The following is a 72089-nucleotide window of genomic DNA, read 5'->3' as shown; positions in this document are numbered from 1 at the left end:
GGCAAGGATACTTGAACGGAGGTTCCTTGGAGAAGTTTTTCTCCTACGATTATGTCCCTCTCTTTGAAGCCAAAAATGAGTTTCAAAACTCGTGGCTCTATTTTATTAAAATTCTTGAACAGACGCACGAATGGATCCACTCATCGTGATTCCGCTCGTGAATCCGCTTAGTACAAAATTATAATTTTCGTTCTTAAAACTGCATGGAACAACGAACGGATCCAATTCCATGAGTCAATCCGAAGATCCGATCGCCTCGGTATTTTTATAGAATTGAGTCTTTTGAGAACAGACAAACGAACGGATTCATGTTCCACATCCGCCCGTTAGTCCGCTCTACCTATTTTGCGGAGGAGCCATGAACGGACTCATAGACTGATTCCGTTCGTGAGTTCGTCCGTTTTCTTTTAGGATTTTGATCCTAGATTTGAGACCTTTTGGCCACACCTATATGTGATGATTTTATGCCCATACCCTAGATTGAACACCCCTATTGGTTGACCCATTCATGGAGATCACCTAAATCTAGTTTAATGCCTTGAAAGTGAAGTGGTTAGGGCCTGCACCAACTGGCTAAGTAAGTAAGAAATGATAAGCTTTAGGGTACGCTGTGGCTCCCCCCTCTTACATGAGAGGAGGAGAGTTACTTTTGAGAATGAAAACTCTTAAACCCCGTGAATTTGAGGAACCAGGACCTATGGATAGGAAGCCTAAACCTATGTGGGTAGGAACCCTTAATGGGGTGTATAGAATCTAAACTCGTAGTTAAATAATAAGAAAGAGAATAAATAGGCTGGTTTTGAATAGCTTAGCCAGGTAATCAATAGGGACCTTGTAGAGGCGAAGGTCATTCATGACACCTCACAGGCTAGTGATAACCTTGTTGAAATTTTGCTGGGTTTATCCAAATTTTGTTTAGACCCATAGTTGGAGCCTTGAGTAGTATTTAGACCTTCCAAAATGACCTATTATACCGTACCTAGAAATTTCTCGTTCTTGTGGATTGACCTAGGTGACAGATATGTCCATAAAGATATGAATGTAATTATTGAACTTATACCTATGTATATGTGTGGTTTGAGGACAAAACAAAATAAATATATCCCTTAAACCCTAATGTGTGGCTAAACCAACCTCCCTACACTACAATGTAACCTTGCCTTAACCTTACTATGTTGGTTAGTTTGAGCCCCAACTTTGGTCAGGTTGATCACAGGTTAGTGGTCAATGAATTGACAATGACCAGATAAGTTAATTAATAGAACCTACTTAAAGAAGTTGACTTAGATCAGAACTAGTAAAAGATTATTGGTTCTCGAAAGAGGACTAATGTGGACTTTCCCCTGTGGATGACTGAGTAGTAGGTTATAGGGTTGTGGAAGCTGAAACTGAAGGATGTAATAAGACCTTCTCCAACAACAGATATGAATGGGGTAATGGGTCACCAAATGCATTCCCTTCATACTGGGAGTGAATAATAGGAGATTCCTTCAATATTCCAAATCATTCTAAAGTTAGGTTAGGTAATGAGATAACCTGAAGTGAAAGCATTTGAAGGTGAACCCTATGTTGGGGACTGGACAGGTTAAGTCCTATAATTCAAGGATGACCAGAGTGGTATCACCTGATCTGGAAGATCTAAGGAACCTTCGGCTCCTTGTGGCTAAATTACTAATTGAGGCCCTATTTCCCTTTGGATATCGTGACCACTGGCTCTTAACCCAATGGAGCCCAGGGTTACTGTGAACCATGCCTCCTGTGGTTATGTGACCCTATAAGGAAAAGAAATTGTAAAACCTTACTTGCCGTGCCATGTAGGCACTGCCCCACCTTGATTGAACCTTTAACCTAGTCCATGTTATGGGTGACTAGAGGTGTTGTTATTTAATAGTCCTCACCCCTGAGACCCCTAGTCGCCTTAAATTTCGAGGATGAAATTTTAATAAGGTTGGGGGGGATGTTACACCCGCACCCGAAATATACCCTAATGTCCCAGGGCAAATTGGACCTTACCAAAGGGTAATGCCATGGTGGCTATGGTCAACATCTATGGCCTTAAACATAAATTACCATTATAAATGTCCCCTCGAAGTCCTGAAAGTATGGGTCAAAGCCCCATAACTTTCCTCAAAGTTTGGGCCCTGACACCAGTAACGAAGTCACGAATGGACTCACTCGAACTGATACCGCTCGTGGATCCGCCCGTGCTGTTACTTACCCTTTTGATTTATTTTCTTATGGGACCCACATTTCCGTGTCCCGAACATCATAATTAGATCCCCGGACCAAATGGACCCCCACCCTTACCATTAATTGGTTAATTGGGCCATGAAAGTGGGCCTATAAGACTTAACTTAAATAAATAATGGGTTTTATACCCTAATTTAACCCAAACATGACCTAACTAACTAAGTAGACCTAATGGGTTATGACATGGACCAAACAAGACCTAAGGCCCAAATTAAAACCCATTTAAACCAAGCGACCACTAAGTGTTTTAGGGGCACCTAAACAAACAAGGCCTAAGGCCCCTATGGTCCTTAAAAGAAGGGACAAGCCTCCTATTCCCTTATCTCTCCTCCTCCCAAGCAAATCATGGAGGAGAAGAGACAAGGAAGAAGAAGAAGTGAAAATAGGAGAGGAATGAGAGGGGAAGGAAAGAAGGTGGAAGCCATGCCAAGATGGCTGGCTGCCCCACATTTCCCCCTCTTGCTATCCGGACAAGGCTTGAAGTGAATAAGAAAAAGAAGAGATGGAAAGGAAGGGAGGAAGGAAAAGGTGGTGGATCTTCAAGGCTGGTTAGGGCTGGAATTGGAGCTCCTCTCACCAAGGTATGACCTAAACCCTTGGTACATCTCTCTTTCCATTTCCATTTTGATAGATTCCTTGAGCTTGAACTAACCTAGGGTTCTATTTGGGACTCAAGGTGAAGCTCGGCCCTTAGTTGGAGCTCAAATGGTGCTGACCAAATCCTATTAAAGACCTGTATGTGCTGCATTGTAGTCATTATTGTTGGACCCTTGGTTTTAAACCATCAAACCCTACCTTTGACCTGATAGGACCAAATCCTTATGAGATCTTTGATCCTTGAGGTGAGCCTAGGTTCTAATAACCCTAGGGAGACCTAAGACACCCTCTCCATGACCTTGAGTGCAAGATGTACTCCAGGCTTCAAGCTGCAAGGAAAGCCCTTTGAAATCTCGAAAAAGATTTTCGACAGACACACGAACGGATTCACCAATCGTGGTACCGTCCATCAGTCCATCCAGTATAATCCCAGTGACTGGACCTGAAAGGATGAAGGAACGGATTTATTCTGTTGCCTCCACCTGTGGGTCTGTTCCTTCTCGGGTATGTCTCAGGGATCAAATGTATGCAAGGGCGGATTAAGATGGCGCATCCATCCGGGGATCCGCTCGCTCTCGGGTGTGTCTCAGAAATCGAACGGAGGTATGAACGGATCCAAGTAAGAAGTTCCATCCATAAATCCTCTCCTTGTGTTTTTACCTTTTGGCCTGAACGGAGTCCGGGACGGACTCACCTTGTAGCTTCCATTTTTTTAGTTCGCTCATGCTGTCTTGGTTGAAACCTAGTTTTAACTTTGGGGGCATAACATTGGACCCCTCTATACACCTTTTAATGATTGGTTTTGTATTTTTAGGCTACCCAACTCGATGGATAGCTGGTGCACCAGTGAGATTCATGTCAACCACGCCGGGTGACACCTGAGTTCAGTGAGTGGATTTTAGGTGACTTTGTTGGGTTTGAATAGACATATTAAGCAACCATTATCATGCTATTATATAAATATAAGCATCGTGCACATTACATTATTTACCTGAAATGTGAACTATTATGAATGTGATACTATTCTCACTATTGTATCAGGTGACGGTGCCGGGTGTGCTGGTACCAAAACCCCAATTTATTTAATTATGAAAACTGTTATATGTCATCCTGATCTGTATGTGTCGTGCAGTGCTGGTACCTGGGTACTAGATGGAATGGGACGTTGATGCACCTGGAATACCTCTCAGGATTATAGGACTTGCATGTAGTATATCTGTGGCTAGGATATCTGCTCCCTTATGCTACAAACCTTGCCAACAAGGGTTTATGTGTTGGATAGTCTGAGCACCTGTTGCCTTTGGAGGTGGGAGAGGCTAGGTCAGGGGTAGTGATGGCTATCGGGGTCTGCCACTGGGTGACCTGATGGTTTCTACCAGTGTAGGCTCCCATATGATAATTGAGGTTTCACTGGGGCGATAAGTTAAGTGTCCCTCAGTGTCTCCCGAGTTATCACAGTAGCATATACTTGACTCATAGAATTTGTGTGTTAGATGGAAAATGAATCTAACATTAGCATATATCATATCGCTTAAAATTGTTTGTGTGTATGTATGTGCATTCCCCTTTGCTCCCTCACTAGCTGGTGTAGCTAACCCCGTTGCGCAATCCCTTTTTAGTTGTTATGCAGGTAATCTCTTGATGAGCACTGTTGGATGCGAATCAAGTAGAGCCAGTGGCTGTGACTTGGATGTCGTTGTACACCCAAGAATGGTGCCCTAGTGGCGTGATTTGTTATTTAATTTCTGTATTCAGCCACAAGCATGTATAAACTATATGGTTAATTATGAGGAGAGAAATGAATGTTTACAAATATTTAAATTGTATTATGTGTTACCATTAGAGAACTGATGCTCTATAATTTCACATGATTTATTTAAATTTTGCTTCCGCTAACTCTGTAATTGGAACAATTTATTCCATTTGGTATGTTCCTTGCTGTTATCACGATTGATGATAGGGTGGACTGTGGCTCGGGACACTGTATCTGTGATCCTAGTAGGTAGTGGGATGACATGTGTTGTCCCAGTCACCCCCTTTATTGTAAAATATCTTTCATTAGGATGGGGGCGTGACACTACTAGTATCCGCAAGTGCCAGGTAGACAATTAATTGCTTCTCTGCCCGAGATTAAATCCCTTGGATCCAAGCTAATCTCTTTCTTAGTCGCCTAATGTAGAGCACCTTACTGGGGTCTCCAAGCCCGAACAACATAGTTAGACCCTGTCACAGAGAAGTTTTGGCCATTAGGTTCATACGGTTACCTTAACTCAATAAATATACTTAACACTACATGAACTAAAGCTACATAATTAGGAATCTTAAATGGAATAGCTCGAGGTTGTACACAAAACAACACTGTTCTATCGAATCTAGCACACCACTCAGGTACAGGCATGTGTAGTGAATAAACTATCTATTCCTCCCTATGATCTACTATGTTTTAGCCACGACCCGACTAGACTATTGGCAAGGTATGACCTATATGCAGGTGAGGTATCATTGGTAGAGCCTAAGTTCTTGTAATAACACAGATGCTCACTACCATACATTCCTATGCACTTATGTTTAAGTTTCCACATACATCACCCACCCAGAAGTTCATACATCCAGGGTTATATATATTATTTATGTATAAATAGTTACACCCATAATAGGTTTTCCAGAAAAAAAAAATTTCCTTTTTAGTATTGCATTGGCTTATTTATTCCATATATTGCTTGCCATTATCTATTTATTTATTTATTATTATATTATATTATATATATATATATATATATATATTTATCAAAAATGTATTATATATTTTTTTGAGTTCATCGATATTAACTAGCTAAGTGTTTTGAAGGACTCAATATATCCTTTTAATGCAAGATATCATAAGTCCATTCATGAAAATTTCAATTTCTGCTGTTTTTTCATTCTCTAGTAGTTTTACTGGGCGTTTGGCTCAATCGCCTAGTGCATCGCCCAGAGAATCGGGACACAGCTTTTATTCAGTTCGAGACTTCATTTCTTCACTTCCTCTTTCATTTTGAGAGCCCTAAACCCCCAAGGCTGTGCTCAAGAGTGTTCATTGGCCATTCCACCATCATCCCCGAGCATCTAATCCATTCTACCTCGCACCTACACGAGCCCTAAGTAAGTTTTACAGCATTTTCCTTTCCATTTGCATTTCTATTTTCTTTTTCTTCTTTCTTTTTTGTTTGGTTTCAGCTTATATGACCTAACTCCATGTTCTTCTTCCTTTTGCTATGTTGCAGCCATGTCTTCAAGTGGAAAACATAGCACGGCAAGGAAAGCGGTGACCCGCAAGCGCCTGCGGTCAGATCCATCGCCGCCATCATCATCGACTATGCCACCTCCATCTTTCAGAGATGACTCATCATCTGAGGAACCCGAGTTTGATCAGTACTGGTTCTCATGGTACGAGCATTCCCGTGATTGGGAGAGGTTCTCTTCTAAGAATATAGTGAATGGTAGGGTGGTGCAAGTAGAAAATTTCCACCAATTTGGGCTTTTTGCAAAGTTCAATGCCCTAGGTTGGGCACCGATGCTGTCCCCTACTTTACCTTGTTACCTGAACTTGGTTCAGTATTTTTATTGCAATCTTGTACCGGCTTCTGGGGTACAAGGATTTGATCTTGAGAGCAGAGTTAAAGGGGTGGACATGGAATTCACTCCAACCACTTTGGAAGAAATTTTGGGGGTACCAGACACTAGTGATAGATGTTGCTACAAGCCTAGGGTTGACATCTCTGACATGTTTTCATTGGAGACTAGGAGGATGGTCTTCAAGGCTCTGACTGGGGTCGAAAGGACTCTAAAATCTGAGGGGGATTACAAACCGACTACGAGGATCTTGAGTAGGTGTATCTCCTACAACATCTATCCCAGAGGTGGGAATTGGGGCAGCATTTCTATGCTACGGGCGTACATCACATATTGTTTGCTTAGGGCAGGCAAGGGAAGTCCAGTGATCAACCTTCCTTATCTTCTTATGCAAGTTATGCTCTATCATGCTCAGAACCCTACTGATGGGAACCTGCCGTATGGGAGATTCCTTACCTAGGTATTCCTGTATTTTGGGGTTTCTCTTGGTGGTGAGTATGAGGGAGGTGATAGGTTGAAGCCTATCAGCAAAACCTCCATCAAGAAGATCAAGATGTTAGGGGAGCCGGAGAGTGATTCAGAGTTCGAGGAGGAGGAGATGGAGGAGGGACATGAGGTAGCTGAAGGGGTTGGAGCTGGTGAGCAGGAGGGCAATCCAGTGGATCCGGGCACACAATTGGGGGATCTCCCTACCTATGAGCCTACCGGAGCTTCTAGTTCACATGTGCCACCTCAGGCGCCAGAGTCTTATGATTGGGTAGACATGATGGCTCAGTTCGGAGGTCTACACACTCAGCTTGCCCAGATGTCATCGAGGATGGACCAGGGTTTTACTTTCCTGGAGGGGAGAGTGGGTTTTGTCGAGTAGCGTCTAGATTTCTGGGACTCCTACTACCGGGTTGACTCACAACAGGCTCGGTCTCCACATAGTGATGATCCTCCATAGGAGTAGTTTCTCCAGATCCAGTGTCTTGCTTGAGGACTATGTCTTTTATTTCTGCCCTACTTCATGTATTTCTCTTTTTTTTTATTGTGCTTTTTGTAGCTCTTTACTTTCAGTGTCTTTTTTTTTTTTTTTCTCTACTGTGTTGTAACTAGAAGTAGTACTTCCAACCGAAGGACAAAATGTAATGGCCTTTGCCAAATTTCAGAATTTTATGGAATCTTATTTACTAGTGTTATATCTACCCACATGGTTTGTTATTTACATCTTATCTCATGTTAATTTAATTTCTAAGTGTTTAGCTTCTTGCAAGTTGTTAACCTATTCTGCTGTTTGTGAATGTAGAAAGAGCTTTTTGCTCTGATACCAAGCTCTGTCACACCCCAAACCACCCCTGGGAGGATTAGGTAGGTGACCCAAATTGCACAATAGAAATCTGCCAAACCCCAAGAATCTAGAAGCCATTAATACTATTCACAAACACACACATCCACAATAATGAAAGAAACAGATCATAGAGTGTTGCGGAAGCTAATATTTGCATTAAACATTAAAAACTAAAAATATATACAGCCATCATTGTACCAGTTTTCTCTCTCTCACATCAGCAGTCCCAACTCTTTCCAACCAAGCTTTATAAAAGAATATAAACAGGGCAAGGCAACCCGAGGCCCAAAATAAAGCTATTCAAAAGGGGATCCCTAACAACAACCAAAAAGAATCCCACGGTCAGAAGTAGAGTCAGCTACCCACCCATTACGGGTCCTCATCAACTATCACAGAAAACACCGGCACCAGAGGTATGACCTCCGTCCAGGTCCACACCAACACAGTCATAATAATCATGGCCCGCCTCTGCGAGATGAGCCTCTCCGCTACCAAAACATCCACCTGCAAGATCATCTAATAGAAGACATATATAAGAGTGTGAGCTCCACCGAGCCCGTGAATGAAACATACCCATGCATGCACATGCAAGCACAACCAAATGAGTCTTACATGCAATGCAGTTCATTCTATTTATTATCCACCTAACATCATAACTAAGGCTAGTAAAAGTGCTACTACAATCCCCAATACATGTATCCCTAGTGTGGTCTTCTAACCCCTTCCCACGATAAACCCATTGAGTTGTCAGAGAGGACCGGTTAGCCCAACCAGCCCTCTAGGATTAGTCTGTGAGGCACCCATCATCATTTCAAGATAACCTTTTCCTTTTGCTGGCATTCAGCCACATAATCACCTTTTCGGTGTAAAACAATTCTATTTTTTTTCTCTTTCATATAGGTACTCCCACAGACATCCAACACCTTATCCCCTGTTGGCAAGGGTTCGTAGCACTGGTGATGATATTCTAGCCCAATGCATTCTATATGGCATAGTATGAATCGGGTGGTGTCAACCACATCCCATTCTACGGGCTACCACAGGCCTCATTTCCAAGGCGACTACGGCATCTAATCTAGCAGTTCACATACAAGCATCATTGTTCATTCTCATTATCCATCAGTCAAGAATTCAGTATTTAACAGAATATAAAGCAATTGAAATAAATGAATAGAGTAATTAGAATTATTGTATTTGTCATGACTCGTTAGTCATGTTACATTTACACACACGGCGTAATTTCACCCACCTTGTTCTAGTCCCGCCTACTCAGCAATCAGCTCAGTCCCGGCCGGTATCTGACACTACACCTCGAGCTCGGGGTCAAAATCTAGTTAAACGGATCATTAAAGTATGTCAAACAATGTTCAAGATTATATTAGTGTCCTAGAGTTGGTCTAGGTTTAATTGGACTCAACTCTACATATATAGGTTTCATTTACAATTCTGTGGGTCTTGCACTGGGCTTTCGGGTCGATCTCCCAGTGCATCATCCAAAGATGCAGGGTTCACCTATCTTAGTATTTTCACAGCATGGTCTGCCTATGCATGGCCCTACCAATCACATAAACCAGTGCAAGGGTTCACAGCCCAAGTGAGACTAGGTCTGTGTGTGGTTTTCTAGCCCTGTGGGGCCCACTTGAGCACCCGAGGTGTGGATGACAGCAAGGACCAATGGGGAAGGGTTTTTCAGTCATTTCCATCCTCCCCATGCTATTCTAGACCTATTGGTGAAGGTCCAAAAAGCCAGAATTACATCTGAGCCCAAATAGCAACTCTTGGCGCTTCACTGGCCGTTTGGGTCAATCGCCCAGTGCATCGCCCAGAGCCTGTTTAACACAAGATTCGACTCAAATTTTTGGATTTTGCTGCAGACCTGGCCATAATTTTGATCAGGGAAGATGCTAGGATGTTTGTGGACCTAAAATAGAGCTAAATGGATTGGTCCTAATGGATTCAAGGTCAAGTTACCCATTTGGAAGCTGGGGTGAGCTCTGACAGCATAGAGAATGGCTGTCATGGCTAAGCTCAGGCTTTGGATCCAGCTTTGGCTGCATGCAAGGCATGAATTACGTGTATTTACTCACAACAAGTCTGGTCTTATGTTAAGGCATGAAGAAATCCCTTTGCATGCAGAGATCCATGCCCATACAGCATGATCTGGGTGTAAGTTTGCAGTGCAGCTCATCTCAGAGACTGACTTCGATCTCAACTGTAGTAATAGCCTCAGATCCAATCTTTGAATGAATAGATCTTGCATGCAATGTTCATGCGTGCAAGATCCAGAGCTTTACTCGGCATTCAAGTAATGCTCTGAGCACTACTGGCCAGAGATACTCCAGTCTGGCATAAGAACTAGAAGCTAACATGAATGGACAACAATGTTTAGGAACTGTAGTTCATACCTTTGAACTTGTAAGGATGATCACACCAAGTCCAAATCCAACTCTTGACTTCTTCTTCCTTCCTTCTCCTTCCCTTTCCTTCTCTTTTTCTTCCTTCTCCCTCTCTTTCTTTCTTTCTATTTCACTAGAGGCAGGAAAACGAAATGGGAGGGCTGGCCCCTCCTATTTATAGTTTTAAACCTCTTAAGGTTTGTTTGGCCATGGGTCCCTCCTTCCAAGAATGCATTTTTTAGTACTTTCAGAGCCATTCCAGCTGCATTGGTGGGGTCCACTTCATTCTAGGGGTGGGCAATGGTTTCTAAAATTCCCATCTACCTTTAGGGGATGTCCACAGGCTGTTTGCATGGTTCCCAGGTGTCTGGAATCCAAAATACCAGTTTCAGACACTCTGGGTATTTCACTGGGCATTTGGGTCAATTGCCCAGTGCATCGCCCAGAGAATGAAACTCTGTTGTATTTGCCTTGGGCTTGCACAGGGGTTAAGTCTAACACTTGGGCACTCCGCCAATACCCCATCCAAGATCAAATACACATCTGAACAGGTATGGCCCCCATGTATTTGGGTGGGGGAGAGATTACCTAGAGTTGAAGCTGTACATCCGACTGTGGATTGAGTAGCTACATGGGTCTGCAACCCATCTTCTCACAGGTACTGGATGACATCCTTGGAGGTTCTCCACTGAATTTAACCACAGGGGTGATACTCCACAATATGTTTGGGTGATTGGTCACAAGCTCCTGTCCTTCAGGCAAAATTCCACTCAGTCTGGGGCAAGTTTAACACAGGATGAGTCCATCCCTGGTTCCGTTTGAGCCAGTCACCAGAATACATTGGACGGATCTACGGACGGAAGCATGACGCTGGATCCGTCCGAGTTCCTGTCCGAGATTTTGAAGTTCTCACACTTTCACACCAACCCTTGAGGTCACATAGCTCATACAACAATATGTGAATATGTCACTGAGGTGCTAGCCCTTTTTGGTAGAACTGGGAAAGATACAGAGGCAGCTAATGACAGTGTTGATCAAGAACAAATTCGCAGATACACTTGGGAAGAGAAAAAAAGAAAATTAAAATTAAGTTGGCTAATACCCATAATAATCAAGAACAAATTGTCATACACAATTGGCACAAGTAAAATCCCACTTTCTTCAACAGTGACATAAGCTCATGTTTATGCATAAACTCATTCCGTTTTCCATTGCCCTGTTATGGCAGATTTCAATGGTCGTAGTTTTAAAATTTGGTAAAAAGGATTAAAAAAAAAAAAAACAGTAAAGAAATAAACTTTCCCATTCAGTATAAATTTTTTGAAACGTACCTCTAAAGGGTAATAAAAAAAAGCATGTATGCAACCAAATTCTTTTATGGTACATAGCATCTCACTCCTTTGGGTTTCTTCCCTGCAAAATTCAAAACGGTAGCACTTGAAATCTAGTCGAAATAAAAATCAACAAATAAATCAAACCTATCATGTAACCAACTATGTTACCTTTCTTTGATATCTTCTGAGAAGGGATTGAGTGATAAGAGGAGAGAAGCTCTAGCAAGAGGAGGGAGTAAGAGAGACATGGATAAGCGAATGAGAGAGAGTGTAGCAGAACATTCAATACAGGTCAATACAATTCGAATCCATATTGTGCAGGCATGGTTTTCCCCAAATGTGAACATGGGCCAACATGTTAAGAGATACCAAATTTGGATGCTAGATAGCCAAAGAATCAGTCTTTAAAATCCCCAATGCTAAAAAACTTGGAGAATAGAACAAGATGCATGTTGCATATCAAACTAAGTACCCATCATACAAGGAAAAGAGTACTAAACCCAAAATCCTCAATATTGGGGCATAGGGATAGGTGATCTCTATACCCCTTTCATGTCACTTCTCCCTTTAGAACTCCATTCTGTAGAACTCTAAGGGACACTCTGTATAACAAAAGCACTCACGAAACGGCTCTAGATGTTTAGTCCTGAAATTACAAAATTGGGGAAACAGGTAATGGGCGATATGTTTCAAAAGAGATTCCAGAGTGGTACCTCCTCTTTTAGAGGTGTTTTGGTATCTTGGGGAAACAGAACAACACGTTTTTTCAGAATAATATCTCTGAGTTACAGGTGGAGTCATTGACAAAATCAAGGTTGTTTCAAACGTCATGGCAGTGGATGTATTAAATGAAGACATCTCAACTATTCAGATGTATTTTTCTGGATTAGAGACATTTGATTTTCTAAAGAATGGTGAGAAATAGGGTGATCCATGATGGGTTTCCCGCCATTGGGGAAGTAGTAAAGCTTAACTCTAATTCTGCACAGAAAAACAAAAACAAAAAAAACAAGGTTACATACTAAGTAGTATAAAGAAACAACCATGGTAATAAAATAAGAAGTATAGGAAACTATACTTAAACAGTATTTACAGAATAAGAAGTATCATTCCAAGAAGCCCATTCAGCAGTAAATTAACTCTGGCGCATTACTTCAAACAGGTGTGAGCTTCCTCACTTCTTCAGTTAAATTGTTACATAAATAACAAAAACTATATACAAAAGTGATGATTTGTCTTCTGAAAATAAATTTGCAATTGGGAAGGCAGCTTCCATCTATTGGTGATAGAAGATTTGGGCTTCCTCTATGCTACACACCTCGTAATTTCTTTCCATAATTCCAAAACATTGTACCAAATAAATCAGAATTAGCGGCCGAGCGGGAGAAGACATCAGAGATACAAGTCCCATTTTGGAGGTTCTCCAGTATAAGTGGAAAAATACAAGGGATTAGAATTGATCAAAAAATAGAGTGAAACCGAAGGGTTTAATATCCAACCCTGCTCATCTCGAGAGGCAGACACAGTGTTATAAATGGAAACACCCATACACTTTTATGCGACTACCATCTTCAAGGAACATATCAGAGAACGGAATAGAGTGCATTTAAAAGAAAGGGAAAAAGAAATCAGCAAATCCACATTAACATGTTCTACAACAGAATTTCCGAGGAAGAAGTACCAAAAGATAAAACGAAGTAGAATATGGACCTATCTACTCCTACTCTAATGCTGGTGTAGGGAAAAATCCCTACACCCGTTGCTGGTTCTAGGCAGCCGAACTACATCACTCCTCCAATAAGCTCCAAACCTTCACTTGAGTTTTGATTAGTATTTGCAATCAGCATATTAACAGAAATTCTCGGTTAGGGTAGACTACAATGCATTAATACCGGTAAACTTATGAGTTGATTAAGCCAAATCCTGTGTATTTTGCAGCTAAAATACAAATTCACATCACCCTCCTTTTTCTTAAATGAACGTTACATTTTATTCATTGTAGTTATATAAATGAAAACCGCAATACGTACCAAAAATGGCTGTTGGCCAAACAACGGTCCAGGGATCAAACCATGGTTCCCTAGGGAGACCAAGATATTTATCCTTAGGGTTTTGCACGCCCTGGGTTAGCCCATGGTGTCCCATGGGTGCCCCATTTTAATTTTTAGGGCTTCCCATGGTCGACCATGAGAACCCTGGTGCATCCCTGTTAGGGTTTCTCCTTCCCTCATGTGTCCCATAAAATTTATTATCACAGTAGGGACGAAGAAACTCATCCCTAGTCCATCACATGGCAAGGGGGATCCATCCCTAACTCGAATGTGCAGCGGAAAAGGTCGATTCGAGTTTCTTTCGTAGCCCATAAATATTAATAATCTATGAACAGAAGGAATTAATAAAGAACTGCTAACCTGGTGAGCCTCAAGTGTTGCTCCTCCAATAGACAGTGGTTCTTCCTCCAGCGAGCGCTTCAAGCAAACAGATCTAAACCTCCAATGGTGCTACCAAGGTTCTATACGCCAGTCCCAGATGCCCTCAAACTCCTCAGCACAAATCTAGGGTTTCACAAACCCTAACTCTCAAACACAGGTGAGAGAAGCAAGAAGAAGAAGAGAGATCACAAGAGGGAGAGGGAGAAACCAAAAACTAAAGAGAGAGAGTGTCTGCTCCAAAAACGTGGAGAGCTACTGCTCCCTCTTGCGTGTTGGTCCCCTATTTATAATAATAGGGTTTAATTAAATCCTAGATAGATTTAATAGAGCCCTAGTGAGAGTCTGACTCTTTCTCTCTCAGTCTGGCAGTTCTATTTAAACTTAGAGTGCTCCAAAGGTGAAGAAGCAGAATCTAATGGGGAAAGTTTTAATTAGATTCTTTATTTAATTATTAATGGATAATTACAATTAGCACCAAATCCATTAATTAAATAAAGAGCCAATTAAAATAGCAAATTCCAAATAACTCCCTATATGATAACTATTTATCATATACAACCCCCCCACTAATCAACACCATCATTATGGAATCTAGGGCATGTACACATGTACTGCCAAACCCCAATCCATAGTACGTATCCATATACGAACGTCTGTGCATCTGATCGGGTCCCGCAAAACTTGATAAAACACTTTGTTCAAATAATTATAAATAATGTATCATTTTATGTAAAATAGATTTTGCAAAATCATTTCCAAAATAGTACTGGATCCAGATTCTGATCCGACCATGCACAGACAGTCTCTATCTTGGTGTTCCCCAATTGAGCAATGGTGACCGTGTTGGATAACTCCTTCACTCACAAAGTGTTCACGCATTCCCAGAACACCAGCTTTGACTCGCTTGAGTCTCACTCATTGATGAACCAAAGAATGCGATCATACTTTGCAATGACAGGGTTCCCTCACACACAGGGTGTTGGTGACACATGTCTATCCCTTCCTACATCTGACAGTATTACATGAGGGAATCGACAAAGTAGATTCTTCGCCAATGCATACATCAAACATGTGAGCACTCACATTCGTACCCTGACATCACATGTCTAGGCATACCCAATGCGACGACCATATGATAAGGGTGCCTAGCCCAAACCCTAGTCGTGACTACCATTTTAAGTAAAACTTAGGGACACATAATGCTCAAAAAGTTTATATCACATGTGACAATATCAAACTAAAATGTATAAATGTTCAATACAAAGGTGAACCGGGTTGAACTGGACCGAACCGGGTTTGATGGACACATACTTGTCCAACAATCTCCCACTTGTACATCAAAGCCAATTCCCCATACATTGTAAACCCATGCCTTCCATGTGTTTCTCAAACACACCTGGTGACAAACCCTTTGTCATGGCATCAGACACATTTTCAGTTGTGTCCACTTTGGAGATACTCACGTCACCTGCTGGATAATCTCTCTGATGAGGTGATACTTCCGCTGAACGTGCTTGTTCCTCTGATGAACCCTAGGCTCCTTAGCTTGTGCAATGGCCCCTCTGTTGTCACATAACAGGGGAATAGGGCCCTTGACAATATCAGGGACTACCTCCAAATCTGATAGGAATTTCCTCAGCTAAACACCTTCTTTTGCTGCATCACAAGCTGCAAGGTATTCTGCTTCGGTAGTAGAATTGGCTGTAGACTTTTGCTTCGCACTCCGTCATACAATGGCATCTCCACCCATTAGATATACCATCCCAGACGTGGATTTTCTATCATCCTTGTCAGTTTGAAAATCCGAATCTGTGTATCCCAATACTAACAACTGATCAGATCCAAAAACCAAGAAATATTCCTTAGTCCTTCTCAGGTACTTGAGGATATTCTTGACAGTACTCCAATGCTCGCGTCTAGGGTTAGATTGATAACGACTTACCATACCTACTGCTGAGGCATAGGGCCGGCCTCGTACACAACATAGCGTACATAAGACTCCCTACTGCTAAGGCATAGGGAATCCTCTTCATCTCTTCAATGTCTGTCTGAGACTAAGGACATTGAGATCTGGAAAGACTGACTCCATGTCTGAAGGAAACACTTCCCCTCTTGGAGTTCTCCATACTAAATCTGGCCAGGACTTTGTCTATATAGGTAGCCTGTGACAAGCCTAGCATCCTTTTCTGGCGATCTCTTACAAGTTTGATCCCAAGGATATAGCTAGCTTCACCAAGGTCTTTCATCAAAAATGTTGTGGATAACCACTGTTTTACTGATGAAAGGAATCCTACATCGTTACCAATCAGTAATATGCCATCTACGTATAAAACAAGAAAACATACTGCCCTCCCACTGATCTTCTTGTAAACGCATGGTTCATCCATGTTTTGATCAAAACCAAAAGATTTGATTGATTGATCAAACCTGATGTTCCAGCTCCTGGAAGTCTGCTTCAGCCCATAAATGGACCTCTGCAATTTGCACACCTTTCTTTCTTCCTCCAAGGAAGAGAACCCCTCTGGCTGTTCCATGTAGATTTCCTCTAGAAGGAATCCATTTGGAAATGCAATCTGCACATCCATCTGCCAGATCTCATAATCAAAGTGTGCTGCGATAGCCAATAAAATCCTGATGGATTTTATCATCACTACTGGTGAAAAGGTTTCCTCATAGTCTATACCCTCTTTCTGGGTATAGCCCTTTGCTACCAGTCTCACTTTGAATCTTTCGACCTTTCCATCTGCGCCCTTCTTCCTCTTGAAGATCCATTTGCATCCATTGGCTTGACGCCAAGTGGTGGATCGACTAGAGTCCAGACCTTGTTGGAATGCATCGAATCAATTTCGGAGCACATTGCCTCCAGCCACCTAGTGGCATCAACATCCTTTAGAGCCTCAAAGTATGTCATTGGAACATCATCCAATTCAACCGATACCATGTGGAACTCTTCCACAGTTTTCTCTTCGATTAGAAGAGTTAGCCTGATGGGTGGTCTAATAGTCCTCCCACTGCGTCGAGGTTCCTCAGGTGTTGGTATTTCAGCGGGTATGTCAGTTGGTCTCACTTCTAGAAGTGATGTTTCTGAGCCATCTGATAGCTCTTTTATGACTACTGGTTCGGACCTCTGGGTCATCATTTCTTCCTCCAAAAATGTGACATGTTTACTTATAATGACCTTTTGGTCAACTGGGTCATAGAAATAATAGCCTATCGTGCCTTTGGGGTAGCCTAAGAAATAGCATCTCGAAGTCCTAGATTCCAACTTGTCTGTCTATTGCTTTCGCACATGTGCTTTGCAACCCCATACCCTAAGGTGTTGAATACTGGGCTTTCGCCCCTTCCACAACTCAAAGGGTATCTTGGCTACATACTTAGATGGAACCCTATTCAAGATATATATCGTCGTCTCTAAAGCGTACCCCCAGAAAGAAAGAGGCAGCTCACTATAAGTGAGCATCGTCCTGACCATATCCAATAGGGTTCGATTGCGTCGTTCGGATACACCATTTTGTTGTGGTGTGCCTGGATTAGTTAGCTGACTAACTATCCCTTGGGATATGAGATGTTCTTTAAACTCATTCGATAGATACTCCCCTCCACGATCTGATCGTAAGGACTTGATGCGTTTATCGAGCTGTATTTTAACCTCGGCTTGGAATTCTTTGAATTTATCAATGGCTTTCGATTTCCTACGCATCAAGTATATGTAACCATATCTAGAGTAATCATCAGTGAACGTGATAAAGTACTCATACCCATATCTTGCTTATATGTTTATGGGTCAACACACGTCAGTGTGTATCAACTCCAACAGATCTGTGGCTCTAGCACCTTTATTGCTAAAGGGTTTCTTGGTCATTTTGCCCTGAAGGCATGACTCACAGGTGGGGAATGGTTCCACCCTCAGACTCTCTAAGGGCCCATCCCTCACCAATCTACTGATTCGGTCCACATTTCTATGACCCAATCTTAGATGCCACAGATATGTTGAGTTCACTAGAGCTGCTTTCCGTTTCAAATCAACATTTGAAACAACATTCGTTCTAATTGGGCAATCTAGAAAATACAAACCACTTTGTATATATCCGGATACCACAAAGGAATTATTAAAATGAATAATCAATTTAGAATTAAAGGAAAAACTATATCCGTCCAAAACAAGTTTTGAAACTGAAATTATCTTCCTCTTAAAAGAGGGTACATAATAGCAATCCTTTAAAACTAAACTAGAAGAACTAAAATTTAAAATAAAAGTTCCTACAGCCAACGCCATGGTCTCAGCTCCAGTGCCCATCCGAAGACGCACTTCATTTCTTTCCAGGTTCCTTGTCTCCTTGAACCCCTGTAAATCATTGCAAATGTGAACAGTGGATCCACTATCCACCAACCAAGAAGCACTTGCCTTTGCCTTTATTGCCAGACTTCCCACCCTTGGCTTTCAGGGTCTTGCCCTTACTTCCCTTTTTCTTCTTCTTCCCATTTGAAGAAGGTTTTGCCTCAGTTGTATTGACCTCAGCCTTGTCCTTTTTCAAGGACGCTTCAGCCTCTACCAGTGCATTAGTAAGCTCGGTGAACTCCATCTCCTTCTCGGACATCTTGTAGGACATCCTAAAAGATGCATAGGCAGAAGTGAGTGACGCTAAGATCACATCAGTCTTGTATCGTAAGCTGAAATCAGTCCCCATGGATTCTAGTTTTTCAAACAGATTGATCATTTTCATTACATGATCCATCACTGGAGTCCCCTGGGACATCTTGGAGTTATGAATTTGACTCACCACATCAGAATGTGCGTGTGTCAACTGCCTGTTGAACAATTCAGTAAGCTTATCCATTTTACCCCCAGCAGTGCTTATATCCTTGACTGAGTCTACAACTGACTTTTCCAACGATCCTAGGATATAGAGTGATGCCTTGGAATCCCTCATGAGGAACTCTTGCATCTCTTCATTTGCCTCAAAATCGTTCGGTCGGGTTGAGGAGGAACTTGTTCATCTAGAACTCGTATACATCCTTCAGAATCAGAGCAACTTAATGCTCCGTACCAATCGACATAGTGTGTACCATTAAGTTTGTATTTGCTAATGAGTGTTAACAGGTTGGAATTAACGGCAACCATTGTATATTAATCTACACATGCACAAGTAAATAACCATATGCTAATTAATGACCATTGAAAATAATAAATTGAGCACACACACATCAATGGTCTTTCATGATTTGGGTTTCCCTCATAACCCAAAAGATGAATTGGATACCTACAACCCTTGCATGCATAACTTACCCTGTCGGGAGTCATTATACACACCATGGAAGTGTGGACTAAGCTGTTTGCCTCATGGGCTTCCAATATTTTTGGCCACCTGGGTGTCATGTCCAGATCCTGTCGGCTGACATACACCCAAGTCATGTACTTACCTATTGCATTAGTTAAACTCATGGAATCATGAAAGATGGCCCACTGTCGCAGTGCCCTCTCACTATCCATACCCTAACGTATCTAGATAGAGGTAAATATAGATAAATGTGTGACAGAGGTCCTGGCAATGTCCTGTCGGGTTATGCGGGGTCATGTCACACACTTTCTACATTTATCTTTAATAGGAGGCCATGGACATGTCTACCGATTAAGACTAGTCCATATCATACATGTATTGTGAATAAAGAGGGATTAAGTAACTCTCACATACATGGATAGATTTAAACAACATAATTAATCAACATTAATTAAAAGTGATTATGGGATGGTGGCATTTTTATCAGAAGCAATTAAAGAACCCTCCCAATAAAAATAAAACTAATAACTTTGGATGCATTTATCATGCCATGGATGCCACGCCTTGATCATCTCCTCCGCCCGATTACCTCTTCAAAGTAGGTGACTTGCATCTCCATAAGCTTTGAGCACCACATGTAGATTACCATCAACATGCCCTGGGAGTCCTAACTCCTCTAAAATTACAATGGAAACCTAGGAAAAATTCCATACACTTTCCTGTCCATAATAATAAAGAAACCCCGCATGGCGAAACCAACCCACCATTTGGGCTGCCCATGGGGTGGAGTACATTTGTTTATAAAAAAGATAGGGGGAGAGAGAGAAAGAGAGAGAAAAATCACATCCACCCATAGCCCCATGTATCACATACATAAACAATCCATCCATTTATTAGAATGCCATTCCCATAATCACATCATAATATAATTCCATGCAAGGGCATTAAAGCAAGTAAACCAAAAATTAAAACATGGATTCCTTCAATTATTGAACCACCACATCGCATGTGATAACATGTATCCAAGCCCATAAAATTAAAATCGCATTTTAATTGCAAATGGGTAAAGAGGGAATCTCTTCACCCATCATCATCCTCCAAAAAATAAAACAAAATAATAAAATTTTGTTTTGAAAAACAAAATATTTTTATTTTTTATTTTTATTATTAAACTGGAGGAAAAACAAGGGGGGTGCATGCAGCCCACATGCGTAGGCTGCAGGCACTCCCTGCGCAGCCCATAGGCACAAGGCCCACGGATAGCAGCCTTGGGCTACAGGCCGCAAGCCTGCTGCCCGTAGGCTAAAGCCCACGGATAGCAGCCAGCAGGCTCGCAGCCCTCAAGCTTGCTGCCCGCAGGCAGTAGCCTGCAAGGGGATGCGCACAAGAGTAGATTTATGGGGGAGGGCGTGCGCAGAGGCTTGGACGCGTGCGCTCCCCCCCCCCCCCCCCCACATATAGAATATGATTAAAAAATTTTAAAATTAAAAATTAGTAATCACAACCTAATTGGATACATGCTTCAATAATTGGAATAAATAAAACAAACCAAATCCATCATCACATCGGTAGGTTGTTACACTAACAACCTTGTAACTACCCATGTGCACATGGGAAGGTTGTTACAACAACCATATTCTAACCACCCATATGCCAACTTGCATCCCACTCATGATAATTACATTAAACTATTAATTATCTAATTTTCATGGGTGGGAAAGGTGGCTCTGATACCACACTGTTTGCCAAACAACGGTCTAGGGATCAAAGCATGGTTCCCTAGGGAGACCAAGATATTTATCCTTAGGGTTTTGCACGCCCTGGGTTAACCCATGGTGTCCCATGGGTGCCCCATTTTAATTTTTAGGGCTTCCCATGGTCGCCCATGGGAACCCTGGTGCATCCCTGTTAGGGTTTCTCCTTCCCTCATGTGTCCCATAAAATTTATTATCACAGTAGGGACGAAGAAACTCATCCCTAGTCCATCACATGGCAAGGGGGATCCATCCCTAACTTGAATGCGCAGTGGAAAAGGTCGATTCGAGTTTCTTTCGCAGCCCATAAATATTAATAATCAATGAACAGAAGGAATTAATAAAGAACTGCTAACCTGGTGAGCCTCAAGTGTTACTCCTCCAATAGACAGTGGTTCTTCCTCCAGCGAGCGCTCCAAGCAAACAGATCTGAACCTCCAATGGTGCTACCAAGGTTTTATACGCTAGTCCCAGATGCCCTCAAACTCCTCAGCACAGATCTAGGGTTTCACAAACCTTAACTCTCAAACACAGATGAGAGAAGCAAGAAGAAGAAGAGAGATCACAAGAGGGAGAGAGAGAAACCAAAAATGTAGGAGAGAGAGTGTCTGATCCAAAAACGTGGAGAGCTACTGCTCCCTCTTGTATGTTGGTCCCCTATTTATAATAATAGGGTTTAATTAAATCCTAGATAGATTTAATAGAGCCCTAGTGAGAGTCTGACTCTCTCTCTCTCAGTCTGGCAGTTCTGTTTAAACTCAGAGTGCTCTAAAGGTGAAGAAGCAGAATCTAATAGAGAAAGTTTTAATTAGATTCTTTATTTAATTATTAATGGATAACTACAATTAGCACCAAATCCATTAATTAAATAAAGAGCCAATTAAAATAGCAAATTTCAAATAACTCCCTATATGATAACTATTTATCATATACAACCCCCCCACTAATCAACACCATCATTATGGAATCTAGGGCATGTACACATGTACTGCCAAACCCCAATCCATAGTACGTGTCCATATACGAGCGTCTGTGCATCTGATCGGGTCCCACAAAACTTGATAAAACACTTTGTTCAAATAATTATAAATAATGTATCATTTTATGTAAAATAGATTTTGCAAAATCATTTCCAAAATAGTACTGGATCCTGATTCTGATCCGACCATGCACAGACAGTCTCTATCTTGGTGTTCCCCAATTGGGCAGTGGTGACCGTGTTGGATAACTCCTTCACTCACAAAGTGTTCACGTATTCCTAGAACACCGGCTTTGACTCGCTTGAGTCTCACTCATTGATGAACCAAAGAATGCGATCATACTTTGCAATGACAGGGTTCCCTCAGGCACAGGGTATCGGTGACACATGTCTATCCCTTCCTACATCTGGCAGTAATACATGAGGGAATCGACAAAGTAGATTCATCACCAATGCATACATCAAACATGTGAGTACTCGTATTCGTACCCTGACATCACATGTCTAGGCATACCCAATGCGACGACCATATGATAAGGGTGCCCAGCCCAAACCCTAGTCGTGACTACCATTTTAAGTAAAACTTAGGGACACATAATGCTCAAAAAGTTTATATCGCATGTGACAATATCAAACTAAAATGTATAACTATTCAATACAAAGGTGAACCGGGTTGAACCAGACCGAACCGAGTTTGATGGACACACACTTGTCCAACAATGGCAGCCAAGCAGGGCAAACCCATTCATAGGTTTGCAAAGCCAGTGCTCGGTGTCAAATCCTTGGACCTTACTCCTAAGAAACCCATGGAAGAATTTTTGAAATTATCATTAGTAGTAAGAGAAACCCATAAGGTTTAAGTGGTAAGTAAACCCAACCAAATTACACAAAACATAAGGGGTTTGGACTTGCCGAACTGAAAACATAACCAGAAAATTGAAGAGCAAAGTGGGGGGGGGGGGGGGTAACTTACAATGATATGCCCTTCAATCCACAAATCCTTCTGCTCAAAAAGCCAAATTTGAATGCGAGCTTTCTGCATGAAATCAACAGAACAGGGACAATAAAATCTAGAAATAAAGAGTTCGTCCGATTTCGAGAACTGACACAATGAATCCATCAAAGGAGAGGGACATTAGTATGACTTACGCTCTGGGGAAATCTGAAGATGAGATTCTAGGAACAAGTTTGCATCCCCATCAACCCACGCAGCAAAGGAAAATACATAAGTAAATTACATAGAGGAGAATGGATAAAAGCTTAAACAGAACAAATGGACAGAGAGAGAGAGAAGGCTTCATAAAACTTATGATGGGCTGGATCATGATCCTCTGAACTCTAGTGGTCGCCATGGCTGCGAGCTTCGGAGTGTTTCCCTCCCAATGAAACACTGAAGATTTTGAAACCTACAGATTTGCAGTGTCTTCAGGAGGGAGGGTACGAGAGAGAGAGAAAGCAATCAATGGAATTGCCGCTAGTTTCGTTGAGTCTCTGCTCACGGTTGAGGATTGAGGATGAGATGTGAGAAACAGAAAATGCACCTAAAGCAGAAGAGGTGTCTACCCGTGGTCAAGATGTACGAGGATACAACCAGCGTGGAGAGATGACCTTTAGGCTTTAGCACGAAGGTTAGCGACTTTTAAGGTAGCTCAGGGGTAGTTTTGTCATTTAAAAAAATTTGACAAAAACTCTAGAGTACATATTTTTATAGGATACATAGATATATATATATATATTTACACTGGTGAGGAATTCCATAAGTTCCCTTACTTCATCCCTCCTGTTAAGTAGTGAGGAATTTTCATAACCACTATGTGCACTCACTCCTTCCCCCCACTAAGTGAGGCACCACATGTAGGGATGTAAATGAATAGTCAAAATCGATTTTCGTATCCGTGTCCGTATCCTTTTAGTACTATCCGAATCCGTCCGAAACCTAAACGGATACGGATACGGATAGGCTATAGCTATCCGAAAAGCTATATTTACATGTAAATGGATAAAATATCCGATCCGAATCTGTGTCTGTATCCGTTTAGCACTATCCGAATTCGTCCGAAAGCTAATCGGATGCGGATGCGGATATAGCACTATCCGAGCCGAATCCGATCCGTTTACTTCCCTAACCACATGCATTGTTAAACACATCAGGGCACACACAACATACCTCATGAACTTACGACCATGACTATGACCTATTTCACATCAATATGCACACACATTACAATTCTATAATCATCCATCATCAATCACAATTTACATAATTCATTCGACATTAAATGTTTTCGTAAAGTTGATTAAATATATGTATTTTTATATAGGATTTTTTACAATTACCACCCCAAAATCTTTCATATTTATTATTACCCCCCCCAAAACTTTGAAACAATTGTTACCCTCCCCTGTTGCATACTAATAACTAACTGACCCCCACCATTACAGACTCGTAACGGAGGGGGTTAGTCGTGACAGTGTGCTATTGTCACGGATTTTTTAGGACCAAAATGTCCTTTTTGGGGTGGTAATTGTAAAAAACTCCCACCCCATCACCGTCCCTTCTCCTCCTCCTCCTTCTCCTTCTTCTTCTCCTTCTTCTTCTTCTTCCTCCTCTGAAACCCTCACCTTATTCCCTTTGTCTCTACATCTCTATAATTCTAGTTATGATCTCTGTGAACAACGGGGAATTTGAGAGTCTAAGCTACTTCCCAGCTCCCAGCTTCCTCCGCATTAGGTTCTACCATTACCGCCGTTTGAGGTGATCGATCCGTTGTTTGATATCCAATACATAGACACAGAATTGAAGAGAGAAAAAAAAATGCCGAGTCCTTCCAAGAAAGGTCACCGAAGAGGGATTGAAGAGAATGGGAGAGGAAAGAAATTGGGGAATAGGGCAGCATCGTTTCACGGGCGACCCCATCTGACTGAAGTTGAGATTCGCCGGCCAAAGACTGTCCCGGATTTACTTTCTGCTGGAAAATTACAGGAAATTTCAAGAGAGATGCCGGCCAGGCTGACGAAGTTGCTGCTGAATGTAACGATATAGGGGAGCTTGGGAGCTGTGTAGGTAATGATGTCACTGGAATCGATGGTTGGAGATCTGATTGCAGCGGCTGTGAGGTTGTATGCCAAGGAGGGGAGAAGGCCTTTGCTACCCACAACGGACCCTTCAGATTTCGACCTCCATTATTCTCAGTTTAGTTTAGAAAATAAGAAATCTGAATTCAGATAACTCTATTTCTTCCTTCTTCTTTAGTGTTCAAGGATTGAGATGTGGGAAAAGAATGAATTGGGTTTGCTGACTGATACACTTATAAACAGGTCTGAATCGAGAGGAGAAGCTGAAAGAACTGGGGTCAAGGAATTTTTTCCTATGCCGCAAGAAACCAAACGAAGTTGTGGTACTGGATGCGTGTTCCTCTTCATCGTCGCCAGCGGTGGGATCATCATCTTGTTCGAATCAAGCTGAGAAGGTTTCGAAAATCTCTATTCCTTGGCTTAGGTTCATGGATTTCTTACTGTAGTGTCTTGATTAGAGAGAGAAAGAGAGAACTTATTATATATTTGAATCGAAACTTATTAATTATTATGGCTCGATCATCTATAAATTAGTAGGAAATATAACTATAATAAGGGGATTTTGTAAATTTCCCAGACTTGAGGCCTGTGAAAGGAGCCACCAAGCTAGCTTGAGCAGGGCTGGCATGGTTGAGGGAGATAACTGTTGCCGGTGAGATTATTGAAGAAGCCATTTCCTTCTTTGCTACTCCTGATGGCTCTGATTAATCCTCTCTGTAGGAAGCTGCAATGGAAACCATAGTATATATATAGGAGTATGGGAGCTCTTAGCTAGCAATCTTCATGGAAGAATGAGGATAGACAATACCCATTCCATGACCATGCAAGGGAGGATAGAATATTGAAACCCTAAATCCCTTATCGTCTGCAACTTCATCATTGTCTTAAAAGCATGGAGTTTCACTCCACTAGCTTCTTTCTAGAATCTCTCCTTTCTTAAAAGCATGGAGTTTCCCATAGATGACTTGGAGGTTCGTATGGTGAATGTGAGCAGGAAGAAGATAAAAGCATGGAGTTTCCCATAGATGACTTGGAGGTTCGTATGGTGAATGTGAGCAGGAAGAAGAAGGAGAAGAAGGAGGAGGAGGAGAAGGGATGGTGATGGGGTGGGAGTTTTTTACAATTACCACCCCAAAAAGGGCATTTTGGTCCTAAAAAATCTGTGACAACGGCACATTGTCACGACTAACCCCCTCCGTTATGGGTCTGTAATGGTGAGGGCCAGTTAGTTATTAGTATGCAACAGGGGAGGGTAACAGTTGTTTCAAAGTTTTTTGGGGGGGTAATAATAAATATGAAAGATTTTGGGGTGGTAATTGTAAAAACCCTTTTATATAAACTAGTAAACTCACACGTGCAAATGCACGTGTAGCAATATGTGGAGAGAGAGAGAGAGAGAGAGAGAGAACATGTTGGAAGTAACAAAAACTCAGAACCCATGGATACATGTAATCCTTTAAACACATTAGATAATATCATAAAGAATAATATTTACATTTATGTCATATTATTGTATCTCTTATTTACCTGATATTATTTACATTGCCAAAGCACTTTAGTTGTAAGATGCAACTTGAAAGGGCAAGATTTTTGTGAGTACTCCTATAGTCGTATTGGATGAGTTCAAAATGGTAGGGAGTTAACTTGTTCGACAAATGTTGCATGATATTAATAGGGGTGCCCTCTCTTTCTGTCTCATGCAAATGTAAATAATATCATATTATCCATTATAATTCAAAATCTCTACGTTATCTTAGCACGGTGGGAAGAAAGTTCTTGTTGTTTCTCAATGTAGAGTTTGTGAGTTAATGAAGTTCCTCTGGCAAAGAGGAGGTGAATCATGAATGGATGTGTACAAACATTAAAGGTGAATCCATTATATGCTCAAATCCAAGCGATGACCCTTCATGCAATTGTTTATCACCTATGACAACAGTGCCTTAGTTAATTTCACCGTGCTTTTAGGGATCATCTTTTCAGGGAATGTTTTAGCTCTTGATAAGAGTTTGTATTTTTAGCCATTACAAGCAGGGATCCCTTGATACAATTGGTGTGTATGAGCTAGAGTTCATCAACAAAATGTTAAGCAAACCCAACATGGAGGCTATTAGAATTCCAATAGCGCTATAAGATGTGAAGAACTTAAACCGTTTGGTACACCCGGTGGTATCATTGGAAATTATGTTGGCATTTAATCCTCTTTGATCGAACACAGTGTTTGAATTTGCTCTATACGTAAGGAGGACTGGTACGTGTTGTGTTATTAGGTGTTGCCGCAATAGTCTCTCATGCAAGTTTACCATGAGAGAGGGAAGGAAAGAGGGGAGGGAGGGGGAAGAAGCAAAGCTGAATACCACCTGAAGATAATCATCCCCAACATGTTTTATGCGTGAAATTAATAACTCGGTTTTGCATATCTAATATCAAACTACAGAATAGTAATTCTAAGACCGATCATCTTGCATTTTGTTAGATGGCAATCTCTTTTTGTTCACTGCAGGTCCTATAAGGTCCTATAAGAGGATATAAGAAGTTTGGTGCTCAAATACTCTCTTGCCTGGATTTCTTTCAACTCCATCCCGTTCTCCTTGGCCTTTTGAACTGTTAACCTATTTTTTGAGATCTCTGATCTTTCTATGGATATGGTTTTCCAACATATCGAGAACAACAATTTTTTGCTAACTAAACTCAACTCGATGGCCTGTGAATGTAATTTAAAATATCCCTATATGTATGATCCTTGTAAAAATTTGCCATCTAATTTAAAATAACCCTATATGTATTCCTTTTTGACTATCTTGTTTTGCCTGTTAAATAGTAAAATAAAATAGCTTCTTTGAACTCATTTCAGCCACCAAAATTTTTTGTTCATTAGCTATATCAAGGACCTTAATGATTTTTGCCTCCTCATAACTTTTACCATGGAGATAGAACACATTTTGCAATCATAGAACACCTGCAGTTAGACAGTTAAAACAATACATGTATGATTCAGTTATCAATCATTTATATGACCAGATGAAAAACTTATTTTTTTTTGGTGAGAAGCAAATGAAAAACTTACCTAACATATTCCAAAGATAGTATACTAATGTAAACTAATTTTTTAAAAATGTAATAAATCTAATTCATGTCATGAGAAGCAACATACTTCCCATTTGAAGATCCATGTTGCACCTGAAACAAAGAAAAAAATCAACATCATTCACATAGAACGTGAAATAGACAAAGATCAAAATTGTTGGGAATGACCCCGATGCGTAGCGGAATTTGGATCTGGTCAATGCTTGTAGCTCATGATCAAGAGTAGGGAAGAAACAATTTCAAAATAACATTAATGGTTACCTTAGAGTCGCAAGTGAAACTCATCCTATAGATAATAGGTCTTCTAACTTATGCAAGCTTGGAGATTGAAAATCCTGTTCAACACTTTGAAGCTTGATCAATCTTTGCAAGTTGTAGAATAGCATAAATCACCAAAGCCACTTGGGTTTCACAAAACCCAATTCTCACTCACTCACGCACCACACAAGAGAGAAGGGAGAGAGAGAAAAACTTGGAGAGAGGGAGGAGCTCAAAAAATTCGTTGGAGCTTCTCTCCTCGCAACTCCAATTTGCTACTAAAGTTGAAGAAATAGAATCTCAAAAGGGATGCAATCTTTCTACTTATGGTGCAAGAGATATTCTCTTAATATCTCTTCCCATGATATAAAAAGATATTTAACCATAAATATTTTGTTCTCCCATAAAATGTCATGTGTCCAATAAACTCTTTTATTGCACATAAGCCCTTCCACTTTCCTAATATCCCATAATGAACTATAGGGTATGTACTTTAATGCTACTAATCCCAAATTCATCATGTACGTTGATCGAGAAAAAATGTGATCGTGATCGGACGATCGAAAAACTACGAAATCAAATCTCAATATATTATATATTATAATTTTTTATTGAAAATAAATTTATAAAACATTTCAAATAAACACTCGATCCAGATTTCAGTCTGACCAATCATTGACTTTCTCTCTCCTAGATATTCCCCCCAAATGGGCAGGCAGTGAATTATATGTTGAGAAACCGCTTTGCTTACAATGCAGGATCACGAATCTAGTGTACCAATTTATAGTCTGATTGGACATCAACCATTGGTTTACCAAAATCTGTAATGTTATACTGCAACAAATGGGATCTCTCACGTCAAAGGGCCATCGAGTGGCGGGTAAGTATATCACATACACAACCAGTAGCAATACATAAGATATACGTACTGGATTCTTATCTATACACGTTCTCAACATGTACCCACATCTATACATGACCATAAAATACATAGAGAAAGCTTTATTTCTTATCTTTGTCATTAAAAAGCGAGACCAAGTTTAAATTAGGCCAAGGGAAGATAATGAAATATTTTGTTAACCTTTTCAAGTACTCACTGATGTTCACAACTATTGGAATCAGGGGTTTCCAAGGTGTTTCTCTTCTTTTCTTTTCTTGGACTTGCAGTGATTAAATGCTAATTAGAGGGGGAGAGTGAGATCAAAGATCAACAGGAAAAGAGGGGCGAGAAGAGACAAAGAGAGTAAACGTAAGATGGGGAAAAAAATAGAAAAGGAAGATAAGGGAGAGTTGTGGGAAGAAAGAGGTAGACCCAAATAATGATAGAGAGAAAGTTCTACCACGTACCAAGGGAATAACCATTTAACATCAGATTTTTCTACCAAGTACCAAGGGAATAACCATCTAACATCAAACTATACATTAATATCCTTTCAGATTAATCATAATCGAGTGAAAGTTCTACCAAGTACCAAGGGAATAACCATCTAACAACAGACTTTGATTAAGATCCCTTTGTTAATTATAACCTTCTACCTATGGAGAACAGAATATGGTTCAGACATAAACTGTTGCTCTTGTAGGCTCCTGAAGCTTTTTAGAGTTTAGACCCATTATTTCACATTGCTTACATAAATTTGAAAAATCAAGACCTCATCAACATAACAGACTCCAATGCAAGTAATACCTCAGGCTATTTTTTAGCTAATGTCCTTAGAAGGATAGAGTTTAGCAATACCAAAAAAACTCAATGTCAAATAAAACTCTTTCACCATTTCGCTGATAATAATGCACACTTAGTGACACCATATTATTGCCAAACGACCCAGGGGAGATGGGGAGGAAGATGTAACCAAATTAAGGGGGATACAATAAACAAAGCAAATCGATTATTGCAATCGTCACTCATTTGAGATCAACAGGTCATCAGACAGAACCAAATACGCCAATGTAGATGTTTCTTCTCTCCTGGACCCCATTCTGGTCACGTGTTATTGACAAGCCGAAGACATTGAACCAGGGGGGCTGGTTGTTTGTCTGTATTGATAGACAGGTGCCCCTCGAGAGCCAAAAATCAAACTCTTCAGAGTCAGAGATGCATCGATTTGTTAAAAAGGAGGAGAAAGGAAGAGTGGCGGGTTGGTTAAAGGTGCTACTTTATCAATGGTTTTGCACTCAACATCATGAAGAAAGAAATAAATCCTCAACAATATATTATCGCTGACACTGTTTTGGTGGAGTTGGATTCGTCACATGCGAAACTCCAAGTGCATAGGATGCAAATTATGGTACAGCCTACAAAGTTATTTTCAGAATATCTCTATATCATTATTGGAGAGATTGGGGAAATCGATTACAACTACCCATTGTAGCAAGAGTGAACCATTGAAGAGGTTTGATCATTTGTACCTCAAGTCTGTAGCGCCATATCTTCTGCAATCCCGGTAAATTTTTTAATTTAAGAGAAAGAAAGGGGGGGGGGGGGGCGAAAGAAATGAAATATAACCCTTGATTTCTACCAATACCTCTAGGCTGAAGAATGAGTCATTTATTGTTATAACGCTAACATCTAGGAAAACCAAATCTTTCTATAAGTGTTAGATTATACGTATTTTACTATAATCAAGAAACCTTCAAGAAAACCGTGCTTTTGTGCCATTGTAGAAGAATGTAAGAGAGAGACTTAGATGTTTGCTCAATCCATACTATCTTCTCTATTCTTGAATATACATATTCAATAGCAAAACTATCTTTTCTGATTTCTTCTCTTATATTCCTATTCTGATTATTTATCCTGATTACCTTCATTATCACATGCCTGATTTCTGAATCTATTCTCTCACATATATCATGTTAAGCCGCTGCGTCTCATTGTGTGTCTTGATTGGTTACCGCTCAGTGTAAAACCTACTCATATAAATTATACACCTTTTTACTTGGTCCTGTTTTGGGGAATTATGGCTTCAAGGTCTACATTAACTTGAATTCAACAAAAAAAAAATTGAAACATAACAATAGGAAGTAACAATAGTAAATCCCATGAGATTGCTTACACACCAATGAGAACAATTTTCTGTATGGGGCATGCTGTTTTCTTTTCTAAGAATTACAATTTACAACTTCAACTTATCAAAAGGAGATGTAAAGAAGTAAAACCAACAACAAAAAAAGTTTGGGAGACCAATAACCAACATACCCATAAAATGGATGTGGGATAAATGCAGAAGTAAGATAAGTGCCAACTATAAAGGAGGAAATTGAAAAATGGGCACATTCACAAGAAACTACAAGCAGCAGTAGCAGCAACAGGTAACTATAAAACAAAAAGTAGGCCAAAGGGGTTCAATTATGTAAAAAAGAGACAAATGACTCACCCGTGACAAATAAAGGTGTTGAGAGAACAGGGGTAACACTTAAACTAACTTGGGTTGAAGTAAGTAATAGAGAATTAATTAAGTGGTCATGATTAAAAAGAAGGCATGGCACATAAACGTAATAGGAACTACGAACTTTGATTATTGCTAAATACAACACATTCTATCTTCTAATGTGTTCACAGAAATCACGTGATATCACAATAACAAAGGAAACACAATTTTCTAATAAGCTCTCCAAAGAGTCTCTTCAAATGGCTCAAACAGTATCTCTTGCAAACTGGAATTTTTCACACACAGTGACAACCATTTATCTGTGACATTTCATAGAAGTAAACCTAACAATTCTCTTAATTCACAATAAGAATCCAAACCCTGTCAAAACCAAGCAGAACCAAGCGTTACATAAGAATTACACCCAGATTCCATATTTATAACCACAATTCGAACCCTCAGTCCCAAGATGACCCTATCCATAGGACTGCAAAACCTCCCAGCCAAAATCACATACCCAAGTTCCAATAAACGATTCAACCCTACCAAAAAGGGAAAAAAAAAAAAAAAAAACAAATCTTTTTTCCTATGCACAGTTTCCTCAACAAATTAGACTCCGTCGAATTCAAGCATACCACAGAACCATAATTCATTAACTTGGCAGTTATGCCAATATTTCTAGATCCAATTGCAGATGCAACTATACTCCATAGTCCAATCTAAATAGCTAGATCAAACTCATGATCACAAGTGGCATCCAAAACCGCACATATCCAAAATACAGAAAATTTAGGAGACTAAACACAATATATGCAAGCAGATAAGCGCAAATCGAGAGAGAGAAGAAATCACACCTCTTTCAACGTTTCTTTATACAAAACCCTAGATTCCAACCCTCCGTCCCTGCAATTGAATCCAAGAAGACAACCTGCAATGAATTTAAACGAAGACCAAAACGAAATCCTAGAAAAGAGGAAAGATAACTTAAGAGAGAAGAGATTGCACATCTTTCAGAGTTTCTTTGGCAACCTTAGAATGGTGAGAGAGTATTTATGTGATGCTTCTCACGACAATATTTCGACTCAGAATACATTCTGTCTGATCAATTTTCTTAATGTATGTATGGTGGTGGTGGGATACACATACATTCGTGCCCTCTGCTTTCAGTTTGAGAGAGAATGCATGGGAGAGAGACTCGCAGGATATGCGAACATCGTGAAACAGCGGATAGATGTGGATGAGATAGTTGATTAAGCCTACCTTTGGGCATCCATGTTCGATTTGCTCTTCCAGCAACGTTTGTCATCTTGATGATGTGAACCGTAGTGTCTCCCCAGTCAAGAGGGCTCTCTTGCTTCGCATTTTAATTCACAGACTGGGTATTACAAACCCTTAACCCAGAGTTCATGAAACTACCAACGATCTCCTTTAGCAACTCTCAAAGGAACTCTCCATTAAGAGAGATTGAGGAAGCACCGAAGCATTGTAGCTTTTCAGATAGGGACACTAATGAGAGGAATTGGATTGGTGATGTTTGAAGATAGACAGACCATTTTACCATTGTAGAAAATCCATGCCAAAATTTTTTCTTTCATAGAGGATAGAAAAGGTATTGAGGTGGGTCAGGGGCACTTTTGTCAGTTGAAAAATTTGACAAAAAATGTAGAGTACGTACTTTTATAGGATACATAGATATATATTTACTTATATATTGAAGCACCACACAGACTGTTTCAGACATCGGTGCACACACAACATAGCTCATGAACTCACGACCATGACTAGGGGACTTATTCCACATCAATATGCAGACACACATCACAATTCTATAATCATCCATCAATCACAATTTACACAATTCATTCGACATTCATTTTTTTTCGTAAATCAACAACATCCACACTCATAGGCAAGTTGATTACACGCATCACAGGTCCTCATTATCAATCATATTATTTCACAATTTTCTCAATGTCACACATCTTAATAAGATAGAATTTACACATCAGTCACAATCACCAGAATGCCCATACCCACAACAATCACATCATCAATTCTCAACGTAAAATCATAATAATAAAAGTCTACATGTAGAAGCATTAGTTAACCTCTTTGCACACCTAGATAGCATTACTCGCATTCACATTCACGTAACAGTATCGCACATAATTTGACAATACAATCCAATAAACATAATTCCACACAAATATGGTAAAACTGTAAAAGGTTCCAAAGTAGAATCCAGTCATGGTTATACAAAATCAAGAATTGATAGCCACACTATAGCCACACTTGAAGTGTCGGGGTTTCTAACCCACTCGTCACCTATAATAAAATAATAATCACAAAAATCTGTTATAACATCAAAGAACCATTGATTCCACTCCCGCTGAGTCCATCATGCCCAAACAAGCAAAATGGGCAAAAACAGGGTTATCCGGACTTGCCGGATGTCGATCCAATTGTCTCTGTTTGTTAAAACCTGTACATAAAGATTCCTTTCATCCGGAATCGACGGCAGATTTGCTGGGTCGCCGGGAAGATTTGGGGATTTTTGGAGGGTTTCTTATCCAAACCCAAAATCATGAAGTATACCAGCAATTTACCCTATGATCTACTATACCAAAGACTCAAAACATAAATCCAACAAAGAATGAAATACATTTTAGGTTTTCTAAGCATTTGCCGTGTTTTCCCTTCATCACAACCCTAAATTCGAGAATCTTCTAACCCCTTTCGAATCCTTGGTATGCAAGGCTGCATCTAAATGAAAAAGCATCTAAGTAACATAACCGTAGCCCTAATTTGACCATACTATAGGTTAGTGAGTGTTGGAATCAAATTGAAATGGGTTCATGGGGTGAACCATGGACCGGTTCACTGGTTCAAGGGTTAGACTTAAGAAGGGAAAATGTTAGGTTAGTGCTCATTATGAGCCATTAAGAGAGAACCTTAGAAGAGGAGAAGAGAAATGGAAAAACCCTACCTTTTTTCTTTTTGATGATAAAAAGAAATTTATTAAATACAGAGAGGGATATACATAAGCATTGTTTGTTTCTTGAGCCTTTTTAGCTAAGTTAGACACCACCAGCGAACAAAATGGATCCCCCTTATAGCTAAAACTCAAATCCTGCCCTATAGAGTTAATATCCAAAAAATAGTGTAAGAGCGGTCAAGGCCAAGGCTTTGTAGTTGGAGATGGAAGAAAATCGGAGATCTGCCAATTCGAGCACCACACTTCTTTCACCTTCAACCCTAAAAGTCGAGCATGCTCGAGAGCAATACGAATACTAAACAACTCTGGCTCCAAAGGACGAGAAGTTTTGATTGAAGCAAGCAAAACAAACTTGCCAATTAGCAAAAAAAAGGTAAGACCATCCAGCTGAACCTACTCCAGAGATCTGGTATCCTGCACAAATTAAAACAGGGAAATTGAAGATTGGCAAATGAGAAAGAGTAGCTAATGTAACAACCTCCTCAGTTGGACAAAATAAATCATGGGAAGAAAATGAGAGGGGGGGGGGATAATCCCAAATCTGATATCCATATTTCAATTTTTTTCACAACCCATACTGGATCTGGCTTCTCTAGTCCATAAACAACTTTGTTTTGAGCCGACCATATAGAGTAACAAGTAATAATAAAAACCTCAAAGAACCAAGTTAAAGATTGTTTATCCAGCTTAAACTTAAACAGAAAAGAGAGGCCGAAGTTGTCCAAAGAGGAATGAGACAAGTACTCAGTTCTCAATCCCAATGGACCAGCAACCCAAATATTAACCCAATCACATGAAAGGAATATGTGCCAGTATGATTCCACACAATTTCCACAAAGAGCATAGTAGGGGTCGATTGGAAGCCATTTGGATAGAGTTGCCTTGATTGAAAGTCCTGCATTTAACACACGCCAGAAAAAAGATTTAAATTTGGGATGTAACTAAAGCTTCCAAAAGAATTTCCACCAGCTGGAAAGATAAAGATTATGGCTAGGAGTTAAGCAAGTCAAAGATCTAGTAGCAAGTTTAGTACTGAGAATACCATTCTTGGCCAAAGTACACCACCAACTATCATCAGAATCTGACAAATTAATCTTATGAATATGGAAAGAAACTTCCTTTGGAAGTGTAGCATCAAGGAGACTAGAATTTCACACAGAGTGAGATAAATTTGTCAAATTTGTCTGTATGTCTCCGAGTATCTATCGATATCGGGATAGAATACTCAGGAAGAGATGGGATCCAAGGATCAGTCCAGAAGAAGGTAGAAGAACCCTACCTTGGAAGGTGGAATCCAGTGGAATAGCCCTTTTGAGCAAGGATCTACATGGAAAATACCCTCCATTACTCCAAGGAGGTCGTACAACCCTATTGCTATGGTTCATTTTTCGTTTTAAGGAAGATCTAGAGGTAATGCCACTCTAAAACCCTTTGGGTTTCTAGCCTAGACTTTAGGTTTTGGATTCTACACGTAGAAGAGACTATTAAGGTTGTATTTCATCCTTTTCACAGCCTTGATTTGTGGAGCAAACGAAGGGGATCGAAGGAGCTAGATTTGGGACTTCAAGGAGTGATAAACCTAAGGTATAATCATTAAAACCCTAGTTTAGATTAAATGTTTTGAATGATTGGAGTTCTAGAAGGTTTAGGATGCTAGATTTAAATGGTTTGTAGCCACATTTAGGATGATTTGGAATTGGGTGTAGAAAACCCCAAAAATACCCAAAATCCTAAGGGTGAATACTCTTCTCGGCTTGTTTTCCCAATCATCTGGTGAGTCCAAAAAACTCACCGGCAATCCGGTAAAACCCACAAGAGACTCCAATTGAATGGAATCTTTGATTCTTGCCTAAAATCAAACAACAAAATACTCTTGGATTGCAATCCGAAGAGCCCAGTTGGGAGCTTGGCAAATGTCCGTCGATCCGTCAGAAGCCACCAATGAAAACGGCAGGATTTCGGTGAGTCCGGTTCACCCTTGTTTGGTGCTTTTTACCTGTTTTGGCGAATGAATTCCAATGGGAATGAAACCATGGACTTTATTTATAGGTTGTAATATACTTTTGGTGCCTTTTTATTACAGGTGAATTATAGTGACTACACCTCAAGAGTTTGAGGTAGATAATCATACTTGTGTAAGGTAATCATATCATCTCCATGGTTGCCCATGGGAAACTGTGAATGTCAAATAAAATTGAGAGGGGGGCGGGTGAATCTGTTATACCCGCACCTGAGATCCTAATATTTTATTATTATCCTTATCACGTGTAGCTGGTGTTGCCATGTATGTCGATGAGCTGTTCGCGATGGTTGTCAAGCTTAGTCACAAAAGATCATTGACTATGATATGGGTTTGCCTATCGAGGAAAGATTCCTCAACCGGGAGTGGGGGAAATTCATCGATGCTGACTTCATCGACTATCCTCCTAGTACAAGTCCCAAGAGCAAGGAGTATCGGAAGGCACACCCTGTGTCGTGCCATATCGACACTTCGTCTCACGACGAGGTTAGTATCGAAGTGAGGAAGCTCTTCGGGATCACAGAGGACACACCATGACGGTTGAGGGGTAATTTACTGATCCTATTCATACTTGTACATCCTCCCCACTATGACCTTAAAGTGCGGGCCAAGGCCCAGAGACCTTTCTTTGTGTGTTCAGCCCTTTTAGTTGGAACGGATTCACGAATGCACCGGACCCATTGTTGGTGGGTTATGTTAGTTAATCCATTCGTACTGTTGTGTGTTTGTGTTATTTTCCTTGTGTTGGACCGACGTGCCAGTGTCCCGGACATGATGGCTATGTCCCCAAACATGGTGGACCCCATCCTTAACCTCCTTAGTGTAAGTGGGCTATGTGGGTGGGCCCACAAGACTTTTAATGTGTTAGAAATGAATCATGGACTTAGGACCCCAAACCAAACAGGCCTTAAGTGGGCAAATTACTATAAATAACTTCACTTAGCCATTCATTGGCTCATTACTACCCTACCAACCAAAACCATGAGAACAAAGGGAGAAGTAAAGAAAGAGAAGGAGAAAAGAAGAAGGTGGAGGAGAGGGGTTTGCTACTTGGAGGGTTTCTAGTGGGTTCATCCTTGCATAGGTAAGTACTCACTCATTCTCTCTATCCCTCCTCTCTACTAATGAAGATTTATGGCATTTGTGGTGTTTGGTCCTAGCCGAGGGTTCCATTTGGAACCCAAGGTTGTTAATGGACTCCTACCTTTGCTCATATATGAGTTAATGCTCATCAATGGACAACTACTTACCCTGTTTAGACTTCCCCCAAATAGACTTATGAGCTTTAACCTAGAAATGGAAACCTTGGAGGGATCCAACCTATGAATCCCTAGGACCAACCTTAGGCTAGGTCATTGTGACCTTAATGAGCCTTGCTGTGCTCGTATCCAAGCCATAAGACTGTAATGTACATAGGAATTTAGGTTGGAAAAGAATAACATAAGGAATTTCTATTCTGCCTTGAACGGATTCACGATCGGACCCAGGCATCGGGCCTCTGTTCGAGAATCCATTCCATGTAAATGGGTTAAAACTGAACAATTGGCTTGGGCGGATCCTCAGACGAACCCAAGGTTCTGCCTTTGTTCGAGGTTCCGTCCGAATTATTATAGCTTATGTTTCTCTTAACTGAGGACGGATTCTCCAATGGATTCACAGAGGTTGGTTACTTCCGTGAATCCGTTTGACCCTTTTTGGGCTTTGTTAACGTGTAACTCTTGGGAACTCCTTATGAGACCCACCTACACTCTTCTAGTTATTGTTCATGCATCCCTAGGCCATCTAACTAGTACGGTGGAACGTGTATCGAAGCAACCTTATCTAGACACAATGAACTATACGCGGATTATTTGTAAGTGGGTTTAGGTTGTTTACTATTAATTACACATATATTATGCTACCTACATTATCATTCAAGCATGATTGCATATTTACATATTATTCTTACTTGATGAATGATGATGATGATGATGATGTGGATTGTGTTGGGTTACGGTGCTGGGAAGTATCGGTATCAGAACCCCAGAATTATGTGATCTAGTAATTCCATGTCGTTCTTGCTTGTATACTCCGTGTTGTGCTGGTATCTGGGTGTTAGATGGAATGGGACGTTGATACACCCGGAATACCTCTCGACACGATAAGATTCATGTAGTATATCTGTGGTTAGGTTCAGTTCCTCATGCTACGACCCTTAACAACAGGGGTTTAGGTGTTGGGTAGCTAGGGCACCTGCCGCCTGTAGAGAGTTTAAGAGGCTAGGCTAGGGGTAATCATTGGTTATCAAGGTCTGCCTCTGGGTGATATGATGCTACGGCCGATGCGGGCCCCAAGGTAATAACTGAGGTTTCCCTGTGGCGAGAATAGAAGGACCCACTGTGTCTCCCGAGTTATTGTAGTAGCATATACCCTTGACTTAGAATTCTTTGATAGGTGGTAAATTATTAATAATTTCATGTACCATGGACTATTTGTGATTTCTATGTGTTTGTGCATCCCCATCTCCTCACTGGCTTAGTGGAGCTAACCCCCTTTGTGTACACTCTTTTAGATGTTTCTGTAGGTGATGTCTATCTTGCTGGACTCGAGGTACAGACCTCGGAGTATGATGATATTGGTGCCGAGGACCTAGAGGCTATGATTGAGGAGCACGACGATGGATGTCCTTGTGACGACTGTGCCTATGGACAATATTGATGTTGGGACTTGTTCCCTTTTTTATTCTTTTGGGGCTTCAACCCTTGTATTAACATTGTTGTTATACTTTATATTTTGACTAGTTACATTATGGTCAATCAGAAACACTATTATAACTTTATTGTATCACTTAGTTGATTGAATATGATGTTACTATTTCCTAAACGCTTCCGCTTGAATATTGATCCTTAAAAATGTAATATTGTTTCCTTTTTCGCACTCTGATGTTAATGTAAATTGATATTAGTTTATGGCTGTGGCTTGGGACACTATATCTATGATCCTAATACGTTATTAGGATGACACGTGTCATCCTAGTCACACCTTTTATTGTAGTTTATCCCTTATTGGTATCAGAGCCTGATGCTCTGCACTAACCACAGTCTAGCGGAGACTTCTAATTTACTCTACATAAATAGGATCTAAATTAAAAGTTGTCAACAAGAATAATTGGATTGTGTGTAAACCTAGGGAGAAGACTAGCTAAGTGTGAAGGCCGATGACAATAATAAATAATAAGAACAACAGTAGAAAGAAAAGACTTATAAGCCCGTTGCATTATAATCGACTGTTTAAATACATAAACCTCCCTTAGAGGTGAGAACATTATTCAAAAACAGATTACAAAATTTCAGCTGAACCTATCAAGTTCTTACATAGACTGAGATATAAAATTTAAAAACAACAACAACACTAAAATAATCAAAAAGATAACTTGTGGTGCTATGGAGTCTAGTCCTCCATTTCATCATTATTGTCCTCCTCCTCATCATTGCCTTCATAGTACAGATAGGCATTGATGTCGTGGATGTCTTTCTCGATCCTCTCAAATTGCCTGTCATGAGAGGCGAACTACCCTCTCATGTCGGTAAATCCTTGGGCCACGGTATTGCCCAACTATCCAACCGCAGCCCTCACTGCACTTATGTCCATGCCGTGAGAAGGGGCAACTAAAGTGGAAGCACTAGTTGTCATGCCCCCTATCCCGATAAGGGATCAACTACAATAAAAGGTGTGACTAGGACGACATGTGTCATCCCAATAAGCTACAAGGATCACAGATACAGTGTCCTAAGCCACAGTCATAAACTAATATCAATTTACATTTACATCAGAGTGTGGAAAAGAAAACAATATTACATTTCTAAGGATCAATATTCAAGCGGAAGTGCTTAGGAAATATTTACATCATGTTCAATCAACTAAGTGATACAATAAGGTTATAACATTGTTTTTGACTGACCATAACATAACTACTCAAAATATAAAGTATAACAATAATGTTTATACAAGGGCTCAAGCCCCCAAAAGAATAAAAAGGGAAACTAGTCCCAACATCAATACGGCCCCTAGGCACGGTCATCACAAGGACATCCATCGTCGTGCTCCTCGTCACAGCCTCTAGGTCCTCAGCACCAATATCATCATATGCTAAGGTATGAATCTCGAGTCCACCAAGATAGACATTACTTACAGCAATATCTAAAAAAGTGTACACAAAGGAGGTTAGCTCCACTGAGCCAGTGAGGGGATGGGGATGCACATACACAGAAATAACATAGTCCATGGTACATAAAATTATTAATAATTTACCACGTATCACACAATTCTAAGTCAAGGGTATATGTTGCTACAATAACTCGGGAGACACTATGGGTCCTTCCATTCTCATCACTGGGAAACCTTAGTTAGTACCTTGGAACCCATGTCAGTCGTAGCCTCATACCACCTAGAGGCAGACCCCGATAACCAATGACTACCCCTGGCCTGGCCTCTCAAACTCTCCACAAGCGACAGGTGCCCTGGCTACCCAACACCTAAACCCCTATTGGTAAGGGTGGTAGCATAGGGAACTAAACCTAACCACAGATAAACTACATGAATCCTATCATGTCGAGATTTATTTCTAGTGTATCAACATTCCATTCCATCTAACACCCAGATACTAGCACAACACGATGCTTATAGGCAAGAATGACATACAATTATAAGATCACATAATTCTAGGGTTTCGATGCTGGTACTTCCCGGCACCGTAACCCAACACAATCCATATCATCATCATCATCATTCTTCAAGTAAGAATAATATGCAAATATGCAATCATGCTTGAATGATAATGTAGGTAGCATGATATATGTGTAATTAATAGTAAACAACCCAAACAGTCACCCAAACCCACTCTCCAATAATCCACGTGTAGTTCATTGTGTCTAGAAATGGTTGCTTCGGTACACATTCCTCCGTACTAGTTTGATAGCCTAGGGATATGTGAACAAGGGTTAGAAGAGTGTAGGTGGGTCCCATAAGGAGTTCCCAAGAGTTACAGTCAGCAAAGCCCAAAAGAGGCGAACAGATTCATGGAAGTAACCCACCTCTATCAATCTGTTAGAGAATCCGTCCTCAATTAAGAGAAATAAAAGCTACAAAAATTCGGACCGAACCTCGAACAAAGGTAGAACCCTGGGTCTGTCTAAGGATCCACCTAGGCCAATGGTTTAGTTTTAACCCATTTACATGGAACAGATTCCCGAATGGAGACCCAATGCCTGGGTCCGGCTGTGATCCGTTTCGAGGTAAAATAGGAATTCCTTAAGTTATTATTTTCCAACTTAAATTTCTATGTGCATTGTAAACTTATGGCTTAGAGAAGATCATAGCAAGGCTCATTGAGGTCACAATGACCTAGCTTAAGCTTGGTCCTAGGGATTCATAGGTTGGATCCCTCCAAGGTTTTCATTTCTGAGTTAAAGCTCATAAGTCTATTTGGGGGGAGTCTAAACATGGTAAGTAGTTGCCATTGATGAGCATTAACTCATATTTGAGCTAAGGTAGGAGTCCATTAACAACCTTGGGTTCCAAATGGAACCCTACGCTTGGACCGAACTCCACAAATGCCATAAATCCTCATTAGTAGAGAGGAGGGAGAGAGAGAATGAGTGAGTACTTACCTATGCAAGGATGAACCCACTAGAAACCCTCTCCTCCACCTTCTTCTTTTCTTCTTCTCTTTCTTTACTTCTCCCCTTGTTCCCACGGTTTTGGTTGGTAGGGTAGTAATGGCCAATGAATGGCTAAGTGAAGTTATTTATTGTAAGTTGCCCACTTAGGGCCTGTTTGGATTGGGGTCCTAAATCCATAATTCATTTCAAACACATTCAAAGGTTTGTGGGCCCACCCACATGGCCCATTTACACCAAGAAGGTTAAGGATGGGGTCCACCATATCCGGGGACATAGCCATCTTGTCCAGGACACGGGCATGTGGGTCCCACATAAGGAAAATAACACAAACACACCAGAGTACGAATGAATTAACGGACGTAATCCACCAGTAGTGGGTCCGTTCGTGAATCCGTTCTGGCTAAAAGAGCTTTACAGACAAAGAAAGGTCTTCGGGCCTTGGCCTGCACTTCAAGGTCATATAGGCAGGGATGTACAAGTATGAATAAGGTCAGTAACTTACCCCTCGATCGTCATAGTGTGTCTTTTGTGATCCTGAAGACCTTCCTCACTTCTATGCTAACCTCGTCATGAGACGAAGTGTCGATATGGCACCACACAGGGTGTGCCTTTCGATACTCCTCGCTCTTAGGACTTGTACTAGGAGGATAGTCAGTGAAGTCATCATCGACGAATTTTTCCCACTCCCAGTTGAGGAATCTTTCCTCCATGGGCAAACCCGTGTCATAGTTAATGATCTTGTGATCGGGCTTGACAACCATCATGAATAGCTCACCAGCATACATGGTAGTACCAGCTACACGCCACAAGGATAATAATAAAATATTAGGATCTCAGGTGCGGGTATAACACCACCCCTACAGTCCGAGGTGGAACTCATCATCCTGAATGTCCTCATCCTGGCCTGCCTCAGGAATGACTGGCTCTCCATCACTGTAAGCATTCGATCCAAGTCCCATCCTCGTGATGGTGTTGAAGCTGAAGGCCTGCTCAGTTGTTGTCACCCTCTCCTCATTAGTGAAGTCCATTCCAAAGTGTGCGAAGATCTGGGTCAGCAGTCTTCCGTAAGGTAAGGATACCTTATGCCGAGGAGTTATTATAACCTAGGCCATGTTCATGATGATGGCTTATGGCAGGCAAGTTCTCTCACCAATGTAGAGCTAGTGAGCTAAGAAGGCCACAAAGATAGATGGCTCAGTAGGGTCCCCTGCCTTGGGCAGCAGATTTGTCTGTACAAATTGACTCAGTACTCTCTGGGATGGGCTGAACTCAGTCTCATTGACTCGAATGTCGTGGCGGTTGTTGGTGAGTATCTCGTAGAGGGTCTTATAGGCATCAAAAGTCATTAGGCTATAAGGATCCCTCCCTGTTGCCATGTAGATCCTCTCTCCTTGAGAAGAAACCCCAAGGATAGTCCCCAACTCTGCCTCATCGAAGGAGATGGGCACCCCTTTCACAAAGGAGGTGATCCGGCTTCGCACTTCTCCTTCATGGAGGATGACCATGTTGGCATAGAAATACCTCACCAGTTTGGGGTAGCAGTATAAGGGGGTGCCAACATTGCACTCCACCCTAGTGGCTCGAACCTCTCAGTAACTCCGTAAGCTCTCAGTTTAGGCAATATGATGTCCCTGCCCAATACAATTGGCCTATTATGGAAATGGCCATTGTATAGGTTCACCACCTCGGCTGAGATGAACCAGTTGGCATCAAACTGGGGGAGGTAGGAGAGCTGGAGCATTCCTTTGTCTTCTCACCATGTTGACTGTCTACCAACACACAAGAAAATCAAAAGCAAGGAAATATTGAGGTTAATTAAATAAAACTCAAGTCATTAATCACTAACTTGGGATAACAAGTGGAATGGGATAAATCAAAGGCTCAAAGGCCTATCAATCAACCCTTCCCAAAAATACAGCAACTAGGAAGTTTTAAACTCCCTTACAAATTTAACACAACAAAGGAGAATTTAAACCCTTAATAAACCTAAACAAATGTGTTTGAGTATAATTGACTACAACCAATAATCAAAGGCAATTCACAGACTATTATGTGAATTTTTCCCCTCATAACCAAGAGAAAATTTGAAGAAACCTAACAAGAGTGAGGCTTGTGTCCAAATCCTAACCTAGGAACTATTTGAACAATCCAAGAGCATGCTTAGATATAATAGGCACACAAATCACATGTAGAAATGGGGGTAAACAAGAGAACATTCATGCTTCTATGCTGTTTTTCCCCAAAAATAATAAAAATAATTTGATTTTGAACTTGATTATTCAACCCTTGTATGTATTTTTTATTGGTGGTGTTATGTGAAGTTTTGCACACTTGAATGACTTTAATAGAATTAAATAATCACCCCATAAGCATCTCTTCATACCCCCATAAATACAGCAAAAGGAAAGAGAAGAAAATGCACAAAACCTAGAAACTTAGAGTTGGAGAATTTCTGTAAAACCGAGGAAGAGGAAGAGAACCTTACCTTGGACCATTGGATGTGGAAATCCTCAAGTTGGAGCTCTCAAAGTCCAAGTCTTAAGGTGGAAGCACGAACGGAACCACACCTCTCCTCTCCTTGCTCTGGTTTATGGCTAGACAAAAGAGAGCAAATGATTTTTAAACTTCACAAAAACAGCCCTTTTATAAAATCCGTGAATGGATTAACAGACGGACCTAGGTATCGGGACTCCGTTCGATAATTCGTTCAGTTTATTGGTTGAGGATTTGAGTTTTTGGCTTGGGCAGATTTACCAACAGACCCACGGTAGTGGGTTACGTCCGAGAATCCGTCCAGTATATTGGTTCTGTACTTGGGTTTTGGTTGGAACAAATTTACCAACGGACCCATAGTATTGGATCCATTCAAGAATCCGTCCCGATTATTGAGGCTACTATAATGCTTTACTGAGAATGGATTTACGGACGGATTCACAGGAGTGAGTTACATCCAAGAATCCGTTCGTACTAAAACTGGTTTTGGACTGTTTTCTTTAGTATCTAGTATGATTAACACCCATAATAGGAACCGTTCCCCTTCTCGAGATGATGTTGGAGATGCCTCGAACATGGTTTTACTGGTACCACCTCTAGTCAACAATAATGCAGATGTTGCCGCATTGTTGGGTAACATGATCCGGTCCATGCAGCAAGAACATGGAGATGCACAACAAGAACAACTTATGTTCATGCAGACCATGACTGCACAATTCAGGAGATTGGTAGGGAAAGGCAACAAGTGCCCCCTCCAGTGCAAGTGGCTCCTCCACCACCAGCCCCTACAGCTGCTACTACACATGGTACTCCACCTCCGGCCCCTACTTCTGCCGAAACTCTTTTGTCATAAGTGGTGCCAATTACTCCTCCCCTACTCCAGAAGCTCCTCAAGTCCAAACTGTAGCACCAGCTTGGGCCGATGCCTCCCAATTGTCCAAAAATTCCAGAAGCATCGCCATCCAATCTTCTATAAGCTAGCTCATAATTCTTTGTTTATGGCAACTTGGATCAGGGATCTAGAATGGATCTTTAATGTTCTCCAATGCAGTGACTTAGATAAGATCAAATGTGCCCTGTCCCAACTTTAAGGCGACGCCGATGCATGGTGGCGCTCCTCTAAGGAGAACTTTTGGGCCAAGTACCCTAATGCTACTTGGGCATAGTTCACCGAGGCCTTCCTTGAGAACTATTTCCCTCGAAACTTATGTGATAAGAAATAAGCTGAATTTATGAGCCTGAGGCGAGGGTCCAAATCGGTCCTTGAGTACCAACAGACATTCAAGGACCTATTTTATTTTTCTCTAGTGCATATGAAGCCCGAGAATGTCAAAGCAAGAAGATTTGAGAGGGGGCTGAGGCCCAATATTAGTACTCATGTGGTGCTGCATAACTACCCTACCTATGCAGAGGTGGTTTAAGCCGCCAAGGTAATCGAGGATCAGCAAAGGGAGAACTACAGGGCCATACAGGCTGGAAATAGGCCCATGGGTTCTTCTAGTTTCAAGGGGCCCAGCAAATTCTAGAGGAGATCTAACTCCATTACCTCCCCAACTCAATACCGCAGACCTGAGGCGGCACAGGCACCCAAGGCAGCTTCAGCACCTCATTATGGCACTCAGACCCTTACATGCTATAATTACAATAAGATCGGACACATGATTAGGGATTTCCGACGTCCTCGACAAGGATGTCCTACTGCTACTCTTCTTCCCAAGGCTCCCCAAATATGAGCAGCCGGTCCTGCTTTCTCAATCTTAACTGTCAACTGGGCCTAGGGGCGTGTCTACTCAATTACCAATGACGAAGCCCATGCTGATCTGAGTGTCATCACAAGTATCATAGTCAATCCTTAAAATGATGCATATATGTAGGTTTTATTGCTGCAATTGGTTGTTTTGGTGTTTATCAGGTATGATTTCTATTTGTTTACAACCTACATATGTGTTGTTTGATTCAGGGGCGTCACACTCTTTTGTATCCCCTTCTTTTGCCAAGAAGATGACAATCAAATCGAAGAAAATGGCTCAGAACCTTATTGTTAGCACGCCAATGGGTAGCAAGGTCGAACTCAGTTTGATATATGATCCTTACCCTATACGTGTATATGACCGCGGGCTAGCAGCAAGTTTGATAGTATTGGATTTGAGGGACTTGTATGGATTGGCTATCCACTCATGGTGCCAATCTAATCTGTATAGAGAGAAAGATCCTATTCAATCCAGAAGAAGGTGTAGAATTTACATTCAAGGGCATTAAATGGGAGAAGCCCAAAAAAGCCATCATCTCTGCCCTTCAAGTCCAGAAGCTATTGGATGAACGATGTCAGTGTTACCTGGCCTCTATGGTAGGCACTGAAGCACAGATTAGACCACTGGGTGAGATAAATATGGTGAGGGATTTCCTGGATGTCTTTTGGAAGATGTAACACAGTTGCCACCGGATCGTGAGATGGAGTTCATGATAGACTTGATACCGAGTACAGCCCCAATGTCTAAGGTTCCCTACAGGATGGCACCAACTGAGTTGAAGGAGTTACAAGAACAACATCAAGACCTATTGAAGAAGGGCTTCATTAGACCTAGTGTATCTCCATGGGGAGCACCTGTCCTATTTGTGAAGAAGAAGGATGGTAGTATGAAGATGTGCATTGACTACCGTGAGCTCAACAAGTTGACAATCAAGAACCGATATCCTTTGCCCAGGATCGATGACTTGTTCGATCAACTACAAGGTATCAAGATGTTCTCGGTGATTGATCTTTGGTCGGGGTATCATCAACTGAAGATCAGAGATACTGGTATTAGCATGACAACTTTCAGATCTTGATATAGTCACTACGGATTCTTGGTCATGTCCTTCGGGTTGACTAATGCCCCGACAACCTTTATGGAGTTGATGAACTGGGTGTTCCATGATGTGTTGGACAAGTATGTCATCATATTCATTGATGACATCTTGGTCTACTCCAAGATTGAGGAGGATCATGCAGACAATCTCCGTCTAGTACTGCAATGCCTGAGAGAGAAGCAACTGTATGCCAAGTTTAGTAAATGTGAATTTTGGCTGCAACAAGTGGCATTCCTAGGGCATCTTGTCTCTACCAAGGTTATTGAAGTTGACCTCGACAAGGTGAAGTCTTTGGTTGGTTGGGTAACACCCACGAATGTAGCAGACATTCGTAGTTTCTTGGGCCTAGCCGGTTACTACTGAAGGTTCATCGAGAACTTCTCAAGAATTTAAACACCTATGACTCGACTAACCCAAAAAGGCAGTGAAGTTTGAGTGGTTCGATGATGGTGAGAAGAGCTTCCAGAAGTTGAAGCAGAGGTTTATTTCTGCTCCAGTACTTACCATTCCTAATAGTATTAGAGGGATGGCAGTCTACTGTTTGCAAGAAATAATTACCGCAAGCGTAGGGGTCAATCGTAGCTACGGGGCGAACACAATGAGATGTATGCCACTCTATCTTACTCACTTAAAAGCAATGCAAAGTGAACCAAATTAATTAAAGTGTTGGATTAAATTAACGATAATTAAACTAATGTATCCTAACTCACAAGCATCTACCGAATCAAATCCTAACACATCCATCTAACAAAATTACTAACGAATTGAATTGGCATCCTAACACATATCCATCTAACCTATCAATACTAACTCGGATTTGAAGGAATAAATTTCCACAGCCACACACCACAACCACACAAAAAAATAAAGGAAAAATAAAGCTAAGAGATTAAAGAGGTAAAACCCGAAGGTGCTTGAACCAGACTAAAATTGCTTGCTCTTCTCTACCACACTTGAAATGCTCCTACCAAATCTGAAAATTAAACAAAAATAATTAAATTAAGGGTTTAACATAATGCATGATGATGATAGTGAATAAAAAAAATAAAATTCCAAAAGCATGGAAGAATTAGAGAGGTAGAGAATGAGAATAAAAATAAACAAAGTGGAGAATTAAAGTCCTAATAAAATGGAGGGAATGGGGGGTGGTAGAGTGAGATTAAAATAAAAATAATGGAAGAATAGCTATTAGCGAAAAGATCGAAGGGTCCATAAAACACATAGAGGAATCTAGCCATCAAATGAAATAGTGCTCATCTTTTCTAGCTCAGTCCCCATCACCGAATACATACCAATTACTGTCTTTGAAAATGAATTTTTTTATTATTTCGCATGCTAGGGCACCTAATTCCCTCTTTCTCTCACTTCGCAATCAAAGAAACGTATGCACAAAACCAAAACTACCGCCACAAACAAAATTCACCAATTAGGTTCACACACACCCCCACACTTAATTCATGCGGTGTCCTCAATGCATGCAAAAAATAAAGAATAAGGACAAGGGAGGAGATGAGGGGGCTTACTAGATATTATCAACAAAGAGGATCATGAAGAGTCATGAGCTTTACAGAAAGTACTAGGGGCATCAACAGAAATCTCAATCCATGGCCAGTAAATGTAGAAAGAGCTTCAGAACCAAAAAATACTCGACCATGAATTTTAGTAAAGCGAGAAATAACATAGAAGTTAAGCACAAATGAGAAATACCCAACAGGAAAATCTGTCCACATGGGACAGTGGAAAATGAAAGCATTAAAACTCAGGCCATAAATCTTTCCATTCCCTCCTATGGTCAATACAGAATGCATGTCATTATCGCAAAAACCAACCAGGAATGGATCGCAGTAAGCATCAAAAGGATCATGAATATCAGTAACCTCATCAAGATAATCATAAAAAATGGGAGGTTTACTCAAATCAATCCTAGCAATAAAACTATCCGCCCTTTGCATAACTTGGGTTGTCAAATAAGGATCACGATAATATGCTTGAAGAGCATCATGACTAACATTGTCCTCCTCAATAAAATCATCAAGCCTAGGAGGTTTGGACAAATCAACATGTGAGACAAAACAATCCTCAGTATGACAATCATCTGGGGTTTTCAAAGAGAGAGGGGGAGATCGAATTTCCTGGGTTTCTATGCTAGCATGAAAATTTGATTCTAAATCAGTAGAAACACTAGGCTCACTAAAATTAGAAATTTCAGGCAAAAGTTGGACTTCCCCAGGTAGCTCATCAAACTCTTCCTTACTAACATCTTCAGGAGACTCAATCTCAACAAATAAATCATCTTGTTGGGAGTGACTCTCATTAACTTCAAACTGGGGTGGTGGAATTTCAACATCATAAAATTAGGGATGGCGGTTCATTCAGAATTGGAATCTGGTAACATAGATTAGGTTCAGGCTGACTAGGTGATTTACCCATTTCCTCGTCCTGCATCATGGTGATCAATTGAGAGAGTTGCTTCTCCATGTTATTACTACTTTCTATGAAACAGGCAAAGTTCTTATCAAACCCACTCATTCCGGCCTTCTCACCCATTTTTTGAAACTCAGGGGGTTGTTGATATGGTGCAAGGAAAGGTGGCTCATTAAGAGTCAATGGAGGGTTGGGCATTGGAGGACCAAACTGACCATGATATTGGAAATTGGGTGGTCCAGCTTGGTTATTCCATTGATCCCACGAGAAATTGGGATGATCACTCCACCCCTGATTGTAAGTGCCAAAAGATTTGTACTGAAATAGAGGACTCACATTCTCATCACCATAGCTACCCCCATAAAGATTAGGGCATCCTTCCATAACATGGATAGTCTGGGGATGTGACCAATCAAAATTTCCTAAAAGCCCATAGTTGCGTTGGGGAACAAAATTGTACTGGGGTGGTGCAAAGTTGTTCTCTAACCCACTACTTTTGGCTGCCCTAGCCTGTTTAAACCTTTCCCCCAAAGTCATGGCTGCCTTAGCATGGTTCCACCTTTCCCCCAAAGTCATAGGTGGAGGTGTATCTCCCAGTATTCCAAACATGTCAAACCCAACCCCTGACTGACTGGAATCTTGACTGAAGGACAGGAACCCTAGACATGGCACCCAAGCACATGGTGGAGTATCACTCCAGTGATTGAAATTGATGAAGAAACCCTGAGGATGACCTCCTAAATGCCTATCAGTAGATGGATCACTGACCCTTGCAACTGCACAGCTCATAGCATGATGTATTGCCTAGACTCCAGGTATTCTCTCTCATCTTCATAACTGTGGGTCCCACCCCTAGAAATGTGTGTAAAAGACCCTAAGTGATATGTGGGTACAAGGCTCTGACCCTGGGTCAAACCCCTGTGCAAACCCACTGAGTTTCAGCCTTTCTGAAATCTCTGGGCGATGCACTGGGCAATGCAGACATCACCCAGAGTGCAAAATAGCATTATTTAAAGGATTTAATCTATGGGAACCACCCATATTGGACATGGGCACCCTCCATAGGTTGAGGGAGTCTGAGGGACCAACTCATACCCCTGGACCACTGCGGACCCCACCTGAGTGCCCAGAATGGCTGAGAATGCAGTAAAAAATGCATTTTGGAAATAGACCTTAGCAGCCAAACAGGCCCTAGTTATGGGCTAGGCTATAAATACCAGTGCCTTGGGTTCATTTTAGACCCTTGGCTACTGTTCAAATCATGGGGGAAGGGAGAAGAAAGAAAAGAGAGAAATGAGAGTAAGAAGAAGAAGGAAAGAGAAGGAGAAGAGGGAGGAGACCACACCTCAGCCCAGACCTGCCCCAGCATCCATCTTCAACACGGTTTAGGTATAAAACTCTGAACTTACACCCTGCTATGATGCTGTTCTCCATGTTTCTCTTTGGATCTCTGTGGTTTTATTTCTGGCCATTGGCAGCCCAGAACAGCTGGGGACTGCCAAGTACCATCTCAGATCTTCCATGCAAACATTATGCATAGACAATTTGAGTGTCTAATGATGATTCCTATATCTATTTTACAAATCTAGAACCGAAACTAGGCTGTGTCTGGCTGCACTGCTCAGTTACACTGAAAATAGGCTGTTTGGAGTCCTGATTACATGCCCTGGCTGCATGGGACCTAGCCCTAGGTGGTAACAACTTTGGATTATCATTTTACACCTAAATCCAGCCTTGCATGTAGCTAAAACCAAGTTTTGTAACTGGAGAAATCGTGGGTTACTATTCACTAGACTATTTGGGCAGCCTCTAGCAGCCAAGTGGTGGGCCCAATTGAAAATCCACTTGGACCAGTGCAAAGGATACCCCTGGGGGTCCATGTTGACCTAACATGCATGGGGGAATGATGTGGCCACTGCCCATGGCCAGCAACCTTGGAATCTTAGCCTGTTCACGTTTTTGCAATCTCTGGGCGATGTAGACATCACCCAGAGACATCGCCCAGTGAATGGAATTTGGCAATTTTGCTGATCTGACTTGGTGATCCTCACCCTGGGGCCATGAATCAATATGGGAAGATGGAAAATGACCAGAAAGCCCCTTCCCATATCTGTCCATATGTGGGAATGCTTTGGGAACCCAAGTGGGGCTTGGAAACCCTGCCTATGTTGGTCCTGTAGCACTGTCAAGTTGGGGATAGCACTGTAAGCCTACTATGACCTAGAAAGATGTACCAATGTGGTAAATGACCATTCTACCCCTAGGCCACCAACTCTGGATGATGCATCGGGACATAGGAAGATAGATTTAAAGAGAAGACAATGGAAGATAGATTTAAAGAGAAAGAGAAGGCTACGACGTCGCCTGGGTTGAACAAAAGGCCAAATAATTTTCAAACTTTTGGATGGCCAAACAAAGTTTATCGAGGAACAAGTTCAAGCCCTAATCCGACTCCATACCGTAGGCCACAAATGGGTTAGAATCCTTTTCACCCTGCTATCAACCGACTTGCTCAATCGGCTAGGAGTCAAGCGACAACAACAGCTTTGCCAGCCCAACCAGCTACAACTCAAGTGAGCTAAGCCTCGACACCTGTTGTTACACCTTATAAGTGCTATGTGTGCAACAAGGAAGAGCACATGGCTAAAGAGTGCAGATCGCATGGGTATAGCAACAACTCGCCGAATCAACCCTACACTAGACCTTTTCAGCCACGGGACAATCGAACGAGAGGAAAGGTGTTCGCAATGACAACTAAGGAAGCTGAGGTAAACCCCGATGTATTGACAAGTAAGTTTGCTAAACCACTACTAAGTTATAGGGAATAACTGGTTTACTTTTTGTAACCTAAACTATGTACAAACCCAAGGTACCCTTTGTGTCTCAGCCATACTCGCACGAGTATTATTCGACTTGGGCGCATCCCACTCTTTCGTTTCCACCACTTTTGCGAGTAGGATGAAAGATCAATCGAGAGACATCGGGCACGAGTTAGTAGTCAGCACACCGACGGGTAGTGTCGTGAACTTGGAAGAAGTCTATAACCCCTGCCAGATAGAGATTTGTGGGAAGAATCTAACCGCATGGTTGATAAAGTTTGATATGAAGGACTTTGATGTGATATTAGGTATGGATTGGCTATCCGCCCATGGTGCAAATGTCATATGTGCAGAAAAGAAAATTATATTCAAAATGGAAGATGGGTCAGTTTTCACCTATCATAGTGAACCAAAAAGGAAACCCAGAAGGATAACCTTATCTGCCCTCCAGGAGCGAAAGTTGATAGACGAAGGATGCCAAGGCTTTTTGGCCATTGTGATAGACTCGGAGGCAAAGATAAAACCCTTGGAGGAACTTGACGTCGTCAGAGAATTTCCTGATGTTTTTCCAGAAGATCTGATCCAGCTACCGCCTGACCACGACATAGAGTTCGCGATTGATCTAATTTCTGGTGCAGCACCGATATCAAGTCAAGATGCAGCGTCATAGGTGACTAAACCCTATGAGGGACACCAAGATTGGCTGGGTTTGGGCACATGAAAAATTTTAGATTGAGCGCACATTCTTTGAAACAGAAGAGAAACAAGATGAGGTTTTCTTTTTTTCTTTTTAGAAGAAAAGGAAAAAGAAAAGAAAATAAAGCACTCCGAATTACTTAAAAATAAGAAAAACAAAGTGGACAATAATCTCCCCGGCAACGGCGCCAAAAATTTATTTGCAAGAAATAATAACCGCAAGCGTACGGATCAATCGTAGCTACGGGTTGAACTCAAGGAGATGTACGCCACTTTATTTTACTCACTTAAAAGCAATGCAAAGTGAACTAAATTAATTTAAGTGTTGGATTAAACTAACGATAATTAAACTAACGAATCCTAACTCACAAGCATCTACGTCCTACCACACATTCATCTAACCTATATTGCATTTAACGCGGATTTGAAGGGATAAATTACAGTCATACACCACAACCACATAAAAAAAAAACAAAAGAGATTAGAGAGGGAGAATGAGACAAAGAGATTAGAGATGCAAAACCCGAAAGGGCTTGAACCGGACTGAAATTGCTTGTTTTTCACACTTGAAATGGCACTACCAAATCTGAAATTAGGATAAAAATAATTAAATTAAAATCCTATCATAATGCATAATGATAATAGTAACAAAAAAATAAAATCCTAAAAGCATGATGGAATTAGAGAGGTAGAGAATGAGAATGAAAATAAAAATAATGGAGAGTGAAAATTTCTAATAGAATGGATATGAGAATACTAATAAAATAAAACTAATAGAAGAAAAAAGAGGTAGAGAATAAGAAGAAGAAATTAGAAACTAGAAGAATTAAGAGGAAGAAGACAATAAAAGTAAAATTAAGAACTAATACTCCCTTCTACCAAAGTTGAAAGTGCATGAATTAACTAGGCCTTGCATAAATATAATTTGATGAAGCTGGAACACTTGATTAATCCTTGCATGGCTTTTTCTTCTAAATCTCCAAGTCTTCTCACACACTTAGGAACTTAGACTAAAAAACTTTAAAACTACACTAGAATTAAAGGATTACAACCATATTGAAGACATAAATTAAAATTAAAGGCATTAAACCTATTACAACCATTAAACTAAGCTCATAAATCAAACTAGAAACTTAGAAAGCGAAAAATTAGAAGGAGAAGAAGAGAAAATTTACTAAGCAATTGAACTAAAATTGACTAAAAATTGAACTAAAATTGACTAAAAATTGAACTGAAATTGAACTAGAACTAACTAAAAATTAACTAAAAACTAACTAGTTACAACCCAAAGGGCAAGGGGTATTTATAGGGGGGAGGAGAGAAGGGAGAAGAGGGAAGAGGTAGGAGAAATATTCCCTAAGAGAAGAGAATATCTTCCTCCTTTACATTACTTGAATCCCAAGAAAAAAGAGAAAAATAGAAAGTGGGAGAAATAAAAATCTTTGTTACATAAACCTTCTATTTTTCAAAAAGTGACTTTCTAATTCTATTCTTGTGCTTCCTCTTCTTTGTAGGTGTCTTCTCCAAGCAATGAGATTAAGGCATCTTTGACTTTTCAATATTCCAAGGATAAGAGAATATTTTTCAAAAAAGATCTATCCAAAGTAAAATCCCAAAAGTACCCTTGGAAAGTTGGAGGAGAGAGAGTGATGACTAGGATTCTACTCAAGAACAAATAAAATACCCATTCTATCTTTCAAAAAACGTGGAGTATGGGGTGCTTATATAGGCCTCATTATTGCATTTCTTGAGAAAAATCACCCAAAATAGACCCAAATTTCGTCCAATTTGGAGTTCGGAAGCCCAAGATATCTCAAGTTGAAATTGGACTGCTGCAGAGTCTTCCAAATGAAATCTTTCGGCTAACCGAAAAGATAACTTTTGATAATTACAATATAGCCCCTCGAATCCAAACTTCCACTTTACTTTGTCCCCGGACAATTGTCAATAATTACAAACAAACCCCTATCATAAAATTGAAACAGTGGCATGCCATTATCGCGTGTCATTATGGAAACGACCATAACTTCTTCGTTTCAACTCGAAATCAAGTGCCATTTGAACCATTACGAAGCTGACTTGACGGGCTACGCATCCATACTATTAACACCTCAAAACTATGCTATGGGGATCACTATATCTACATCCAAATTTGACTAATTGGCTTGATTCTTTCAGTGCTCAATCTAATCTTGATTTTCTCGACTCCTGGGCGCTTCCGCCTACTGCCAAACACCACTAAACAGCTTAAAAATGGTTCCTTAGCGTCATTTGCTCCATTTTCATAAGAATTCACCTAAAACCTGAAAATACAAATAAAAACCTCAAGTGGCTCCGTTCCAAGTATACAAATGCATGCTTTATGGCCCTAAGATTTCGCACATAAATGTGCTCATCAGAGGCACACAATTCACCCCGGAAGCACGAAGATGTACAAGGACTTGAAGAGGTATTACTGGTGGATTGGGATGAAAGAGACCATAGCAATATACGTGTCTAAGTGCCTCACCTACCAATAAATAAAAGCAGAGAGCCACCGACCGTACGGATTGTTGCAGCCACTCCCTATGCCTGAATGGAAGTGGAAAAGGATTACTATGGACTTTGTGACAAATCTGCCCAACACTAGGAAGGGCATGGATGCAATTTGGGTGATTGTAGACGGACTAATAAAGGCAACTCACTTTATACCAATCAAGATAAGTTATTCAATGGAGAAGCTTGCCTAGCTATATATAGAAAATATAGTCTGCTTACACGGCGTGCCTGTCAGTATTGTGTTTGACAGGGATCCTCGATTTACTTCAAGGTTTTGGAGGAGTCTACAAAAAGCATTGGGATCTCAACTGAATCTTAGTGCATCCTACCATCCGCAGACGGACGGACAATTAGAAAGAACTATCCAGACTCTGGAGGACATGCTCAGAGCCTGTGTCTTAGAAATGAGTGATAGTTGGGATGCTCACATACCTCTGGTGGAATTTGCATACAATAATAGTCATCACTCCACCATTGGCATTGCACCGTTTGAAGCACTATATGGCCAGAAGTACGAAACCCCGTTATACTGGGATGAAGTTGGTGAACGAAAATATCTCGGGCCAGAGATGATACAAGCAACCTGTGACAAGGTGGATGTCATAAGAGAGAAAATCAAGGCGGCCCAATCAAGACAGAAAAGTTATGTGGATAATCGAAGGAAGGACATTGAATTTGAAGTCGGGTAAAAAGTGTTCCTCCGAGTGTCTCCCACAAAGGGATTCCTGCGGTTCAACAAGAAAGGTAAACTGAGTCCAAGGTTCATTGGTCCATATGAAATTCTTAACAAAGTGGGACCCGTAGCATATCGACTGGCATTACCACCATCTTTGCTGGGCGTCCACGATATTTACCATGTGTCAATGCTAAGAAAGTACATCAATAGCCTGACCCATGTACTCTCAACTGAACCTGAGCAGTTGGACGTGGACATGACTTACGAAGAGCAGCCTACGGAGAAGACATGAAGGAAAAATATTCCCAACTCTTTGAATTGCAAGGCAAGCAAATTTCGAGGATAAAATTTTTATAAGGTGGGGAGAAATGTCAAACCCTGCCCCTGGCTGACTGGAGTCTTGGCTGAAGGACAGGAACCCTAGATATGGCACCCAAGCACACTGTGGAGTATCGCTCCAGTGATTGAAATTGATGAAGAAACCCTGAGGATGACCTCCTATATGCCTGTCAGTAGATGGATCACTGAACCTTGCAACTGCACAACTCATAGCATAATGTATTGCCTGGACTCCAGGTATTCTCTCTCCACTTCATAACTGTCCCACCCCTAGAAATGTGTGTTAAAGACCCTAAGTGACATGTGGGTACAAGGCCCTAACCCTGGGTCAAACCCTTGTGCAAACCCACTGAGTTTTAGCCTTGTTGAAATCTCCGAGCGATGCAGACATCACCCAGAGACATCGCCCAGAGTGCAAAATAGCATTATTTAAAGGATTTAATCTATGGGGACCACCCATATTGGACATGGGCACCCTCCATAGGTTGAGGGGAGTCTGAGGGACCACCTCATATCCCTAGACTACTATGGACCCCACCTGAGTGCCCAAAATGGCTGAGAATGCAATAAAAAATGCATTTTGGAAATAGACCTTAGCAGCCAAACAGGCCCTAGTTATGGGCTGGGCTATAAATACCAGTGCCTTGGGTTCATTTTAGACCCTTGGCTACTATTCAAATAGTGGGGGAAGGGAGAAGAAAGAAAAGAGAGAAAAGAGGGAAGAAGAAGAAGGAAAGAGAAGGAGAAGAGGGAGGAGACCACACCTCAGCCCAGACCTGCCCCAGCATCCATCTTCAACACGGTTCAGGTATAAAACTCTGAACTTACACCCTGCTATGATACGGTTCTCCATGTTTCTCTTTGGATCTCTATGGTTTTAATGGATTTCTGGCCATTGGCAGCCCAGAACAGCTGGGGACTGCCAAGTACCATCTCAGATCTGCCATGCAAGCATGATGCATAGAAGATTTGAGTGTTTAATGATGATTCCTATATCTGTTTTACAAATCTGGAACCGAAACCAGGTTGTGTCTGGCTGCACTGCTCAGTTACACTGAAAATAGGCTATTTAGAGTCTTGATTGCATGCCCTGGCTGCATGGGACCTAGCCCTAGGTGGTAACAGCTTTGGATTATCATTTTACACCTAAATCCAGCCTTGCATGTAGCTAAAACCAAGTTTTGCAACTGGAGAAATCGTGGGTTACTATTTACTGGGCTGTCTGGGCAGCCAAGTGGTGGGCCCAGTTGAAAATCCACTTGGACCAGTGCAAAGGATACCCCTGGGGGTCCATGTTGACCTAACATGCATGGAGGAATGATGTGGCCACTGCCCATGGCCAGTAACCTTGGAATCTCAGCCTATTCACGTTTTTGCAATCTCTGGGCGATGCAGACATCACCAAGAGACATCGCCCAGTGAATGGAATTTGGCAATTTTGCTGATCTAACGTGGGATCCTCACCCTGGGGCCATGAATCAGTATGGGAAGATGGAAAATGACCAGAAAGCCGCTTCCCATATCTGTCCATATGTGGGAATGCTTTGGGAACCCAAGTGGGCCCCGTAAGACTTGGAAACCTTGCCTGTGTTGGTCCTGCAGCACTGTCAAGTTGGGGACAGCACTGTAAGACTAATATGACCTAGAAACATGTACCAATGTGGTAAATGACCATTCTACCCCTAGGCCACGAACTCTGGATATGCACCGGGACATAGGCCTAAGGCCCAGTGCAAGGCCCAGAGAATTCCAAGTGAAGACCAACTGTACAACAAATCAACTCGGTGAGCTTAGATCAACCATAGGACCTCCAAAAATAGTTTGGAATATTAAATAAAAAATTTTGATTTATATCTAGGATTTGATCCCGTGCTCGAGGCCTACAGCCAGACTGCAGCCAGAGCTGAATTTGCAACTGAGTTCTTAGAACCAGACCCAGGTGAGTGAAACATTATTGTGTATGTACGTGTAACTGTACTATTATGCCGACAATTGAATTCTTAAATTATAAATGTTGTGTTATTTAAATTCTATTCAATTACTCAAAATTACTATACATTGATTGTTTGTTGATTAACACTGTGATTTTTACATAATGACTGTGAATGTTAGACTAGATGCCATAGTCGGCTTGAAAATGAGGCCGGTGGTAGCCCGTAGTATGGGATACGATTGACACTGTCCAACTCATACGATGCCATATAGACATGGGGCTAGAGTTTCATCACCCGTGCTATGCACCCTTGCCAATAGGGGTTAAGGTGTTGGATAACTGTGAGGACTACCGTAAAACCCTAGAGGTGTTTACGCCGAGAAGCCTCAGCACAGCTGGGATGCCCTAGGGTAAATTTATCGGGAAGCCTCAGGCTACAAGCTTGGGAAGCATCGAACGGTGAATTTTTGGCCGTATGCCACAGATAAAGATTATGCACCGGTTTGGTGGAATTATATTGAGTCGGTTACCTCACAGGAGTTAATCCAGAGGGCCAATCAAGCTGACCTGGGTAGGGAGATGCTGGAGCCGGCTGGTCCTCTCTGACAACTCAATAGGTGTATCGCAGGAAAGGGTAACCAAGCCCACACCAGGGATACATGTATTGGGGATTGTAGTAGCACTAACTTGACTTAGTTGTATTGTTAAGTGGCTAATTAATAATCTGGACTTGCATATCATGTAGGATCATGTGGATTGTGGTTGCATGTGCATGCATGATGATATGTTTTGCTCACGAGCTCAGTGGGGCTCACACTCTGTTATACATGTTTTTCTTCTAGATGATTCTGCAGGTGGATGCCACTGCGGCATGGAGGCTCATTACGAGGAGGAGAGCCCTGGTTATTATGATGATATTGGTGTGGACCCTGATAAAGGTCGTGCCATTGATGAGTACATTCTTGGTGGTCATTGATGAAGACCAGTGAGGAGTGTACTTGATGCTTTTTGTCTTGGGGACTCCTTTTTGTTTTTGTTAGGAGTTTATCCCCGTCTTGTTTGTGGTGCAGTTTTAGTTTTCTTTTTTTTTGGGGGTTGAGTTATCTCACCCTGTATATATATATATATATGTATGTATTTCTTTTTAGCTTTGTCAGTTTTATCTTTCAGTCGTGGGTTGTATCTGGGAGGGAATGTTTCAAAACTCTTTTATGTATATATATCACCATCATTCCCGTATCGCTACGCTTTCTTTTTTGTTATAATTATAGAGTATCTGCAGCACTCTGATCTTGCTTATGGTAAAGTGATGAATGTGGGACCATGAATGTAATAACTGCTTCTAGATCTGTGGGATTTGGTAGATTGCCGTTATACAATTCGGGTCACCTACCCAATCCTCCTAGGGGGTGGTTTGGGGTGTGACAGAACATGCATAAACTAACCACTTATCCAAAATTGAGGTCTCCCTAAAACATTATCGCAAGCATATGGGTCAATCGTAGCTATGGGTCGAACACAAGGAGATGTATGCCACTCTATCTTACTCACTTAAAAGCAATGCAAAGTGAACCAAATTAATTAAAGTGTTGGATTAAACTAATGATACTTAAACTAACGTATCCTAACTCACAAGCAACTACCGAATTGAATCCTAACACACATCCATCTAACCTATCAATACTAACGCGGGATTTGAAGGAATAAATTGCCACAGCCACACACCATAACCACACAAAAAAAAACAAAGGAAAAATAAAGCTAAGAGATTAAAGAGGTAAAACCCGAAGGTGCTTGAATCGAACTGAAATTGCTTGCTCTTCTCTACCACACTTGAAATGCTCCTACCAAATCTGAAAATTAAACAAAAATAATTAAATTAAGGGCTTAACATAATGCATGATCATGATAGTGAATAAAAAAAATAAAATTCCAAAAGCATGGAAGAATTAGAGAGGTAGAGAATGAGAATAAAAATAAACAAAGTGGAGAATTAAAGTCCTAATAAAATGGAGGGAATGGAGGGTGGTAGAGTGAGATTAAAATAAAAATAATGGAAGAATTAAGAGGCTAAGAAGAAGAAGAAAAATAAAAATAAAAATAAGAACTTTGAACCAATACTCCCTTCTACCAAACTTGAAAGTGCATGAATTGATTAGGCATTGAATGGATGTAATTGATGAAGCTTGAACAACTTGAATAAACCTTGCATGACTTCCTCTTCCAATTCTCTAAGCCTTCTCACAATAATTAGAAACTTAGACTAGAAAGCTTTAAAACTAGAACTAGAATTAAGAGATTACAACCATATTGAAGACAATAATTGAAATTAAAACTTGCATAAACTTATTACAACCATGTAAATCAAACTAGAACTAGAAAATCACAAATTAGAAAGAGAAGAAGAAGAAATTTCACTAAAAAACTGAACTAGAATAAGCCTAAAATTAACACTCTTTTACAACCCCCAAAGCATGGGTATTTATAAGAGAAGGAGGAGAAGAGGAGAGGAGAGGGCGAGAGCCCACGGTTTTGGAAGGCTCTCTCCTTCTAAAACTGTGGAGGCTTTGGAGAGAGTCCTCCCAAAAATAGAGATTCCCTTCTCCTTCCTTTACAAAAAAAACCTTGAATCCCAAGGAAAATAAAAAATATAGAAAGTAGGAGAGATACAAAGCTTGGTCCAATAGACCTGCTATTTTCTAAAAAGTAGACTTTCTAATTTAATTCCTGTGCTTCATTTTCTTTGTAGGAGTCTTCTCCAAGTAATGTGATCAAGGCATCTCCAATCTTTGACTTTTCAACCTTCCAAGGATGAGAGAATATTCTCCAAAAGATATCTATCCATAGTTAAATTCCTAAAATACCCTTGGAGATTTGGAGGAGAGAGAGAGAGTGATGTCTAGGATTCTACTCAAGAATTAAATAAATCCTATTGCTGTCCTTCAAAAATCGTGGAGCATGTGCTGCACCCTTTAAAAATCGTGGAGAGTAGTATGTGTGCTCCAAAAAACATGGAGAGTGGTCCCCCCATGTGTGGATGGCAGCTCTTCTCTCTCTTCAAGAGTTGAAAATCGTAGAAAGGGTCTTGTACTTACATTAAATCTCAGCCCTTGATTAGAAATACCTTCTTTGATGTCAAAAATACCCTTGGTAAGTGGCAGATAGGCTTGGGCTTGCATTTCAGTTCATTTCTGGCCCATTATTCTTTCCTTGCTTGAAAAGAATAATCTCTTGCATGGTAGCCTAAATGGATGCATACTTGAATTCCGTCATATCCATCTTGCTAAAAATTCAGTCCTCTTTACAACCATGGAAAGAAATATGGTGACTTTACGTGTAGATTAGGACATGCAGCTCCTGATAGCCCAGAATAGCATAAAATGGCCAAAAACCTGAAAAGTACAGGAAAGCACCCGAGTAACTCTGTTCAATGTGGTAAAATGCATGTTTTATACCCTAAGATTTTGCACATAAATGTGCTCATCATCTACAGTGACGAATCCAAGATGGGCTTGGGTTGTGTTATGATGCAAGATAGGAAGGTAGTAGCTTATGCTTCTCGGCAGTTAAAAGATTAAGAGAAGAATTACCCGACCCATGACCTGGAGCTTGCAGCTGTGGTTTTTGCTCTGAAAATATGAAGACACTATTTGTATTGTGAGAAGAGCGAGAGCTACAGTGATCATAAGAGTCTCAAGTACTTCTTCATACAGAAAGAGCTCAACATGAGATAGAGGTGATGGTTAGAGCTGATGAAGGATTATGACTGCACCATCCATTACCATCTGGGTAAACCGAATGTGGTGGCGGATGTGCTGAGCCAAAAATCTCAAACCTTGTCCGTAGCATCATTGGCTATTAGCGAAGAACTTATTGAGGAAGCAAGAAGGATGGACCTGGAATTACTTATAGAGGGTGTTACCCTATCTTTGGCAGCCTTATCAGTTCAGTCAACACTTATTAAAAGGATCCAGTCAGCCCAGGCTTCCAATGAATATTTACAAGCAATTATTAAAGCTATTCAGGAAGACACACAACGAGATCTAGACTTTGCATTGACCAAGGGTGGTGTCCTCATGTTTAGAGATCGGCTATGTGTTCCTAATGATGCACAGTTGAAGAAGGACATTCTAACAGAATCTCAAGATTGTCATTATTCGATCCATCCAGGCAGCACAAAAATGTACAAGGATTTGAAAGGACACTGGTGGAGTGAAATGAAGAGAGATGTGGCTGAGTTTGTGGCAAGATGTCTCACTTGTCAGCAAGTAAAGGTGGATAGGCAGCGACCTCTCTGTCTATTATAGTCCTTACCCATCCCAGAGTGGAAGTGGGAGCATGTTACTATGGACATTGTCACCAGGTTGCCTCGTACACCTAGGGGTGTCGATGCCATATGGGTTATTATAGATAGATTGACGAAGACAGCTCACTTCATCCCTATGAAGATCATTTACTTGATGGACAAGCTGGCTTGCTTATACATTGATAATGTGGTTCACTTGCATGGAGTTCCAATTAGTATCATCTCCGATAGAGATCCCAAGTTCACATCCAAGTTCTGGGATGGTTTTCAGAAGGCCATGGGCACATTATTGAGTTTTAGCACAACTTTCCACCCTCAGATAGATGGACTGTCAAACTTGCCCCTAACTGGCTGGGAATTTTGAATGAAGGATAGGAACCCTTGGCCAATCCTCCAAGCACTCTGTGGAGCATCACACCAGTAGGTGATCCAATGGGAATGACCTCCTACATACCTGCTAGAAGGTGGATTGCAACTCCATGCCACTGTATTGCACACTGCATAATGTATAGTTTGAACTCCAGGTATTCTCTCTCCTCTCCATAAATGTGGGGTCCACACTTAAAAAGATGTGTATTGGACCTTGGGTGAGGTGTAAGTATATGGGCTAAGCCCTGGGCCAAGCCCCTGTGCAAGCACAGGGAGATTACAGCTTTGCTGTATTCTCTAGTTGATGCACTGGGCGATGCACCTATCACCCAATGAATCACCTAGAATGGTAAAACTGATTATTTTAAATTGCAGAGATGTGGGGACCACCCATACAGACCATGGACACCCCCTAAGGGTAGATGGGAGTCTTGGGAACCAAATATTACCCCTGGACCCCTATGGACCCCACCAAAATGGCCCAAAATCAATTATAAGAATGCATTCTTGGCGTGGGGCCAGGCTGCCAAATAGGCCCAGCCCAGCATTTAGAGGCTTACACTGTTCAAATAGTGGGGAGGGAGAGAAGAGAGAAAAGAGAGAAAAAGAGAAGGAAAGGAAGAAGAAAGGAAGGAGAAGAAGAGAGAAGAAGGACGAATAGCTGTGCAGCTTTGATTCCAGCAACCTCAATTCAATCTCAAGTACAAATCATACCCCTACATACTGCCACTACTGGTTCTCTGTCCTCTCCTTTGGATCTCTGCATATTGAAGGTGAAACTAGTCAAGGACAGCCCAAAACACCTGGGGTCTGCCTTGTACTGCCCCAAATCTGACATGCAAACCAATTGCATGGAAGATTTGAGTATTTTTATGTGATTTTTGCTGCTGTTACTTACCTGAGACTGAGATTAGTCTCTTTGCCAGACTGCACTGCCTTATTGCACCCAGAACAGGCAGTCTGGGCTTAGATCTACACATGCAAGCTAGTTCTTGCTAGGATCTTGGTAGGGACAGCCTACTACTATGTTTCTACACGTAAATCTGTCCTTGCATGTAGCCCAAAGCATGGCCTTGAGCTGTGACACAGCTGGACAACTATTCTCTGTGCTTACTAGACAGCTCCTAGCTGCCAAATGGTGGGCCCAGGTCATGATCCATGTGGACCACTGAAAACCACACCTCATGGGGTCCAAAAAAACCCTACATGCATGATGGGTCAACCTAGGCACTGCCCATGGTGAAAAATGCAAGTGTTGGAGCCTGTTCACGCTTTAAACAGGCTCTGGGCGATGCACCTATCGCCTAGAGAATGGAAATGGGCTGATTTGCTGACCAGACTCTGTGGGCCTTCATCAGTGGGCCATGAACAGTGTAAGGAGGTGGTAAATGACCAAAATACCTCTCCTCACATCTGTCCACAAATAATTACACCTTGGGTACCCAAGTGGGCCCACAGGGCCTGCAACCCTGCCGGAGATGGTCCAGCTACACTGCTGACCTAAGGACTGAATTGTGAGACTGTCGGGACCATGTACTACGTATTACAATGGTAAAATACTAGACTTGACCCTGATTCACATCTTCGGATGATGCACTGGGACATGGACCCAAAGCCCAGTGCAAGACCTGGAGAATTCCAAGTGACACCAGACTAAGCACCGAGTCAGACCAGTGAGCCTAGATCAGTACTAGGACCTCCAGAACAGTTTGATAAATTAAATAATATGTTTTAATTTATTACTTTAGGGTTTGATCCTGTGCTCGAGGTGGATTGCCAGACACCGACCCGAACTGAACCAGCAACAGAACCTGTAGCACCAGACCAAGGTGAGTGGAATGTCATCGCATATGTAGATGTATCATAAATGATATGCTAAATTTAGTTTTTATAATAATAATGTTGTAATACATATTTAATTCATGAATCTTAAAAACTCAATAAAACACTGTACTGATTGCTGGAAATTATGGTTGAATATTCTATGCTAATTGTGAATGCTAGACTAGATGCCATCGCCGGCTTGGAAATGAGGCCTGTGGTAGCTTGTAGAATGGGATATGGTTGACACTGCCTGACTCATACGATGCCATATAGACATGGGGTTAGAGTTTCATCACCCGTGCTACGCACCCTTGCCAACAGGGGTTAAAGTGTTGGATGCCTGTGGGAGTGACCATATATATATGAGAAAAGAAAAGAAATGAAATGAAAATAAAAGAAATATGGATATGGGCTATATGCTGGGCTATAAGCCAAAAAATAAAAGAAAAGAGGAAAAGGGATGGATGCCTCATAGGTTAATTATAGAGGGCTGGTCGGGCTGACCTTGGTGAACGAATGCAGGAGCGGACTGGCCCTCTCCGACTACTTAATGGGTGTATCGCGGGAAGGGGTTAAAAGCCCGCACTAGAAATATATGTATTGGGGATTGTAGTAGCACTAACCTACCTTAGTTGTGATGTTAGGTGGCTAATAAATAACTGGACTGCACTTCATGTAGGATCCATATGGTTGTGATTGCATATGCATGCATGATGATATGTTTCATTCACGGGCTTGGTGGAGCTCACACTCTGTTATACATGTTCTCTGTTAGATGATTCTGCAGGTAGATGTCACTGTGGCGGGGAAGCTTATTACCTGGAGGAGAGGCATGGTGGTTATGATGATATTGGTATGGACCCCGACGGAGATCGTACCATTGATGCGAGTATTCTCAGTGGTTATTGAAGATGACCCATGAAGGGTGTTGCGGATGATGCTTTTTGTTTTGGGGACTCCTTTTTATCTTTGACAGGAATATATCTCCGTCTCTGTTGATAGTTTTCTTTTTCTTCTTTTTGGGGTTGAGTTATCTCACCCTATATATATATTTTCTTTTGTTTTAGAAGTTGTATATGATAGTTTCTTCAGTTTTGTCTGGGGGAGTGAGCGAGGGAATGATCAGACTTATTTATGCATAAAACATCATTTCCTGTACTGCTACGCTTCTTCTAAATTTTAATGTAAATATAGTTTTCTATAGCACTCTGAGTTTTACATGTTGTATTATGATGGATGTGTGTCTGTGAATGGATTAACTGCTTCTAGATCCATGGGATTTGGCGGATTGCTGGCATGCAATTCGGGTCACCTACCTAATCCTCCCAGGGGGTGGTTTGGGGTGTGACAGAGCTTGGTATCAGAGCGTGAAGCTCTTTATACATTCACAGACGGCGGAATAGGAATAATAAATTTGCAAGATAATAACACATGTAATAATTAAAAACTACAGGGGGATAATTGTAAATAAAAGACAGAACACATATATACATTAATAAAAAGTTAACTATGGCCGAAGCCACTACATAAAGTTAATTGGAAGTACTACTTCCAAATACATCAGCTGATAAAAAACATACTACATAAACCATGATAAAAAAAAGGGGGAAAAGCATAAATACATCAAGATAAGTCAGGCTAAATATAAGGAACTCGGGCCAGGAAAGCTACTCCTGAGGAGGTATGTCGCTCAACGAAGGCTGAGTCTGTCGGGAGTTGATGTGATAGTAAGAGTCCCAAAAATCCAAGCGCCACTCCATAGAACCTACTCTCTCCCCTTCAGGGATGTGAAGCTCTGATCCATCCTTGTAGACATCTCTGTAAGCTGGGTGCGGAGGCCCTAAAACTGTGCCATCATGTTAGACCATCCATAGGACTCCGGCACCTGCGAACTAGTAGCACTGGTCAGCTCATGGGAGGGCAAATAAGTAAACTATGCCCCAATTCCCTCTATATCACCCTGCTCCTCTAGGCCAACATCCTGCTCCTGCTCCTGTCCCTGCTCCATCTCATCTCCATCCTCTGGAACACTCTCAGGCTCCCCTGCACTTTCATCTTTAGGATCGTGGTCTTACTAATGGGTCTAGACCTATTCCTATCCGTGTACTCTCTAGCCAAGGGAACATCAAAATACCGAAACACTAAAGTTAGGAACTTCCCATAGGGTAGGTTCCCATCAGAAGGGTTCTGTGCATGGTAGAGCATAGCCTGCATCAGTAGATATGGGAGGTTGATCATTGGACTCCCCTTACCAGCTCCTAATAAATAGTAGGTCATGTAAGCCCTGAGCATCGAGATACTACCCCGATTACTGCCCTTCGGGTAGATGTTGTAGGAGATGCATCTACTAATAATCCTAACACTAGGCTTGTAGTCAGCCTCAGACTTCGGAACCCCCTTTGAACTAGTCAATGCCTTGAAGACCATCCTCCTACTCTCCAAGGAAAACATGTCAGAAATATCTATCCTAGGCTTGTAGTAGCATCTCTCGCCTGTGTTAGGCAGCCCTAGGATCTCTGCTAGGATGGCAGTGGTAAGTCTGATGTCCACCCCCTTCACCCTACTTTCTAGACCAAATTCTCGTGCCCCAGATGGCACAAGATTGCAATAAAAATACCGAACCAGGTTCGAGTAGCATGGCTTTGTGGGCGACAACATAGATGCCCAGCATAGAGCATTGAACCTAGCATATAAACCATACTGGTGGAAGTCATCCACCTGTATCATCCTTCTGTTCACTATGCTCTTGGACTTGAATTTGGTCCAATCCCTAGAATGCTCAAACCTAGAAAACCAGAATCGATCAAAATCTGGTTCTTCAGAAGAAGAATCCTCTCCTAGTGAGGCTGGTGGCACTGTAGAGGACGAGGAAGGTGCGGGATCAGACCATAGCCTCTTGCGTGCCACTATCTTCCTTGCCATACTATGTCTTGTAGACATGGTGCTGCAAGAAGAAAAGAGTAAAAACAAATTAGGGCACTAAAATCTGTAATTTCAAAGCAAAAGATGTGAAATCTGTGGATAGCAGTCCAAAATGGAAGAAAAACTTTAAGAACTTACCCTAGATTGGCGTGGGTGCGCGGGAGACTCGTGCAAACACCTGGATATGGTGTGGAAGAAGTCAAAATAGCCCTTGGAGCTCTGCCCTAGGAGTTTAGAAGGCTGAGGAGTGTAAATGAAGTGAAAATGACACTTCTCGAACTGAAATAGGTTGGGCCCCGATTCTCTAGGCGATGTGGCCTAACGCCCAAAGAATCGCCCAGAGAAAGATTTTTCAGCAGTTTTAATGTAAATGTTTTTGGACTTGCTAATTTCCTTCAAAAATAGTATAATGAACATAAAAACATCAACTAAATAATTATTTGAAAAAAATAAAATAAAATATAATGATATAAATAATTAAATAATAACAAGTATTATTGGACAAATAAGCATAAACGGGAATATTACATAGGGGCAAACTATCAAAGTAAGAAATAAGATGTATGGGGAAATAAAATTCTCTCTTTTTATTTAAATGGCTAAAAATGTATATATATAAAAAATAATGATTTGTAATATTAATATTAAATATTATGTGCTTGTACACATGTGTGTCCGACCGTGGTTGAATGATGCTGTGCAAACTTGAACATAGGTATATAGGTATGTTGAATTGTGAAATCCTAGGGAGCGTAGACCCTACCACACCCATAGCCTAGTTCAACCAGGAATAGAATCTAATAGGCTACCGAGTGGGATTTGAACCCCGTAGGTACTGAGACACCATGTGCAACCTCGAGCTGACCTATTTATTTTCCTGCTCATGCGACTTAATTTCCCTATAGTGCCGTACTTAATTTTTGAAGATTAAGTGACCATAGTGGCCTAATACTTAGAACTTCTTCATGGCAAGACCTTATTGCGTTGTTCGGGCTTGGAGACCCCAGCAACAAGCTTTATATTAGACAACTGAGGAAGAGACTGATTCGGATACGAGAGATACAGACCCATGTTGAGAACCAGTTGGTTGTTTACCTAGCACTTGCAGATACTAGGGGACCCATGGTTCGAGCCTTTTACCTATCCCTAGCTGATGAGGTTAGAGGTGACATAGGATATCTCTACGTGCAGGCCCTTATTACTAGTTGGATGTTGCGGAGACTGAGGTGTTAGACCCAGGTAAATAACTAAGAAATTGCTGTTCAAATTAAATTTCAAGATAACATCATACACAACATATCACAGCATAAAACACTCCTCGAACATAAAACAAATAACAAGGACAAACATTAAACAAATAATACACCTTGCTAGGATGACAACATGATTTCATTAGAACTGTGGAATAGATAATGTACATGTGTTAAATAGGAATTGTTGTTGACCTCGATAAGAAGTGTTAGATTATTGAACAAGTAGCTTTTTCCAGAAAAGAAAACATGGTCAACACTAGAACCAACCGAGGTCGTCGTCGAGGAAGACGCCCTCAAAATGTCCTAGAAGTCGAGCTGCCAGACGAAACCGAAGCTTAAAATTTTGAAGTGTCGGCTACTTCACCGAGGGCACCAATGGCTGCTCAAGCCATTGCTGCAGCACCTCAGCCAAGTATAGCAGCTGGTGAGGTGAATGCCATCATGACCACTATGATGCGGACCATGCAGCAACAATAGGAATTGCTGGGCCAAATGTCTACACAGTTTGCGATCATGATGCAATAACGGGCAGCACCACCTCCACCACCCAACTAGCCAATACTTTTTCCACCACCTGTACCTCAACACCTAGCGGAAAACTCTACAACCAAGGTGATGGAGAGGTTCAAGAAACTTTAGCCACCCATGTTTTCCAAGTTAAACTCGGAGGCAATGTAGTCGAAACGATGGATTAGCGCCTTAGAGAAGGCATTTCCTGTGCTTGAATGTACGGATGTGCAAAAGCTGATATGTGTGGGTTATCAGCTACAGAATGAGGCTGAAGCTTGGTGGAAGGCCACCAAGCCAAATCTTGAAACCGCTCATCCAAATCCTACTTGGGAACAATTCAAAGAGATTTTCTTCAAGAACTACTTCCCAGAAAGCTTTAGGGACAGAAAGGAAGTTGAGTTCTCTGCACTTGTGCAAGGAACCAAGTTAGTGTTGGACTACTAGCAACAGTTCGAAGATCTGTTCCATTTTGCTCTGGAACACCTGAAGAGGGAAGTAAGTAAGACGAAGAAATTTGAGAAGGGACTTAAACCTGAGATCGGGTCTATCCTGTCAATTATGGATGTTCGAGATTACGTTCAGATGGTTGACAAGGCGAAGACTATGGAAGATAGATTGAAGGAGAAAGAAAAGGAGAAAGCTACAATGTCGCCCAGATTGGGTAAAAGGCCAAATAACTACCAAAACTTCGACTGGCCGAACAAGGTTTTTCGAGGAGCTAGTTTGAGCCCCAATCCGACTCCGTATCGTAGGCCAGATGTGGGTCAGAACCCTTTCCGCCCCACTTATAATCGGCATGTCCAACCAACCGCGAGTCAAGCAACAACAGTAACCTCGCCAACCCAACCAGCTACAAGCCAAGTAAGCCAAGCCTCATCACCGGCCGTTCCGTCCAACAGATGCTACGTGTGCAACAAAGAGGGACATATGGCTAGGGAATGCATGCACCGTAGATACAACACTTACTCGCCAAACCAGTCCTATGCTAGACCTTTTCAGCCACGGGACAATCGAACACGAGGAAAGGTATTCGCACTGACTAATGAAGAAGAGGAGGCAAACCCCGATGTACTGACAGGTAAGTCCACTGAACACTACTAAATTGTAGGGGATAACCTATGGATATGTGAAACCTATATTTATACAAACCCTATGTACCCTGAATGTCTCAACCATTCCTGCGTGAGTACTATTTAACTCGGGCGCATCCCACTCTTTCGTTTCTACTACCTTCGTGAGTAGGATGACTGATCAATTGAGGGACATCGGGCACGATTTAGTAGTTAGCATGCCGATAGGTAGTGTCGTGAGCTTGAAGGAAGTTTATGACCCTTGTCATGTAGAAATTTGTGGGAAGAACCTGACCGCATGTCTGATAAAGTTTGATATGAAGGACTTTGACATAATACTAGGCATGGATTGGCTATCTGCCTACAGAGCGAACGTCATGTGTATGGAGAAGAAGATTATATTCAAGTTAGTTGATGGATCGGTTTTCACCTACCAAAGTGAACCGATGAGGAAGCCCAAAAGAATAACCTTATCCACCCTTCAGGAGCGAAAGTTGTTGGATGAAGGATGTCAAGGCTTTTTGGCCACTGTGATGGACACCGAGGCAAAGATAAAGCCTTTGGAGGAACTTGACATCATCAAAGAATTTCTTGATGTTTTTTCGAAAGATCTGACCCAGCTACCGCCTGATCACGAGATGAAA

The 72089-nt window shown here is 41.3% G+C and overlaps 2 long non-coding RNA genes across 2 annotated transcripts; one reads left to right on the top strand and one right to left on the bottom strand.

Annotated features, from left to right (window-relative positions):
- Window positions 1–18489: 18489 nt before the first annotated feature.
- Window positions 18490–25362, bottom strand: LOC122672716. The gene is made up of 3 exons (XR_006334465.1): window positions 25280–25362; window positions 24404–24406; window positions 18490–18500 (listed from the first exon to the last, which is right to left on the bottom strand). It is a non-coding gene; the product is annotated as an uncharacterized LOC122672716 (long non-coding RNA).
- Window positions 25363–25406: 44 nt separating this feature from the next.
- LOC122672715 lies at window positions 25407–46176 on the top strand. The gene is made up of 3 exons (XR_006334464.1): window positions 25407–25485; window positions 43153–43163; window positions 46165–46176. It is a non-coding gene; the product is annotated as an uncharacterized LOC122672715 (long non-coding RNA).
- Window positions 46177–72089: the final 25913 nt, after the last annotated feature.

The sequence above is a fragment of the Telopea speciosissima genome, chromosome 8 (assembly GCF_018873765.1).
Source record: "Telopea speciosissima isolate NSW1024214 ecotype Mountain lineage chromosome 8, Tspe_v1, whole genome shotgun sequence".
NCBI lineage: Eukaryota > Viridiplantae > Streptophyta > Magnoliopsida > Proteales > Proteaceae > Telopea > Telopea speciosissima.
Note: the sequence above shows the minus strand (reverse complement) of the source record. Positions and strands in the feature narration are given on the sequence as shown.